The 72,089-nt window shown below is 38.1% G+C and overlaps 3 protein-coding genes across 3 annotated transcripts; 1 reads left to right on the forward strand and 2 right to left on the reverse strand.

Moving 5' to 3' along the window:
• Positions 1–5,957: 5,957 nt before the first annotated feature.
• unc119b (unc-119 homolog b (C. elegans)) lies at positions 5,958–25,796 on the forward strand. Its single transcript, XM_059352160.1, has 5 exons — positions 5,958–6,744; positions 18,128–18,241; positions 19,396–19,492; positions 20,873–21,045; positions 23,325–25,796. Exons 1-5 carry the CDS (start codon positions 6,516–6,518, stop codon positions 23,435–23,437), a joined length of 726 nt encoding a protein of 241 aa, XP_059208143.1. The 5' UTR covers positions 5,958–6,515; the 3' UTR covers positions 23,438–25,796.
• Positions 25,797–28,269: 2,473 nt separating this feature from the next.
• slc13a2 (solute carrier family 13 member 2) lies at positions 28,270–46,609 on the reverse strand. The gene is made up of 12 exons (XM_059351545.1): positions 46,367–46,609; positions 42,837–42,965; positions 41,014–41,150; positions 37,919–38,187; positions 37,668–37,845; positions 37,456–37,578; positions 34,739–34,948; positions 33,110–33,210; positions 31,324–31,439; positions 30,599–30,760; positions 29,450–29,587; positions 28,270–29,080 (listed from the first exon to the last, which is right to left on the reverse strand). Exons 1-12 carry the CDS (start codon positions 46,466–46,468, stop codon positions 28,949–28,951), a joined length of 1,797 nt encoding a protein of 598 aa, XP_059207528.1. The 5' UTR covers positions 46,469–46,609; the 3' UTR covers positions 28,270–28,948.
• Positions 46,610–55,766: 9,157 nt separating this feature from the next.
• On the reverse strand, positions 55,767–66,640 carry LOC131986231 (myelin-oligodendrocyte glycoprotein-like). The gene is made up of 6 exons (XM_059351083.1): positions 66,552–66,640; positions 63,549–63,893; positions 62,163–62,237; positions 61,772–61,900; positions 60,319–60,449; positions 55,767–55,802 (listed from the first exon to the last, which is right to left on the reverse strand). The coding sequence occupies exons 1-6, from the start codon at positions 66,619–66,621 to the stop codon at positions 55,767–55,769; spliced, it is 786 nt and encodes a 261-aa protein (XP_059207066.1). The 5' UTR covers positions 66,622–66,640.
• Between the last annotated feature and the right edge of the window lie 5,449 nt (positions 66,641–72,089).

Genomic DNA, 72,089 nt, shown 5'->3' on the forward strand with positions numbered 1-72,089 from the left:
TGGCTAACTACGTTGCATTTTATTTTGATGCAACAAACAGTTGAATTATGTCAGTCTCTTTCAAATACAGCTCTTACAGTGGAGTTCTAAATCAACAAATACGAGGACATGATTTTTTTGGCCAAAGCTCAATTTTAGACATGTAAATGCTTATGCATTTCTCTTGCTTATTAGACCGTTGTACTTACCTTGGAATCGCGACCAGGCAATGGTTTCTGGGATCGTCGCACACAGTGACGCGATGCACAAAATTGCGCCAAAATATCAATGGCAATGAAAAAGTACAGTTATATTTTATATCCTTGCTCAAAAATTTAAGAATAATCAGCATAACTCTCCGAGTGAAGGAAACTCGGGTATATGTAGCCATTACATTTAAACACATCACTTCCCAGAATGCATCTCTTTGCCAAATAACTTTATTTCCACCTTAAGCAATATAAACATTTCTGCAGCAACAACTTCATAATCAGTATTGAGACGAAAGAACAATCAGTAAGCTATTCTTTTTAAGTTGACATTCTCTGGGGACATGCTTCTGACACGGGGCTTTGATTGTTTACCTAGCAACGGTTGCTATGCCTCGCTTTCCTTCCCGCGGCAGGAAATTAAATGCACAGAGGATCAGGGAGATTTCAAAATAACAGCCGATCGTAACTCGTCATTTTGTCAACATTTGTTTCTCCCGCTGCAACGGAATAATGGGGGGTGGATTGGTCCAAAGGGTATATTTCCTAGCTCGTTTTCTTGTGCTATTTTCCTGATAACTCATCCTGTGCTCCTACCACATCTCCTGTCTGTTCCGTGGCTTTCTCCTCCATTATGCTCATCCATCTCGCATGCCGCCTGCCTTCACTCCACATCCATCCGGCCCTGTGTGTGCTTCCCTAAATAAATCCTCTTAAAAACTGCCCACTGCCTCTGCTCCTGAGTCTTGTCCTGAAACTAACAATTATGTCATTAAAACTAAACCAAGCGACTAAATATAAACAGTAACGTGTGCCATTGTCATATTAATGCACCGACGATGGCAGAGGATATACGAGGCTTTCAGGGAAATAAAAAAAACACAACAGAGGAGAAAAAGCGTGGATTTAAATTAAATTTTTAATTAATTAAAAGTCAGGTTCAAACTCAATGGTAGAACAAACTTTCAGGGACTTTCACCAGGAGAACAGGGTTCATGTCCCGTGATAAAGCAAAGGTAAATTACTTTTTATGTAACTTCCATAGCTCGCTTAACCCTTGTTTACTTACTTACTTAGGCCTTTGTGTTCCTTTCAGAACATAGGCCATTGATGAATCGTTTCCAACCCCGTCTGTCTTGTGCCATCCTCTCCAGCTGTTTCCACGTCAGTCCCTTCTTTTTCACATCTAGCTCTGTGCTCCTTCTCCAGGTGTTTTTGGGCCTCCTTCTGCACCGTTTGCCTTGTGGGTTCCATGTTAGTGCCTGTTTGGTTATTGCCGTTTTGCTTTTTCTTAGTGTGTGACCTATCCAGCTCCACTTTCTCCTTAGCAGTTGTATCTCTACTGGCTCTTGATTGGTGCGTTCCCACAGGTTGGTGTTACTGATACGGTTTGGCCAGAAGATCCTGAGGATGCGTCTAAGGCAGTGGTTGATGAAAGTTTGCAGTTTATTGGTGATGGTATTGGTGGTCCTCCAGGTTTCTGATCCATATAGCAGTACAGATTTGACATTGGAGTTGAAGATTTTGAGCTTCGTAAAGAGTGAGATGTTTTTAGTTTTCCAGATCTTATTTAGTATATTGAATGTTGTTCTTGCCTTCCCTATTCTTGACTTCACATCTTCCTCTGTCCCACCGTCCACAGCTATCACACTTCCCAGGTATGTAAATTTGACGACTTCTTCCAGTGTCTGGTCCCCGATGTTTATAGGACTCACGCTTTTGTTGTTTATCCGCATTATTTTGGTTTTTGCTCCGTTTATTTTGAGCCCCAGTCCTGCTGCTGTTGTTTCTAGCAGTTGGGATTTCTCTCTCATCTGATGGTGGCTATGTGAGAGTAGTGCAATGTCATCTGCAAAGTCGAGGTCCTCTAGCTGTTCTGTCAGACTCCATTGGATGCCAGTATTTTTATTGTGGGTAGTTTGCTTCATGATCCAGTCAATGCACAAGAGGAAAAGGAAAGGGGAAAGCAGGCAGCCCTGTTTCACCCCAGTGAGCACCGTGAATGTTTCTTGACCCTTGTAGGCCTACTTAATTCACTTCGAGCATTTACATAATTTATTTATTTATTTTTCCAACTCTTTTTTTATTGATTTTCCTCATTTTGAACATAAAAACTATCAGTCACTACAGACACCATACACATTTACAAGTACACGTTTATGAATGGTTTATCAGTGAATGGTTGCCAAATTCTAAAGAACTTTTTCTAAAAGAACTGTTTCCTGACTTTTCATCAAGAATCTGATTTTCTCCAGCTCTAAATGTCTCATAACATCTCTCATAAGATTCGCATATTGGGGCTGCCTTTTGTTTCCAATTAAGTAATATCAATCTTCGCGCAAGTAGGCTGACAAACGAAACCATACTATGTTCCATGTTGCTTTTCGTCATGCTTGAATCAATAATTCCCAATTCACCAATGGATCTACGTTAATAGGTCTATGTAAGATATTTGATAGAGTCTGAAAGATATTGTCCCAGTAATTTGATAGCTTCGAACAGCTCCAGAACATATGACCCAGTGTTGCTGGTCTGAGTCCACACCTGTCACATGAAGGATCTACAGAGAGAAATATTTTATGAAGCTTTTGTTTTGACCAATGTAAACGATGTATTATTTTAAATTGCAGGAGGCCATGTCTTGCACATATTAAACCTCTGAAGTCCAGGAGATTTTGGTTCAAATTTGTCCACTTCCTATGCATTAATGTTGGTGTTTAGCACCTTTCACTCTGTGCTTACATCACATGCATGGTTCCTTTCTCTCCACAAACTCTTGGCTATCAATCAGATTTTTAATTTTTTCAAATTATAGTAGTATAAAGCTGCCAGGAACCCAAAATACAAACAGAAGACACAGGTTTCTATGGAAATGTATCTTCTTTTTTTTTTATTTTTTAAAAACAATTATTTATACACACAAAAACAGCAGAAAAAAATAATAGATAAGAAGAAGAAGAAGAAATTACTTTATTAATCCCACAATGGGGAAATTCAACCTCTGCATTTAACCCATCCTTTTTAACACACAAGTGACCACACCATGCAAGGAGCAGTGGGCAGCACATTACTGCGCCCATAAATTAAACTATAAAACAGTCTAATTGCATGTAAATTAAAATAGTAATAATTTTCATTGTAGAAAGAAAATTCACATTTTAAAAATGGTATAGAAACATAAATGGCACTTTCAAATGGCCCTCTCTGCTTGTCTGTTATATAAATAAAGTTATTACTGTAAATAAAACATGCTCAGAATATTTTCAATGAATCGATGGACTCCAGAGGGTTAAAGAGCTATGAGTTTGTGTTAGGACTATCTGCCATTGATCTTCTGTGATCCCCCTGCCTAGGTCATCCTGCCACGCCAACCTCAGATGATCCATAGTACATTTACATCATTTATTTCCTGTTTAAACAGTCTTTTATAACGCCTAACCTGGAAGGTTTTTGTCCTACACCTAGGTCAATGGTTTTGTGGCCTCAACTCACAGAAACTGCAGCCTATTTTACAACAGTGAACCATATGTGCATGTATAACGATGTGTGTGTTATTTTAAGAAATGCTCATATGAGTCTATGGGTGGTGTTGACAAACGGTCTGTTCTGTCGTTCAGGTTGGAGATCTTATTGTCTAAAACAAAGCATTAAATGTTAAATTCAGGTATATTCAGTATGAATATGATGTGATGCCACATGCCATCACACTAATACAATAACAGATACAAGTCTGGTTCATTACATACAGTCGCTATGCACTTTATGTGTTTTTTATGCACACTGTTCACTGCACCTTATTTGTTTCACGGCACCAACATTTTTATACTGCATATTCATTTTATTCTGCACTGGAATTCTACTCCTTAATACATACTCCTTATTTAGACACTTTATTTTTTTTTTGTATTTTATATTTTATTGCTTGATGTATGTTGTTCTTTTTATTTAATTGTGATGTTATTGTATCTGTGCGTAATGCTGCTACACTGTAATTTCCAAGGTTGGGATGAATAAAGTATATCTATCTATCTATCTATCTATCTATCTATATATATATATATATATATATATATATATATATATATATATGAGAGAAATGTGTGTTTTTGAACATTAAAACATGAAAACATGTTCTGGAAGAAACCCCAAAAAACAGCATGAACCTACAAATGTTTCCTTTACTTGAACTAAAGTGCATCATAATCCGGGTCAGGAGCTAGTCAGGAGCAGCCACTGAAATAGAAACAGTAAGAGAATAAACCAAAGTTAAGGTTTTGCTGTAAACTCAGACCGCCTCTAGGGAGCAACATTTCACCATGAAGGCTGAGTTTTCACTCTCTTAATGATAATTCATTTGAGGAGGTCATCAGTGTGAACGACCTCTCAGGCTGCATGAGGTCCATCAGTGTGAAACATTTACAGAGCTGAAAAGAGTCATTGAGACGATTTTCGTCTGTACAGCAGCTCTGTTGTTGTTGTTGTTGTCATTGTTGTTGTTGACTGCAGTCGGAGCTGTGAATGCCGTCATGTGTGACTGAGATCTTAGTGAGACTTTACAGCTCCAGCAGAGACAGAAAACCTCACAGAGAAGTTTCCTTTCTGCTCTCTGCTACAAACTGATGCTGTCTGTTTGTGTAAAAATACAACAAATACAGTAGATTTATTGCATTTTCTACATTGTAGATTAATATTAAAGACAACGGATTGATGATGGAACACATTTGGAATTATGTAGAAAACAAAAAAGAGTTTAACGTACCAGAAAATGTTTTGTATTTTAGATTCTTCCTTTTGCTTTGATGCTCTCAAACACATGAAGAAACTCAAATGAACACAAATTAACTTTTGACAAGCTGCACCTGTTAACTGAAAACCATCCAGGTGATCAGAAGACGAATCTAAAATATAAAACATTTTACTACTACTACATAATGTTCTTTCATAGTTTTGATGTCTTCAGTATTAATCGACAATGTTGAAAATAATATAAAATAAAGAAAAAACATTGAATGAGAAGGTTTGACTGGTGCTGTATAAACTGAACATTTACTTACTCAATACAGGCCTACTTGAGATTCTCTATTGTTTGGTTCCTGATGAGATTATAATGCAGTGTGTGTGTGTGTGTGTGTGTGTGTGTGTGTGTGTGTTGGGGGGCTTTGGCCACGCCCCCTGGATCCATTATCCAATAGATTTGAATTGCTCTTTAACCAATTATCCAATCAACTGATGTTCCTGAATTGAACAATTTCCACTATAAACTGATGCATCTTTTCTATTTATTTTTTTCCAGAATGTAGGAAATTAAATATTGAGGCTCAAATGCTCCTGTTTTCTTTATGTTGTTTATTTATTTTTGCACAAAAGCTGCAAATCAGTCAGTGACTGTAACATTATTTATACAATATACAATCCTGATCTTATAAAAGCTGAGACATAAATAAACAGGATGTGATCATTTCTGTTATCATGAATATGAGAATGTGTTTAGGTACAGGATGGCAAACGTTTACTTTTATTAGTTTTTCATTTAGATTTAGATTCAGAAGAGTGATATTTATTTATTTTTAAATATATTTTTTACATGTATGAAGATTTAACCTTAGATGTCATATTTAGATATACATTTAAAATGTAATGTTTTCATTTAGACTAAAAATTTTGATTTAACATTTACAATTAATTTCTCTGATATTTAGATTTTACCTTTTTTTAACATATGAACATGCAGTTAACAAATAAAAAATATCATGTTGTGTCTTACATGAATTTCTGTCACAATTGTGAGGGGGAAAATCACCCAAATGAGAGGAAAGTAAATTGTATATGTATACAATTAAAAAAAATACACACACACACACACACACACACACACACATATAGTAACAATCAGCACTATATTTGGTGCCCTGATAAAGCAGCACTTTGTAAATATTGGGGCTGATTTGAGTTCATTGTTGATTTTAATATCTTGACTTTTGCGCTTTGTCGGTTGGAGCGCAGCATCAGCCTTCTCCTCCTCCTCCTCCTCCTCCTCCTCGCACACCATCTGCCGCCTCTTTTTCAATTTTCAAACCCCGCAGATTATCCCGCAGACCTCAAGCTCCAGTTGACGCACAACAACCGAAAGCGCGTCTCGGAGCGCAGCTGCGCAGAAAAGCTGCAGAAACCGGCGCACAGTGTGTTCACAGAGGAGGAGCAGGAGGAGACAGTCTACAGGAGCGATTTGAACTAAGCACCGGATAACAGACCGTGCATCCTCCGGTGGGGAGGAGGGAGGAGGTTTGTGTCTTGGAGGCCGGGGTGAGGAGCAGGGGGAGGAGGAGAATGAGCTATTCTTGTACCAGAGGCAGCAGCCCGGACCCAGCAGCCGCTAATAATCCCGCCAGAGACACCGGAGACAGCGGCGGCCCGCAGCACCACACGGCGGTGATGAAGGTGAAGAAAGGCTGCGGTCCGGCGGAGCCGCCGGTCCCGGTCACCACCGAGGAGGACCTGCTGGGCAGCGCCGTCATCAGCCCGGAGGACGTGCTGGGTCTGCAGAAGATCACCGAGAGTAAGTGTACCGGCTCAGGTATGAGTCACGGGTCACGTCATCACCGTGTCCCCTTCCTTATGTAATGTAGCACCGGGTCCGGTTCACCACCGGAGACCCTCCGACGGTTACCGGGAACCTGCTGCAGCTTGGAGGATGTGAGGCTGAGAGCTGTCCTGCAGACAGAAGTCACATAATAATATTCTTCATTGGTGGAAGAAGTATTCAGATTACTTTACTGCAGGATGACTCCACTACAGTAAAAATCCTGCATTCAAAACTTAGTAAAAGTAAAAGTACAAAAGTATATAAATTAGGGCTGGGCGATATATCAATATAAAAGATGTAGATCATATCACATATATCAATATAGTTTAAAAAAAAAAGGTATTTCTTTATATATAAATCCTGCCCTTACTAGGGTTTGTCATATTTAGTTCTTTTGTGATTTGTTATTTCTTTTCTCATATAAATATATTTATTTTAGAAAAAGATTGGCCTATTTTATTGCATGGGCTATTTTTATTTAAGATATTTTTTATTTAAATGTGCTCTTGATGGAGCTTTGATTTAAAAAAAAAAAAAAAAAAGGGTAGTCCTGTTATACAGTATTTATGTTCACTTAAATAAATGGTTTCAATAAAATGACTTGTGACATGTCATATTTGACTTTGACTAAAAATATCAGGATATATATCGTATATCCATATTCTGCCTAAATATATCAGGATATGACTTTTTGTCCATATCGCCCAGCCCTAACATAAATGTACTTAAAATATCACAGTATTGTTTTATGTCAGCAGCATTTTACTGTTATCATTTTAACTTCTGTGCTTTAAATTATAAAAATGTCTAATCACTTTAAATGTATCATGTTTTTATGTTAAATCTCGACCTGAAAAGTAACTAAAACTGTCTAAATGTAGTGGAGTAGAAGTATAAAGTTACATAAAATGGAAATACTCAAGTAAACTACAAATACCTTAAATTGTACTACAGTACTTGAGTAAATGTACTTAGTTACATTCCATCGTTGATAATAATAATAACTTTATTTTCAAAGCACTTTTTTAAACACAAGCTACAAAGACAATTAAATAAACAGGAAAGTTATGATTAAAAGTACAATTCAGCAATGATGAGCAGGCTTTACTTATACACCGGGGAAAGAAGTGAATAACTACACTGCAAAAAAGCCAACTAGTATTTTTTGGCCTAAAACAGTGATTTAAGTTGGTAAAACTTGGAAATATAAATTATTGACATTAAGGGCAATAATGTAAGTTAGCACAACAAAGGAAGTCAGTTGTATGCTCAAAAACAAGTTTGTGAGTTGTTGTTACTTATATCTTTAAGTTGGGGTTCAAAACAAGGGACAATAGTTCTGCTAACTCTTATTTCTTTGTTGTGAAATGCTGGAAAGCGGTGAAATTCGGTCATAAGCGAAAGCTAGCGGCTAACTGACGCTAGCGGTTAATTGACGCTAGCGGTTAACTGACGCTAGCGGCTAACTGATGCTAGCGGCTAACTGATGCTAGCGGCGCTGCATGTTACAGCTACAAGAGTAGCCATTAGCGTATCAATGCTAACTCAAAATTGTGGTCGCAACATAAGCTGACATTTCATAGCGGCGTTACAATCACGTTGAGTTGACAAAAATCTGAATTCAGAGTTGAGCAAACTCAAAAACAAAACTTAAAATATTTTTGTTTAATTGTCCAACTTGAAATTTTATCAAAGTTTGTTGCCTTGAAATTTTGAGTTCACCCAACTTTTCTTTTTTTTCAGTGTAAATAATTGTAGAAAAAGTAATTCTGAAAGTGTGTTTTTGCTGTCTTTGCACATCATGTCTAACCTGTCAAATCATGTGGTGGCCTGAGTGCTGTGTCTTCACTCAGGATGATTTTATTTGAGGTGAGCGGTGCAGAGTGACGAGGTCACTCTGGGTGTCATCCGCCTATCGCTGCAGTATTTGCAGGAGTTCACATTAGGTTCACTGCAGGAGTTTTTACCTGAGCAAATAATTAAAACAGTCTGTGTGCTGCGTAGAGTTCCTTATATCTTAAGAAATATAACTGTTTTATAGATGGTAGAACAAATAAAAACGACAATAGGAAAAACACAGAATAGAACACTTAAGAGTTAAAAAGAAAATAAGTTGGTAGGTAAGGTACAGTGGCAAGATGATGGCAATTATACTGATGATATGATGGTAATAATGTTATTGTGACTAGACAGTATATAATAATGGTACAGTATATACTATAATAATAGTAATATGATAAAATAATATATAATAAGGCCAGTATGATAATATTAGTAGTATATCACAGTATATAGTAATAATAGTAATGGCAGCAAAAGTATATGTATATAATAATAATAATAATAATAATAATAATAATAATAATAGTAGTAGTAGTAGTAATAATAGTAGTAGTAGTGGTAGTAGTAGTAATAATAATAATAATAATAACATAGCAGTGTGTCATATATTTAGCCTGTGCAGGGTGTGCATACATACATTACATAATATATAATATGTAAACATGTTTAAATATATACATAAGATATGATATAATATGCTGTATTATACTATACAAGATATACATACAATAGATAATATGCCAAGACTATGTTTGAGGAAAAAAAAGAGAGAATGTTTAAATAAAAATAAATAAGTAGAATGTGCAAAGGGACAAGAATATTGTATAAATATGATATATAATATCAATACGATTAATATTAACACATCTCACATATGAGGTGAAGTATATGTTCCAGTATTAAAGTGGAGTGTTGTACAGGTGCACAGTGCAAAAAGTGACAGTAGATTTAGTGCACTTCAGTTATAGTGGCTCTGACAGAGGTAGATGAGTTATAAAGACTTTCTGTATCATTTCATGTTGTGAAACAGTTGCTTACCACTGTTTCATTAAAGTTGTGAAACACTGCCAGCTCTAGCGATAAAGAGGTCACAAGTTCAAACCCTTGTGGCTCTTGTGGAGTCTGCATGTTGTCAGTTTTCTCCAGGTCAGAAAGAAGGTCGTGGCTTGGGTTAAAATAACTGCTGCTGTAACTGGTGACATGGTACGAAAGAGGATCGGGGCCAGGGAGGAGAAGAAAATAATGAGAGGAATTTTGTCGAGAATAAAGTCACTTCTTGGATGGAGCCTCTCACAGGGAGAGGTGGCAGCCAGGAAGCTGAACACCCACATTTATCACCAACTCGCCTCTTAAAGCAGCAGTTAGCTAACAGGAGGCCAGCGGGGCAGCGGCCTATTTAAAGTAGCTGTAAAACCTCAAATACCTCAATTACACAACAACACGCCGGTTACACTGACACACAGAGAACATGCAAACACTCATACAGGTTAAAACGAAGTGTGGGCATCTTAACTCTTTAGTTCTGCAGGAGCTTAAAACCTTTATTCCTGCAGCAGAGACATCTTCTCTAAAGTCTTATTTTCATTTCCTCTTATTTCTACTTTTCATATATAATACAGTAAGGAAAAGGTTTTGGCTAAGCTTCTGTCTTTACCTGCAGCTGTGTTCTGACACATTAGAGATGGAAGAAAATATTGATAAACTTGAGTATCAGGATATTATGTTTTAGGATTGATTCTCAAAAACACTGTTCATTTTGAATGAACCTCTATTTTAGCTTGGGGGCAGAGGATCTTTAGGGGGGGACAGCAGATCAACAGTAGATGTCTCGCAGCAAATTTTTGGTTAATACCAAAACAGATATAATACCTTACACAGATTTGGTGCCGATTCACAGACGACGTGACTATGGGAAGTGACATAGTTCAGTAAAAACAAGATGCAGGAAGTTGAGTGATGTTTGAATCACATACTTTACTTTTTTTTCACCTGGGCCACCATATTAGGGCTGGGCAATATGGACCAAAAGTCATATCTCGATATATTAAGGCTGAATATCGATATACAAAATATATCCCAATATTTTTATCGCAAAATCAGAGAAAATATTCAGTTAAAGTCAAAGCCAAATATGACATGTCACAAGTAGTTTTATTGAAACTTTTTATTTAACAGGAGTACCTTTTTCCAAGTCAAAGCTCCATGAAGTGCACATTTAAATAAATAAAAAAGATATTAAATAAAAATAGCCTATGAAATAAAATAGGTTTATGTTTAAGTGAACATAAATACTGTATAACAGGACTACCCTTTTTTAAAATCAAAGCTCCATAAAGTTCACATTTAAATAAAAAATATCTTAAATAAAAATAGCCTATGAAATAAAATAGGCCAATCTTTTTCTGAAATAAATATATTTATATGAGAAATGAATAATGAACATTACAAAAGAACTAAATATGACAAACCCTAGTAAGGGCAGCATTTATATATAAAGAAAGAAAAAACATTTAGAACTATATCGATATATGCAATATAATCTAATTCCATATAAAATTTAAACAATTATCGATATATCGCCCAGCCCTACACCATACCCATTCATTTTTACCTTTTTTGGGATATTTACGTCTTTTTTGGGAATTGTGTGAATCTTTTGATCATTTTACATCTTTTATTCGTGTTGTATGTCGTATTTGGTAATTTTGTGTCTTTTTTATCGTATTTTTTATACGTTCTCCTGGGTAAAAGTCCACCAACACTCTGGCCCTGTCCAACATAAGACAGAAAAAGACCAAAAAAAAGTTGGAAAATGACCCCAAAAAAAAAAAGAAAATGACCAAAAAACTCATAAAAGACCAAAGAAAGACATAAAATGTCCAAAAAAGATCCATAACTTTTTGTGAGGACAAAAGTGCAGCATGTGATTCAAACATCACTTAGCTTTCTACATCACATTTTTACTGAACTATGTCACTTCCAGTAGTCACGTCGTCCTCCTAACTTCTTCACTTCCAGCATTTACATCATTTATTTACTGTTTAAATTCTCTTTTAGAACACCTAACAGGAGCTTTTTGGCCCTAACCTTAGAGAAGTGATTTTAGAGCACAAATTCAACTAAACTGCAGCTTTTTTAAACAACAGTGAACCTTTCGATGTCCTGCAGCCAGTAGAGTTGCTGTTTTTAGAAATGCTATGTATCATATGCAGCAGAACTGGATTTTGGAGTATGCATTGCACGTAATTTGTGTCGAGTTATTTGTACGAAGATTGGAAAGACTTGGCTGAGTTCACGTGTGTCAGTTGTCCGTATATCCGGCTGCACAGCACTGACTCTTCCTCCTACACTTCGGCCCTGTTATGCTTGAGGAAACTCTCACTTGTCTTCCTGCAGCGTCATGGCTGGAGGCGAGAGGAGCACGAGTGTGAATCACTACAGCAACCTGGAGCCTCTCCCCATGGTTACAGCCAGCGGAGCCCAGCGGCTCCCACACACTTCCTCACTCAGACAAACGTGTGTTCATACTCGCTCACGCTGGTTTGACACGATATGTGGTGGTCAAACAAAACAGGAAACAACCTGAAGACTGAAGCCTTCTGTTGTTTTCTGTCTCGTCTGTTTCTGCTGCTGCTCAAACTGATTCTGTCTCATAACACAGAGGCCTGTCAGGAACTACAGGAGGCTTTGAAAAGTATTTTCTGAGCAAAAAAACACCAAAAAGACACGTCTATCATAGAAAGAAACTGTGAAAACAGAGCTCATTGATTAAACTTTCCAACGGTCCTTGACTTTAAGATAGTGATATTTCTGTCAGAATCACTTTATTCTACATGTGTCATATAAACGTGTCCAAAAATAAAGGATCTGCACTAACCGCTCCTGTTAAAAACATTAAATTCTGCTCCTCAGCGACACTGTGAAGCCAGGATTGATTCTGCTTAGACGAACGGCCACCTGACAAATATTCACTGAAAATCTGTTTACACAGATCAGAGAGGAGAGGACAAGAGAGGCTGGAAACATTCCAATACTTATATATGTACAATATATGGAGAAAACTTTATTTTACGTCATTTTGTGGTCATTTTATGGTCATTTTATGCCTTTTTTTTGTGGTCATTTTACATAGTTTTTAGTCATTTTACATATTTTTTAGTCATTTTACATATTTTGGAGGTTATTTTGTGTGTTGTTGTTTTTTTACAACATTTGTGACACTTGTGGGCACTTGTAAAGTATAAATTATGTTGTATTCACTTTTAAAAAAAAATATTTATCAGAGAAATTCTACTTTTTTATGATTTCATTCTAACTCTGTTATTCTGCACAGACATGTTTGAGTTGTTCCCACTTCTAGCCATGATTGTGCTGATTCCATAGAGCTGCAGGACTTATAGATTTATATATACTTTAAATATTGCAGTGAAGTACAAGGACACAGCGAGTCACGTGTTAAAGGACTTAAAAGCACTTAATCTGATTCAGTACGATTGTCTCTTTCTTTCTGATCATCTCTGTAGTTTCACAGCTTTAAATTAATTTCCCGAGTGTCTTTTAAAAGATCCACAGCAGGGAGACTCGTACAAACGCTGATGTGTGTGAAGCGGCTGTTGGACCTGTGATTATCTGTGAGAACAAAACCCACAGAGGTCTGTTAATAACACGTCAGCTGCAGAGCTGTGGCTGTAAAAAGGGGAAGCAGGTGATGAAACCAGGTCAGTTTTATTCGCTTGTCATTGTTAGACGACACAGATGGGACATTTAGTTTAGGGACACCTAAAATATTGTCTACAGTTCAGAGTCTCTCAGGTCCTCTCCTCCTCTGAACATTTTATAACAAAATTGTCACAAATAAAGTCTGTTTCTTTCCATTATTGAAAAGTTTTCTGTAACTGAATTTCTAAATGTGAATTTACAGAAATGTGATAGTCTATTGCATCATCTATATTTATAAAAGTTTTGATAAATGAAATGTAAAAATAAATAAATAAATAAATGACGATAAATAAATAAATTGGTATATGTACCGAAAATAATATTTAAAATAAATGTAAATTAATTTATTAAATGTAACATACATTCATATTTCTGTTTGTAATTTCCTTATTTATTTATTATTATTTACTTACAATTTTTAATCTCAGGTTCCCCTCCTCCCCCCGTCTTCATTTTCTTAAAACAAACGTTATTTTTAACAAGTTGCCGTGACTTTAAACTTCATCAAAGAGAACTGATGAGATCAAGTCTGGTTCTTTACATTGAGTTGAATTTAGGATTTGGTCCTCTTATTGAAAAGTTTCCTGACCTAAATCACCTAAACTTATAAAAGTTTGGACACCTGTAATCTGGCTCACAATGCAAACTATCTGAAATGATTCAAAGTATTGACGTGATGTTTCAGAGCAGATTCCTCCTGTAATTTGCAGATTTAATTTTTGTTGCAGAAACCAACAAATTACTCAATAAATAAAACAGTACCTTCATGAGGTCAAGTTTTTTATTTAAGAATTTCAAGCTGTTGGGAATTAAGGATGCGTCTTTTATGAATAAATGATGACCTTGCACAGAGCGTCAAATATGTAAATAAAAGGGCCTTATCATAAATGCTATCCCTCCCATAAGGATACCAAATACGTAGGGATGAACCTGAGCAACACTTGTGTGGATCTCACGATGGTTAGATGGCTATCAGAATTATTAATAATTATCCTAAATAATTATTAATTAAAAGAAACAATATGACTTGATTTACTCTAAGTCATAGCTCGTTGGGGCACCACTCTGGAAAACAGAAAAATATAGCCAATTCACCTAAATCAGTCTCATAAGGCTATGAAACTATCAATTTGGAACACTGATTAATAATTATGAACATAATTATAATCAAATTACCATATTTATATTTAGTAATGGTTGAAGGAATCGTGAATTCTTGACACAGAAGAGGTTAGCATATCGTTCATAGTGTACAACATTAAATAGACAGCATTTGTAATCAAAAAGGTATTTATTCTAAACAAATAAACCTACTGTAACCAAAAACTGTGTTTTTTGCTGATTTACACATAATATACTTTAAATTAGCTGTAAATCAGCGCGTGGGCATATCAGAAGTGAGTAAAGTTTTTCCCACTGCATGTAGTAAATCCTACGTGACTTTATCAGTTCTCTTTTTTTTTTTGTAAATGGAAACTTCCAGCTCGAGTTGAACTGAACATGAACTTTTTTGCAGCGTGTCTGTTGTGTTTCTGTTGTGTTTCCTTAAATTTTCTTCCTGTGATCTGGAACATCAGACTGGTGATGTTTCCCCTCTCAGCGTTATCTGGGTGAACAGCTAAAACGAGCTCAGAACTGTTTATTCTGGCTGAATCTGGGTCATGTGGTGCAGCGTGTTGAACTGTGGACTGACCTCGACAGTTTAGTCTGAAAACTGGTGATTTCTGCCACATCTGCTGTGAACCGACAGGAAGGACTCCAGCTGAGAGAGGACAGGAGAAAACATGATTTAAAACATCAAACTGCCCTTTTCTTATATTTTAACAAATACATTTTACTCTTTAATACAAGCCTTTAATACGAGCCTGCGATAATATTAATAATTATAGTAAATATTTATTAAAAATACATAATAAATATAGAATAAATAGATACATAAATAAATTACAAATAATAGATGAATAAAATTATTAATTAAATAGTTTCCTGACTAAGATCAGAAAATATCTCAAAGTATACGTAAAGAAAAGTGCCAACCGATGCTTTTTGGTTTCCTCCAGTAGGACTAGGGCATGATTTAAAACATCAAACTGCCCTTTTGTTATATTTTAACAAATACATTTTACTCTTTAATACAACAAGCCCCCATTATTGTTACACCCGACCCAGAGGAAACCTGAGCAAAGCATATAAAAAATACTTCTTATTTCTCTCTGATTCAAACGGCTGAACAGCTTTCAGTCAGTCTGCTTCCTCTGTTAATTAAAGTCGTTACAAAGTGAAACTCTCAGGGTCAGGAAGTTTTTTTGCAGTGAGCATAAACAAGTCACCACCACAGACACAAACACAGAAGTGTTTATATTTACAAAAAAGCAAAAGGGTTCAAGCATTAAATGTCTTAAGTTTGCATGGGATTCATTTGACTGTAGGATTTGCATTCTGTTTTATGTTTTTTCACAGCTTTTTTTTTTTGGAGCTGGGGTTGTATGTTATTGATTGAGGCTACTGTTAGTGTGTGTGTGTGTGTGTGTGTGTGTGTGTGTGTGTGTGTGTGTGTTTGTGTGTGAATGTTGATGTGTTCAGTAAAGTCGACCTCAGCAGTTGGACTGACAGAGGAGCATCAGAGCGTCACAAGGAATCAGATCAGCTCAGACAGAAACAGGGGCAACAACATGCTGCGACGAGAATTATTGTTTCTATGCCATCTAATTTAAACTTTTTTAACTTGAGAAATGTTCAAAAAATTGTATTAATCCCTCCAGAATGCCACATTCAAACACTAAGACCTCGAGGAAAAGCAGACCTTGGTTTCAAAAACTTTTTTTTTTGTAGATTTCTGCATTTTTTTGCGATTGTATGGTGAGCACTTGTGTTGCCTGCTGAGAAAACCCCTTATTGTCAATATCTTGTGTAAAGCCATCCATCCTCTGAATGCTCTAGGTCTCTAGTTTGGTTGTAAAGTTTCATGAGGCTGTGATTATCCTAGAGGTCTCAGCAGCTCATTTTATACACTGAGCTCAAGTTTCACTCATTAACATCATCACACATGAAAAGAAAACTGGGCTCATTGAATCCACAAGAGTCTCAGTGCACAATTTTTTACAACGATCCCTCGCCGTCCTTACAGTTTGTCTCTGAGCTGACCAAGGTTATAATAGTTTTGGATTTTTCATTAGTTTTAGTTTTAATTTCTTTGTGATTTTTTTGTTTTCAAATTAATTTAGTTTTAATGAGTTTTTAGAGTGAGTTTGCTAGTTTTAATTAGTTTTTATTTTTAGGAAAATGCTTAGTTTTAGTTTAGTTTTAGTGTTAGTTTTAGTTTTTTGTAATGGGGTATTTGTTGGGTGCCAGATTCAATAAATGTTGCCTTTATTTCCTTTTATTATCCATCTCAGCCCCAATAAGTTTATTAAGTCATAAAACCAGATAGATTTCATACCAACCAAAAAGGTTTATGTATGAAAGAAGTTGACAAAGACGAAAACAAAGGACATTTTCACTATAATTTTAGTTAGTTTTGTAACCATACAATAGAGTTTCACTTAGTTATCTCTTTATTATATTTATTTCAGGTAACGAAAATGTTTTTTCAATTCTAGTTTTCGTTATTTGGTTGGTTTTCGTTAACTATAATAACCTTGGAGCGGACAGATGACTGTTTGCACATCGGTCAACATTTGATCACACATTTTCTCTGCTCCTTATGGGTTTTTCCGATCCTTATGCATTTGAAATGTATTGGTCACGTGTATGTTTTGTGGCGAGGGAGGCGGTGAGCCTCAGGACACGATGGAGAGATGTTACACATTCAGAATCATCGGATCAGGCAGGAAGCAATAAGTGTCCGCTCTGCTGTGGGATGCTAATAAGTGGTGACACTGCCTGGAGAGGACAGGAAGGATTAGAGGAGCTAAAATAACCTTTGGTTCTTACAGAGTGTGTGTGTGTGTGGGGGGGGTTACTGGGTGTCACTGGGAGCTTGATTAATTAATTACTTAATCTTGCTTGTTTTTTTTGCGATTTATTTTGTTTCTCTATGTCAAACTGTTGGTTTATCTTTATTAATGGAGAACATGACAGGAATGGGTTGTTACAGTAAAAGGAGCCTGCGGTAATAATAATAATTATAATACATATTTCATAAAAATACATTATAAATATAGAATAAATAGATAAACAAAATATAAAATTACAAATAAATACAATTGAATGAATAATAAATAAAATACAATTAATAGATGAATAAATTCATTAATTAAATAGTTTCCTGACTAAGATCAGAAAATATCTCAAAGAATCCGTAAAGAAAAGTGCCAACCGATGCTTTTTGGCTCTTTAGTCCTCCACTAGGACTAGGGCTTTTTATATTATAAAAATATATCAATATATTTTTTAATGTGATATGGAATTAGACCATATCGCATATATCGATATATTTCAAATTTGCACTGTGATCCTTGCTCCAGGCAAGCTACAGATTTTATTTAAGATATTTTTTATTTAAATGTGCACTTTATGGAGCTTTGATTTAAAAAAAATAAAAAAAGGTACTCCTGTTGTTATACAGTATTTATGTTGACTTAAATAAATGGTTTCAATAAAACTGCTTGTTACAAGTCATATTTGACTTTGACTGAACGTTTGCTCTCACTTTGTGATAAAAAAATATCGGGAAATGACTTTTGGTCGATATCACCCAGCCCTAACTAGGACACATTTCACTCTTTGGTTGTTGTTTTTTTTCAAGCTTATTCTTTATTTGGCTCTAATCTGACTCTCTTTCACTCTGTCACAGATTATCTGTGCAGCCCGGACGAGAACGTTTTCAACATCGACTTTACCAGATTTAAGATCAGAGACATGGAGACGGCCACGGTGCTGTTTGAGATCACCAAACCTCCGTCTGCAGGCGAGTCACTGTACAAAAACATAAGAAAGAAGAAGAAGCTGTTTACACTTCAAAGTCTGTGATCATTTATCAAGAAAGCACTTTGTTAAAAATGTACTCCAAGATCAGCCTCATCTCCCCACTCTTGTGTCTCTGTTAACCCTTTGATGCACAACATAGGTCTAAAGTGACCCGACTAAGTTTTTATATTCTATATCTTTGCAATAAATTAATAACATCATTCAGAATTGCAGGTTTCCTCAAATAACTTGTTTTTGATCATCATACATCCTAATTTTTTGTTTTCATTTCATACTTTTTGAATAAAAACACTTTTTTTATCACTAAGCTTCTAATGCACAAGGTCATTTTTGACCCATGTTGTGCATTAGAGGGTGTTTATATGTTCACCAATCACCACTTTAAAACCTGATTAACTATCCTATTTTGTTAAATTGGTGTTTTTCCCAATGGAAATTATTATTTGGTGGCTCTAATAAGTCTCAAATGTTAAACTGCGATTTTCCAATGTAACCTGGTGGTTCTAACAACTCTTTTAAAGTTAAACCTTAAAAATAAGACAAACATAGTTACACATATGCTCAAATTGTTAATTTAGTGTCATACATCATACATCCTAATTTTTTGTTTTCATGTCTTACTTTTTGAATAAAACACTTTTTTTATCACTACGCTTCTAATGCCCAAGGTCATTTTTGACCCATGTGTGTAAACTTGTATTTTTCTGCATAAAGTATGAAAGGAAAAATGGATATAATGATCTGTTGTAATAAAAATAAAGATATTCAAACACACAGCCAGCATGAAATAACATTGGAAATGAATGCGGGTCATTTTTGACCCATGTTGAGCATTAGAAGGTGTTTATATTGTGCATCAAAGGGTTAAATATGAGATTTCATTTGAGTAACTTTTATTTCACTGTTATAAGTAAAACATGAAACAAATCTATTCACTTCCCAGCAACACTTTGGCTCTTATTCTCCAAACAAACAAATTAATATGAAACTGGAATACAAAGCTCTTACTTATTTGACTTTTATACTTCTTTTTAATATTCTGTTTGTTGTAACACGTTTTGTTTTTTTGTCACGCTGAAGGAAAATGTCAGGTCTTTAAAAATATATTTAATTTAATTATATTTATTTCCTCAGACAAAGGGGAGAAGAGAGACATTGACCCGAACGCGGGCAGATTCGTCCGTTACCAGTTCACTCCGGCTTTTCTCAGACTGCGGCAAGTCGGAGCCACGTGAGTGAAACATTCCTGAATCTCACAATTTACAACTCATTTTACACAAGCATGTCTTTGTTTTCTGAGCCTACATTTACATGATGACGGTCTGAACAAAAGACGCAAAAGTGGCGTTGCGTCTTCACTTTTTATTCCGCGTTTAGACGAGCGTTTTCAGGAGACTCGTTTTCGGTGACTCAAAAGTGTGAGAATTGGATTGGGTATGCATGCCAGGCAGCATCACTTAAAGCGATAAGAGCATCTTTGGGCATGTGGAAGTTTTCACGCCACGCATTTTCATCAGCTACTCCTTCCACAAAGTTCTCCACCATCCACTAGATCTCCCAGGTCTCGTCCAAAGCCGTCTGGCTCGCCTCCGACAAATCGGTGCATCCAAATGTGATAGAGGTAATTCCAGATCCTTCTCTGTTCACTAATACTATCTGTACATATCCTGTCCATTTGGTAGAAAGACTCCTGTAAGTTTATTAGAGCTGCCAGAGCAGCTTGAAGGTCCGACGCATGGAAATAATCCCACATGTTTGTTTATTTCCCTGTACTGGAGCATGTATGTGACGTAAACACATATGTGACGTGAGCAGATCTGAGCAGAGTTTTGTGTCTTGGCAGTGTAGACGGACACGCTACGGCGGAGCAGATTACAGTTTTACACTCTGGAGGCTGGTTTCACATTTTTGCGTTTTTAAGTCCCAAAAACGCTGTAGAACCTGATAATGTAATAAATTCCCGATAATGTAGTAACCCCGATAATGTAATTAAAATCTGCACTTGAGTCCATTGAAAATGTAATAAAAGCTGATAATGTAATAACTTCCCGATAATTTAATAAAGTGCATTTCCCAATAATGTAATACACTTTTTACCAATAATGTAATAAGTATAACACCAAGCACTTTTAGATTTCAAGAAGCTGTTGAATGCATTCGTGTGTCATGGATACCTCGTTTGTGAAAAACGGATGAACGGGTCAAAAGTTAATAAAAATTCAACTTTGACCTGTTGGTGGCGCTAGAGCTCTTGAGCTAGAGTTGCCTACACAGTATCACCACTTGAACCCAAGTAATGGGTGGTCTGCTGTTAAATTTTTTACAATATTTGGGAATTACATTATAGGAGGTTATTACATTATCAGGACTTGTGAAATGAAGGCTAACCTGATAATGTAATAACCTCCTATTAATGTTATACTTTCAAGTGCAGATTTTTATTACATTATCTGGAATTTATTACATTATCAGATTCTACAAACACTGTCACCATCTAAACGAAAGGCACTTCCCATAAAATATTTTGTCGTTTTTACCTGCAAACGTGCTCGTGTAAAATCACTCACCTCAATCTGTCTGTCTTTCTGTCTGTCTGTCTTGGTCCCTGCAGCGTGGAGTTCACAGTGGGAGACATGCCGATAGAAAACTTCAGGATGATCGAGAGACATTATTTCAGAGAGAAGCTGCTCAAGAGTTTCGACTTTGAGTTCGGCTTCTGCATGCCGAGCAGCAAGAACACCTGCGAACACATCTACGAGTTCCCGCCTCTGTGCGAAGACCTCAGTGAGTCTGACAACATGTAGCATTAAGTATGCAAACAAAAGCTAAATCTGCAGAATGATGTCGTACTGATTCAATATAAATCTCAAGTGTTCACCAAACAAGTCGAACTCACCACAAATCAACACGCTCACAACAGAAACTTACAACTGTACTCAAGTTTCTGACTTCTGTCACTGTTGTGCCACTAAATACAGATTTAAGATGTTTTAATCAAAGAAATAGTTGTTTAAGTGAAACTCTGTGGTTGAGGAATCGCCAACTGTCAAATCTTTTATGGTGTGTAGCAGTTGAACAAATTGAAAAAATAATGATCAGGTCATATATGTGAGGTTGTGCTGAAAAAAATGATACCAACATGACATGGTGAACATTTTATAAGTTTCTATACAGACAGAAAAAATAGGAGTCAAAATATGTTTTTCTTTTACTCTTTCCCCCTCTCTCTTTCTCTCTCAATACAAACAAATTAATTTAAATTAATAAAAAATAAAATATAAAAATATTTTACTAGAAAGAAAATAAACAAAACAAACAAAAACATAATCTTAAACAAGAAAAAAAATCCTATATCTTTTACTAGGAAAAAAGAAAAAACCCCAAACCTTTAACAAGTAGAACTTTGAGTTTGATTCTGTTATTTTCAGTTTGTAAATAGAGAATATGTACAGTGGTGTATATAATAAATAGGATTTACCAGTGGCAGACTCAGAGGGCAAAAAAGACTCCTCATGCAAAAAATGATTGGGTGCCTCTTCATACAATAAATTATCATGATGTGAAAAAAAATCAATAATGTGCCTAAATGAATGCCCATCGAGTGCCCTTCTGGTGCCATGGAGCCTCTCTTTGGTAGCCAGTGAACAGAGAATGTGAAAGAGGCGTTGCTTTCATGTGGCGTCGTTTTGTCAAACAGCTACATCAAGTGGTACTAAAATCCACAATGGATAACAAAGTAAAAAGTGGACTTATAGTCTGCATGTACCCATAGTAGAAAGGTAGCCTGGCTAACGCCAGACTAATCACAAATGACATTAGTCTGGAAACCAGCCATTCATTTTTCCGTAGAGGAGGCGTGGTTTACGATCCTCCAGATCCGTTTATTGGGCGCTACTATTGTCTATCAAAAGCGTCTGTGCGTAGCTCTTAGCCAATCGTATCAGTTATTACGTATGATGACGTATGTTGAGCAACAGAAATTGATGTTTACATAGCCCTCTAGCATCTCTACTTTGAGACTAAGATGCTCAATTCTGCTTCTGCAATGTTTTTCTGCAGCATGTTCTGGCTCTGGCTGCTCTGTAGTTTCAGCTCACAGTCTACCGGAAGTGTTGGTGTGTGTGTGAGTGAGAGAGTGTTGCTTGCTGCTTTGCTTCTCCAGTTCTCGCTTTCTGCAAGATTATTTATTTTTACGCCTTATTTCCCCTCATGTCATTCAGCCACACACATCCACTGATTTTATGGGCACTAGACGAGCTGCTGGGGGTCTCTCGAAACTTTATATCAGGTGGTTTTCGTCATGTGAAGTGAAAAAGAGAAAACTTTTAATAGAAATTATTTTTTTAATCCCTGTACATGTTAGAGTTGCCAGACCCTTTCGCAGTTCAAAACTAAATCGAGCGCGCAAGGCAGTATGGGTATACCCAGGCTAGTAGAAAGGCGCAATTAGATGACAAGTTAGAAAACACGACAAAGTGCCCTTCGAATAGAGAGAAAAAGAATCCCAGTAAAGAAAATTATCTGCAGTGATTACAAAACTGTCACAGTAGGATATCAATAAAGATTCTATAATATAGTATCACCCAACTGTGAAAGATGTTATGAGGTTTTTGCTCTCATTTAGCTCTCAAAGCACACGATTGATGCATTTTACTTAAAAATGTACAAATTTTATCCCGGACCCCCTGAGATGGTTAGCTTTCGATAGTTTTAATTGTCAGTACCATATTATTAATTACTTTGGTCTGGATTTGAACTTGATGCTAATCGTAATCAAGGATGAGTCTATTTCATCATACATGATGCATCATAGCTTTTTGCATGCTGGTGGGGCCCCATGTTGTGCACAATGTGCCCTTTTCGTTTTTTCACCCCTGCCCAGTCTGAGTCCCCCACTGGGATACACACAACCTAAATATAAACACATTTCAGGTGAGAATAAAACAATGTTACAGATTCCTCTCTTAGGGGCTCCTCTAGGGGGGGTCTTTCAGAGGGGGTCATTCAAGGGGGGTCCCGACTTCGAGGCGTCGTTTCTCTAACAGAGATGTTTGTGTCCACAGTCAGAGAGATGGTCCTGCACCCGTACGAGACACAGTCCGACAGCTTCTACTTTGTGGACAATAAGCTGGTGATGCACAACAAGGCTGACTACTCATACAACGGCGGCACGTAGAGACCAGAGACACGCCAGAGACACGCCAGAGACAGAGGACAGACAGACTTCTGCACACACACAAACACATACGGACAGATCAAGAGTGTTTTTGGGGAACCAGCAAATGAGAAACTTTATATCAGGTGGTTTTCATCATGTGAAGTGAAAAAGAGAAAACTTTTAATAGAAATTATTTTTTTCATTCCTGTACATGTTAGAGTTTAAGAACAAATACTGAAAACGTGTTTAGGACTTGATTTTATTTAGTGAGCATGATAACTGGTAAAAATATTTTAATTTAAATGTAAATAATAGATTTTTAAATCTACATTTTCTACACAGTAATCAGTTCATCTTCGTCCCTTTTGTTCTTTATTTATTTTGAGTCGTGTAACCTGAACTTGTGTTTTTATCGTCTTCGCTCAAAGCACAACGTCTCCTCAGAGCCGACCAATCAGAAGCCTGTAAAGTTAAAGGTTAAGTGAAAGATTGGAAACATTATCATCAGTGAACTAGTTGTACTTCTGCAGCCTTTTGTTTCTGTGATAAAGAAGTTATTAAAACATTTTCTTTAAATGTTGATATTTTTCAGTCAGAACTGTGTCGCAAAAAAGAGAAATATTTAAGGGAATGTAGCAGAAATCACCCTTAAATAATTTATATATATATATTTATGTTTGTTTGTGTGTCCTTTTCATGTCTCTTCTGTTTGTTTGTTTGTTTCTCTGTTTCCTGATTTCTGTCTCATTGTTTTCAGACACATTCCAGTGATTTAGGACCTGACTGAGCTGATCTCGGGTTATTTTAGGGAATTTTTCACAGAGAATCAGTAACTGAGCTGTTTTGAGATGCCTCTAAATTATAATATGCACAATTTTCTGTATGTGCTGAGACCTGCTAAACATGCTGAACCTGAACATGCAGCATTTCTGCAGATATTCTGTCCGATCTAATACACCTTAAAGTCAGTAAAGTGATTCTACTTAAAGTGCATTAAATCAGTTTATCTGCAGTGTGTGAAGAACTGCAGTCAGTTTAAAATAAATCACTTTAATGCCAAGTGGAGCATGAGAAAAAATAAAACCCTCTGGTGATCTTTTATCCATAGTTACAGGTTTCCATCCAAAATTGCGAAAAAAAATAATGCAAAAGAATGTTTTTTCCATCCACTGCTTTTATATTATTAGGGAAAAAAAGGTTTTGCCAGGATTATATTTCCACTTTTCTGTATTTATTTTGGTTTGTTTGTTGTTGTAATATTCATTTTGGCCACAAGAGGCAGAAGTTGATGTTCTCTTCTCGGTGGCAAGTGTACAGGGTTCCTGCTGAGTCAATACATTCATTAAACTAAAATTTAAAAAAGGCCTTAACTGGTATGAAAATGTCTCAAAATGAATTTTCAAAAAGTCTTTAAAATAGTAAGGTACGGAAAGGAGGATTTTATTATTATTTTTCCAGATGTTGCAATGTAAAATTTTGAATTAATTGGATACATCTATCATGGAAAATATCTATTTAACCAGATTTTGCAGCAGGCTGAATGGAGTAGAAGACTATTTCTATGCTAAATGTTTTTCACATTTACAAGACAGGAATGAAGGAAACACAAGTTTTATTTCCCAGTTCTGTTCCACACTCATGTTTTATGTTATAATAAACATTCAGGCAAAATATTCCCTTGTCATTTGTTTTTTCTTCAATTTGGGTTGTAAAAATTGTACTTAATTTTAATTCTGAGTGGCATTATTTTTTTTCTTAAAAGTGTTAAATCTAAGTCACCTGAAGCTGCAGGAACCCTGATTTATTTTATTTATTCTTTTAAGTTATTTTTCAAAAGTTTTGGCAGGTTTTCTTTCTTTTAAAAAATTATATAAAATCAAGTTGGTTGTAATATTCATTTTGGCCACAAGAGGCCAACGTTCATTACTACCCGATTTTTTTTAATGATTATTGAAACAAACACAAATAAAATTCAACTGGCAAAACTTTCACAGATCAGAAAAATCAAGAAATTATTAATTACAATTATTCTGTCAAAACTGATCTTAAGCCATATAAACAGAAGACAAAATCATTTAACTTCAACTAAGAAAATGAATCACCAGAATGTTTTTTTAAATTAATGCAATGATTGTCGTCAAAGAAATAACCTTTTCTTGCACAATTTGTTGATATTTGAGGAAATAAAGAAAAAATAAATGAAAATAATGTTTTCATTTCATTTCTTTTTTTCTTTATGCGCTAAATGTGGTGACGTGGATCAGACTGACTTGAATGTTTTGTCATAAAACATATTAGATATGTTGAGCAGATTTATTCATGTTTCATGTACAAATTATTTTGAACTGATGTGAAATTAAAAAGGGACTTTTAAAAACCTGTCTGTTTGTGTGATGTGACAGAGTGAAACCGTTTGTTTTTTTACATTACATTACATGTCATTTAGCTGACGCTTTTGTCCAAAGCGACTTACAATAAGTGCATTCAACCTGATGGTACTAGACATAGACCACAGGAATCAAGTAAGTACATAACTTTAAGAGCTAACTGTCATCGCTACAGGAGTGCTATATGTTAAAGAAGAAAAGAAGAGCGTTTTTTTTTTAAATATATATGTTAGGTGACCATGACTTAACCGAGGTATTGTTGGAAGAGGAAGGTCTGAAGCCTGCGGCGGAAGATGTACAGGCTGTCTGAGGTCCTGATGTCGGTGTGGAGCTAGTTCCACCATTTGGGAGCCAAGACAGAGAAAAGTCTGGAAGTGGTTTTGAGACGAGTTGACCCACGCAGGGTGGGAGTCGCCAGCTGTTTGGCTGATACAGAGCGTAGAGGACGGGCAGGGGTGTAGAGTTTGACAAGGTCCTGGATGTAGGTAGGACCTGAACCGTTAGCAGCGGAGTACGCCAGAGCTAGAGTCTTGAAACGTATCCGTGCCGCCACCGGTAGGGATGGCTTTGGCAGTCAGGCCTGCCATGAGGGAGTTGCAGTAGTCCATGATGATTTTATTTCACAATACAAACAGCTCCACAGTGGAAAAATAAACACGTGGTCCCACCTCAGTTTATTACTTCTAGCTGTAATAACCTCGATAGAGAGCGACCTCGGCTTCAGTCGTGTCCCGCTGGCAGCTTCTTATCTCACAGTTATCCTTCAACCAGCCTTTCATCTGAACACACGCACACATCAATAATACTCACCGATCTCACTTCCTCAAGGAAGTTTTTACCTGAACTCTGATTTACTGGATACAAGGGCTGCAACTAATGATTATTTTCATTATCGATTAATCTGTCTGTTAAACCAATAACCGACTAGTTGTTTGGTCACTAAAATGTATAAAAATATCAATCAGTGTTTCCCAAACCACAAGATGACGTCCTCAAATCTCTTGTTTTGGCCACAAACCAAAAATATATTCAGTTTATTGTCATAAAGGAACAAAGAAACCAGAAATATTCACATTGAAGAAGCTAAAAATCAGAGAATTTGGACCTACTGTCTTTAAAAAAAACTGCTCAAACCAATAATTCCATTAACAAAATAGTTGACGATTAATTTAATAACCGATTGTTTGATTAATCGAATAATTGTTGCAGCTCTACTGGATACAGCTGCATTTTAAGAAAACACGTTTCTTTAAATAAGAAGTTAATGTCACTCTCATGTTTTGTCTCTTCAGTGTGAAGCTGGGGAGGTGACATTAGCTTAGCATGAAATGTTGAACCAGAGGAACACAGCTGGTCTGACTGCCTGAAGGGAAATGCTCATTAATCCCAGGGTTTATGTGGGCTTTAAAAAGGCTTCAAAATAAAAAATACATAATTCAAGATAATTTTAAAATGTCTAAGGTAGGGGAGAACCCTTTGCAAGTATCAGGGGGATTGTTGCAACATGCAGCTTTTCTCTTCGACTCAGAAGTCTGGAATATGTTGTCACATCCCTCCAGAAGAGCTCTGGGCTTTAAAGCCAATATATCACTGTGGAGAAACGGTGAAGTTACAACTTCTGGGTCTATCACATGATGCCCACAATTTCACATAAATTTGCATGGGGGAAAAGGCGTTCGTAACTCAGGGGAAACATTTCAAATTTTCAAACCTTCAGGTTTCAGGTTTAGAAAAAAGAAGGTAAGTGGTAAGATATAGGTAAAAACATTATGGTTTACATTTAATTCCTTAGGTTACTTCTGAAAATTTCCTTTCCTTCTACATTTCAAGGCAGAAACAGGACACAAATTCAGGCCTCCTGGGTAGAAGATCTGTTTCCCAAACCTTTGGTGGGGAAATGACTCATTTTGCTGAATTTGAACCATTTGGTCTGAAAACATTTTGAAAATCTTGAAGAGCCATAAGAATAAATCAGTAGGGAAAGTGTTTAGTATGGCTAGAGGTTGAACATGCACAGAGAAAATGTTTTGATTTCATGCACCACTTAGCAACTTTTATAGGAATGAACAGGGTGCTGTTAAAGGCCTCCAGACAGTATTGTTTTGTAATGACTAATACTGGGGCCCGAATTTCTTTTTTATGCTACTTTTCTACCAGAACGAACATGATATACATCTTAAATCACATTCAGAATGTTCGTTAAAAGTCATAAATTTCACTTTCTGCAGAAAACCTGTAATTAGTTAGATTTTGTTACTTCTTAACACTTTGTACAAATGAATGAAAAAACATGAATGTTGCAGTGAGTTTCAGAGATGCTGGTGTGCTTTTGTATTTTAACAGACTTAGGCTAGCTGTTTCCCCTTGCCTTTATGCTAAGCTACGCTAACCAGCTGCTAATTGAGCACCCTTTTCCCTTTTCTGCAAGAAAAGCACGATAAAAAAAAGAAAAGAAGAAGCATATTTTCCAAAATGTCAGACTTTTCCTTTAATCCTTCTCACCTGTTTATATTGATAGAACAAATTTAAGATTAAAATTCCGCCCTGCAGGAATACAAATAATCACCAAATGTAAAATAAAAGCTTGTTCATAGTAAAACACTGATAAAAAACAAAAGGACGGCAGTAATAAGTTAAATCACCTGATACATTAAAGCATAATCACATTTAAATAATCACTCCGTGTGCTTCATTAGTGAGTGATAAATAGATCAACGATGACATCACATTTACAAGGAAATGACCTCAGGTTTTTGTTCTGTTCAGCCGCTGAACATTGAGGAAGAGTCGGTCTAATAACAGAGCTAATAATCTGATAACGAGTCGAGCTTATCTCACTTCAGGCCGTAAATGATTCACATTTCTTTCTTATCAAGGTCTATTTTTACAGATGGCATGTGAGTTTGTGTTGCATCACTGCTGACCTCAACTGGTGTTTTAATGTGGAAAATGTTTTATATTCACCTTATTACCTGTAAAAAGCTTTGATTTACTCCCCCTTCTCTCTCCTGGTTTAATTTCGCTTCTTAACAACTCTTCTGCTTATTTACTCATGAATATTTTTGTCTGGGGCTTTAAAGATCCATGTCTGTGTCATTCTTACTCCATCTCTGTCTCTCTCTCTCTCTGAGTTGTTCTCTGCTCAGGGCTGACTGTCTGTGATGTTGACCCAGGGAGGTATGGTGCCCATGTCAAACATGGCGTACCCCCAGGTGTTGATACCCAAATTAACTGTCAAAATCCCAATGATGTTCAGCATGAAGCCGGCTTTAACCTGAAGGGTCAGACAGAGACGTTCTGATCAGTAAACACACAGAGAAATAGTCCAAAAACAAAGTCTTAATAAGTCCTAAAGTGTGTAAAATTACTCAGTTTAAAGTCACACTGCAACCAAAAATGTGTTCACTACAAGTTTGTTACTGGAGGTGTTTTCACATTACTTCACTACAATCTGAGAATAAAATGTCTTTTGTGTAAAAAAACACAGTTATAATGACATGACAAGAAAATGTCATATTGAATTTCTTTCATAACTTTTATAATCCGTAAAAAGGATTAAAGTTCTCTGTTATTACCTCTTATAACACAGACTGTGTGTGTGTGTGTGTGTGTGTGAGTGTGTGTGTGTGTGTGTGTCTCTCACCATGTCCATGACTTTAAGTTTTCCAAAAGAGAAGGCGATGGCGTTGGGGGGCGTGGCTACTGGCAGCATGAAGGCGAGCGAGGCGGCGATGGTGCAGGGCAACATCACGTACAGTGGGTGGATCTTAATGGCGATGGCCTGAAAGAAACAGAAGAGTCAGAAACAAAAAGGGTATTTCCACTACAGCCTAATACCTGGAATGAGGCGGGTCTCACTCGACGAAACGTCCCTAATTTGAATATGAGCTGCCCTGAGCGGTCTCTTGACCGGACTTTTTTCCTCCCTGTAGAAGAGCAGGGCCGTTTTTTCTCCCCTGAAAAAAGCCTGGTTGCTGATTGGATAGAACGCTAAGCAGGATGTGACATAGTACTCAACGCCACAACAACACACGCCACTTGTAAAAGCCGGCGAAGCAGTGTTGCCAACTTAGCGACTTTGTTGCTATATTTAGCGACCCTCAGACCCACCTTAGCGATTTTTTTTTTTTAAAACGACTGGCGACAATTCCAGCGACTTTTTCTGGTGTTATTGGTGTTATTGTTATTCTTAAGAAGAGTAAGAATGAGTGGAATCGGTACAGTCCTCCTGCAGCAGTCTCTCCCAGCTGCAGTCACAGAGCCGGAGAGGGGATGTTAACCCCTTAGCGTCCAGTCTGCAAATTGCTAATAGGCTAACAGTTAGCTCTGTAGCAGTACAGTGTGTATGTGCTGCTGCTGCAGGAGGTGTTCACTTAGCGATCTCTGTTTGTTTACAACAAGCACCGGACACTGTGTACAGTTAGTGATGCCGGTTAATTCACAATCACTATGTTTATGATCAGCGGAGATGCTGTGCATAATTAGCCATGCTGCTTTGTTTATGATCAGCTACTGACGTTGTGCATAGTTAGTGACGGCGGCCACAGCTGCGTCTCCCGTGTTTAATCCTTTGTGATGATCGAAAACCATACGTCACCTCCGGAGTCTCTAAATCCCTCTGGGGCCCTTTTTTGTAATGGAGACACACAGAGTGAGCGGACTTTGAAAGGGCGTGGCCTGAAACTTTCCCGGTGGACACTCTTCCCTCTAAAGGAAACACGGCTACAGATGAGCTGTGTGTGTGTGTGTGTGTGTGTGTGTGTAGGTGTGTGTGTGTGTGAGTGTGTGGTACCATGGAGGCGAGGATGGGCAGGAACAGCGTGGTGGTTGCCGTGTTGCTTGAGCACTCGGTGAACGTGGCCACCAGCAGGCTGAGCAGCAGTGAGATGGCGTACGGCGGAATTTTCTCCAGAGGAGCCAAACTCTCTCCGAGCCACGTGGACAGACCGGACTCCTGCAGACACAAACTATGCTTTTACTTCAGAAATGAACCAGTGATGTGTTATTTAAACTAGTTTTCACAAGCAGATTAGTCTCTCAATTAAAAACAGTTTTCATACATGTTTTTACGTGCCTAATCGATTAAATGGTCAATGTAAATTATACATTAAAATGAAAATTGAATGTTTTGGGTTTTTTTTTACTAAATGTACAATTAAGGCAACTATGTATTTAATTTATTTATATTTTATAGGAACATTTAAAATGCTATGTGTAATTTAAAAAAAAAACTGGCTGCAGAAAAAATATTCAGTTATTCTCCTGATAATATCACTAAAAATACAGATATTTACTGTAAACATCCGTGTGTTTTGGTAAATTTAGATAAAAACATTTTTAGATAAATTTTTTTAAAATGATGACAAAACATTATATGGAAAGAAGCTTTTCTTCTTTGGAGCGGGAAGCTCTACTACTTGAGATCAGATGATTAAATACATTTTAATTTTATCACTTTAGTTTTCTGGATTTTAGAGAGTTGTTTACATTCTGTAACCATGGTATCCGTGTGTTTACCTCGCTGCCTGCAGCCAGGGCGAAGCCTCCTCCCAGCAGCAGGATGATGTTCCAGGGCATCCTCTCGTGCACCACCTGCCAGTTTAGCAGCGTGGGCGGAGCGTTCACCGTCTCGCCTGTGAGACACCACACAGTAATTAATTATAATCAGCAGCCGGTCAAATATAGGTCACACCAGTGGCGGACTGTTTGAACGGCAGGGGCGAAAAAATATAAAGGGCACATTCTACACAACATGGGACCCCACCAACACGCAAAAAGCTATGATGCATCATGTAGGCTATGATGAATTAGTCCTCATCCTTGATTACGATTAGCATAAAGTAACAAGTTAAAGGAGACCCAGATCAAAGTAATTAATGATATGGTACTGCATGCCGCCCCGGGAGAAAATTTTGTACATTTTTAAGTAAAATACATCAATCTTGTGCACTTTGGGAGCTAAATGAGAGCAAACACCTCAGATAACATCTTTCACAGTTAACAGGGCTTTCCACTTGGACATAGAGCAGCCAGGCAGTGTGGAAAAATAGCTGGCTAGGGGGTCTGGGGGCATGCCCCTTTGAGAATTTTTTTTCCTGTAAAAGCCCAAATTCAGTGGCCTCTCACACATTCTAATGCCACTATTCCATCATATACACTGCATCTTCTCATTGCATATTTTAATGAATGATTTAAAGGAGAATATGTGTTTGTTCATGTTTTATTTCATTTTATTTTGATAGTATTCTTGTAAATTCTGTGGTGGATTCTGTTAACACACTCTTGTGCTCTTATTTTGATAGCTGGCTCGCGGCTACCGAATGTCGTATGCAACAGTGTGTTTGGCCCTTTTTTAGTTCGGCTCGCGCACACACGGAGAGATGATGTGCGGAAGGGACTGAGACAGACAGGTAGGCACGGGTGGGCAGGTCGGTGCATGTGTGAATGCGCGCACATGTCTCGGAGGAGGACGGAGAGGTGGGGGTCGGGGGTTTCACTGACTGGCGGGTGACAGACGCTCAGTTAAAAATAACGTTATATTATGAATAGTGTAAATATACGTTAAGTAGCTTGAAATGTGACGTTAGCGCAGCACATGAGACTGTGGTGGGCCGCCAGACTAGGTAATTAATTGGAAACCCTGATGCATCATTGGTGTAAATCAATCTTTACAACTTTAAAGAAAACTTGTATTGAAAACTGTATTTCCTACCTCACACACTGTAGTAGGATGTCAGAGTAACAACTCTGACTGTATCTATCTCTACCACTCGATGTAGCTGTTTGTCATAGCGGCGCTACATGAAAGCAACGCCTCTTTTGTATTCCCCATTCGTCGGCTATCGAAGAGGAACGTCTGCACCTCATTAGCTAACCACAACATGTTTTTTCGGTTTGCCATATTCTTGCTCTACAGGGCACATCATCATAATTTATTGTATGAAGGGCACCCAATCATTTTTTTCATGTGTAGAGGGCAGCCAATAAGGCACTTTCTCCCATTTTCAACGTCTAGAGGGCACTTTAGCAACACTTTTTCAACCATGGAGGCACCAGAAGGGCAGAAGGGCACTCATTAAGGCACGTTATCAATTTTTTTTGCTCTAGAGGGCACATCATCATAATTTATTGTACAAAGGGGCACCCTAGAGGGCACCCAATCATATTTTCCACGTGTAAAGGGCAGCCAGTAAGGCACTGTTCACCACTCTTGAGGGCAGTTTAGGCCGTTTTTTCAATCATGAAGGCACAAGAGGGGGGACCCCCACTGGGTCACACCAACAACGTGATTAATGAGTTCCACCTTCGACATTGACGCCATAGTCTCCACACTTCGGCATCTGGGAGGGCACAACGAAGAACAGCATGGACATCAAGATGGCGACTGTTCCATCAGACACAAACCTGAAAACCAACACAACATTATGACACAGATTGTTGTTTTGATTTACAGCGTACAAGACAAGAGAAAAAGCTTTACCAGCAGGATCAGAGTGTAAAAGCTTCTGCACACAAACACAGGACAGAAGTTAGAAGATGAAAGAGTAAAAGGAAGGGAAAGAAAAATAAAGCTACATTTCTCTGATTTTAAGCAAACCCGATAAAGAACCAAAACCAACAATGTGTGGGTCCCAGCCTCTTTAGCATTATTGAGGTAAAAGACCTGCTGTATAATCAAGTAGCAGAGTATAAATGTGTTGTTATGTCCTGGTGTATGTTAATATTTGTGCATCCTGGGGTCCCTAAACAGTCTGTGAGCTGCATAAATCGGGTCTGACTGGAAAGCTGAGACTCTTGTAGATTCAATGAGCCCAGTGTTCTTCATGCATGATGATGTTAGTGAGTGAAACTTGAGCTCAGTGTATAAAATGAGCTGCTGAGACCTCTAGGATAATCACAGCCTCATGAAACTTTACAACCACAAACTAGAGACCTAGAGCATTCAGAGGATGGATGGCTGACACACTAGATTGACAATAAGGGGCTTTCTTAGCCATACAATCGCAGAAATCTCCATTTTCTCTCTGGTGTCCTATTGTGGGATTCTGGAACAATTTATGACCATTTTGATCAATTATTGAGTGGTAAAAATGGTCAAATTTACCATCAATGTAACAAATAGTATTAAACCAAAAATTGCTGCAAAAATGTATGAGACAAAAGTAAGCATGAGAATGGACTTCATATACTCAAAGTATTACTGTTTTATACCCTAATACAAATTCTTGAGCTTCATCTCAGATTAATCACCACTTCTATGTGACATGTCCTGTTGACCTGCTGTCTCTCCCTAAAGAACCCTGTCTAAAATAGAGGGTTGGAGGTTAAAATTATGCTGAAGAAAGACTCACGGTCACTGCGGCATATATTATTGTTGTGGTTGTCATTGTCATGATGTGTTGGTTTATGTTGGGTTAATTATGTGTATGAACTTGCACTCTGTTATTGTGTAAGATGTTGTGCTGTATTGCATCAAACTATATTGTGTGGTGATGTCTCCGGTCCCCCTGTGTTATTTATTTATTTATTTGTGTTTGTTTGTTTGTTTGTTTGTTTGTTTATTTAATTTAATTTTTATTTTTTTATTTTATTATCTTTTTATTTATTTACTTATTTATTTTATTTATTTATTTATTTTATCTTTTTCTTTCCCCTTCCCTCTCTTCTCGTGTTAGTGATTCTTGTTTTGTTTGCCTATTTATTTTCATTGTGTTATACATATATGTGAGCCATGTTATATATATTTATATACATGTTATATCATCTGCCTCTCATCCACATACATTTTCTTTGTTGTTGTCCACGCTGTATGTCTGCTGTCTCTACTTGTGGTCCACATGGTGTAGTGTATTTGTCCCTCATGTCATCTTGTTTGTTACGTCATTTCACCAATAAGAAATAAATAAAATACAATTTTTTTTAAAAGACTCACGGTCCGCCCTTGTTGAAGAGCACCGTGGCCCAGCCGTCGATGAAGCCAGGCTCCCTGGTAAACCACAGAGCGACCAGCAGGACGAAGATGGTGAGCACCGCCCACTCTGCGAACCTCATGCGGCCCAGCTTGTTGTACTCCTGCCTCATCACCATGGACGCCTCCTTATCTCGCTCGGTCTTCACGCCACAGCCGAATGACTGCTTCAAGCTGAATAGAAAGGTACAAAGGGCAGAGCACCGCAGGCTGGTCAACAAATCAAAGAAATGTCAGAAGATTTATAAGATCAGTTTACTGCACTGAAAAAATACTTTTTGGCCCTGTAATTATTATTTCAGTCATCTATATAAATTCTACAAAGAAATACGAATTCAGTGCTTTTACTTTAAAATATCAGTTTTTCATGTAGTGCATTACTTAGTGATTGTTTGTTATTATGCGTCCTCAGTTTTGTATGTGAATTTAATCTTCGTTCCAAGTAATATTCACTAAACCTAAGTTGATATTTCCAATTGAGGGACATCAGTGAATCTGCAATTTACTTGTGTATTTTCATTTGGTGGTTCTATTAAAAAAAAAATATTAATTAGAAACAGCCTGAGTAAAGATTACACTTTTTGTGTGGAAAAACTTGCCCAGCTTTTTTTTAAGTAAATGTCACTCCAATTTTTTTCAGTGTGGTGAAACTTTGAGTGGAGATAAACGAAGACTTACAGCCTTTTTTACTGGTTTCATGATGTGGAAAACCAATTTTAGATTCTGCTTACCATTATGTGCTTGATTAAAAATGGACTTCCATGGTTTTCTATAATATTACAAAAAACATGTGTTGAGACTGATGAGCAGCAAGAATAAAGGTAGCTTTATTTGTCCCTGTTAATGGCTTTTGCTCTTTTATTGCACTGTGCACCATAAATCTGATCCAGCAGCTTTAGTGTCGGCGCACTGATAACGAGAAGAATTAGTGAAGATAATAAATCAAACATCATAATGAAACATCACTGATTCGGCTGATATCGGCTGCCTGTCAAACTGCAATTAGAAATATAAAAGAGCTTTTTCACTGCAGACGTTTGACGCCAAGACACAAACAGGAAATAAAGAACATGAACGTCAAACTGATATATAACTTGTGTTGTTTGTCAATTTTGCTGAGATGCTGGGCAGCAAAGTTACTAATACCAGACAGGAAATAATCTGAAACAAACAGTGTGATGGACAAAATTAAGCAGAGAGCTTCAGAGCTGCAGGTTGGTGTGGTTTACGATCGTCCAGAGGCGTTTATTGGGCGCTACGAATGTCTATCATACGAATGTCTGTATGTAGCTCTTAGCCAATCGTAATCATTTATATCAGATGACGTATGTCAAGCGACAGAAATTTGACGAGGAAACATCAAGGAAGAAGACGACTGATGTTAACACGATGGCACCGAAGGATTATTGCTGTTTGTGCAAGATATATATGAAGGAAGAAAGACACTCCACATATGCACACTCTTCAGACAAATATTTTTTCCAAAAAAACAATGAGCATATCAAAGAGGTTAGCATTACTAGGAGTCATAGTCGCCCAAGAGTCCACAACCACAATGACCGGGGTCTCGCTAAACCCCGTTAGCTTAGCCACTAACGGGCTAGTTGGTAGATTAGGCTTTTGCCAAATCCTGTTAGAAGTAAGGCTAAAACATCCTTTTTGGTGATGATAAAGAAGTGTAAACCAAACGTTGTTCTTCTTTTAAAATAAACTTTAGCTCTAAACTATCTAGAACACTGTCTATAGCTAGATCGAAAGAGAGCTTCGTGTCTGCTGCAGCCATGTTGGATCCGTAAGCAAACTACAAGCTTCCGTCTGTCCAATAGTACGCGTCATCGTCTTGCCGTCCCTCCCCGTTCTCTGATTGGATACCAAAAGCAGGGCTTAGAATCGGCCATAGACACCAGACCCTTTCGCAGTTCAAAATGAAATCAAGCACGCAAGGCAGTATGGTTATACCCAGGATAAAGCAATATGGTATTTTAGACAAAATAAAACTACTAAAACTTAATAAACTCTACAGTAACAAATGAATTAACATCAGTTATGTTAATAACGTGCATGTGAACTGAGCCTGTGTCATTGCAGTGAGAATCAAAGTTATAATAGTTTTGGATTTTTCATTAGTTTTAATTTTGTTGTGAATTTTTGTTTTCAAATTCAGTTTTAATTAGTATTTAGAGTGAGTTTAATAGTTTTTACTAGCTTTTTTTTTTTTTTAAATGCTAAGTTTTAGTTCAGTTTGTTTGAATTTTGGTTTGAGTGAAATGCTGAACTTTTTGAAAGCAATCGACTCACATAGTTGTGTAGACATCCCAGTCTCAATAAACATATTTACCAATGCTTTCTGTATGGAAAAAGTTAACAAAGACGAAAATGAAATACAGTTCAGTTGGCTATCGTTTTTTTTAACTCTTGTTTTTATTCTTATTTCAGTTAACAAAAATGTATTTTAAATTCTAGTTTTGGTTAACTATAATAATCTTGATAAGAACGTCTGATTAGAAAGCTGGTTTTATTTCCCTCACTGCTGTTACAACAAACGACTGCTCATTAGCATTTAATTCCTGCAGAAGTACTTTTACTACAGAACTGTTCTGTGCTACAGAAGTTCAAACCAAAAGTCAAGATTTTGATGAAGGAAGCAGATTATCTTTCAAATTTGGGGTTAGAGTTCTTACTTGAAACCCAGAAACATGAACTGAAGCCAGAAGTAGGTGAGCACCAGCATCAGCAGCATGTTGGGGAAAGCGAAGCCAAACCAGCTGGCAAAGTTGATCACGTCCCCGTTGCCAGGGAACAGCCTTCAGAAAGAAGAGAGGAGAGACAGAGAGATGAGGCTGGAGAGGTTACATATCTGGAACAATATTTCCTGTGTTTATGAATGTCTCACTTGTCAATTTGCCCCTTGAGGATGATGTTGGGCGTGGTGCCGGTGAGCGTGGCGGTGCCTCCGATGCTGGCGGAGTAACAAACGCTCAGACTCATCCCTTTGGTCAGCAGCTCGTACTTGGAGTCTATCGCTTTCCTCTTGGACTCCTGCATCGACTCCATATTCCACTCGTGTTCATCTGCAGCACGAGACGTTCGGTGAGTTATCTGGAAGAAGTTATTTCAATCTTTAAAGCAGACATCTTTACTCACAGACTCCGTTCTCCAGCTGAGCCTTGTTCTCCGGCTGCTTCTCTTCCGTCTTCTCCTCCGTCACCTCCCGTTTAGTCGGACTTATCTCCAGCTCAAACGCCTGGTTGTCCTCGGTGGTGGTCCGGAACTCTCGCTCGTCCGCCCGCGCCTCGGTGGCCTTCAGCTGCTGCAGCACGGCCGAGGCGATGGGCAGCATCATGGCAGTGGTCGCCGTGTTGCTGATCCACATGGAGAGGAAGGACGAGACGATCATGAAGCCCATCATCAACCTAGAAGAGGCAGCAGTGAGGCAAGAGGACAGAGCTTTAATATTAATCACATCTGTTAGGGGTGTGCCATATCGTATCGTCCACGATTATACCGTTATATTTTTTTTATGAGTATAAAAAATGAATATCATGATATTGGCAACATTCCTACTTCTTGACGTAGTGGTGTAAGGGTTTCCCATTATTACCTCCTAGACCAGGGATTCCCAAAGTATGGCGCGAGCTGCCGCTAGGGGGTGCGCGAGCTGCCGCTAGGGGATGCGCGAGATGAAAAATGTAATGGCACATTTTTCCCCCTACACAATAAAGAAGTGTAAATAAACATTTCCTTTGTAAAATGTAAAATCAAAAACTGTAATATTAATTAATAAATAAATGCAGGCTATTCAAAATGCACTTCATCTTAAAATGAAGCGTAGAAGAAGTTATCTTCTTCTCCAACCAGTGTTATGATGACGGGGTGGTTTAGCTCAACGGTCATTTAAACTTGCAGCAATATTTGCTCAAAATATTATGCCATTTTCCCCAATTTATGTGCTTTCTGCCTCTGATCCGGAGCCTGTCATCATCCTCTTTGCTCTTAAAAGTGGAAGCTTGCACATAACTTTGTTGCATTATATTGAAACTGTGTTTCAGATTAATTCAAATGTTGTGATGGTGATTATTTAATTATATGTGTGTTCTGGTAATTTAAGCATGATTACATGCCGCCTTTAATATGACTATAAAAAAGCTTATTGCATTGCATTTTTTTTTAAGGTATGGGGGATTGGGGGTGAGTCAACACGGCTGGGACATAGAAGGGGGTGCGCAGCTAAAAAAGTTTGGGAACTGCTGTCCTAGACTGTGGCGACCCACCAGTCTCATGTGCTGCGCTAACATCACGTTTCAAGCTACTTAAAGTATATCTAGACTATTCATAATAAAGTTATTTTGCGTTGTGTTGCAGACAGAGAAACGTACCTACCTGTCTGTGTCTGTCCCGTCCCCACATCATCTCTCCGTGTGCGTGCGTCAAACTAAATACTATCAACCTGTCCGGGCCGTCAGGTCCAAAACACTGTTGCAGTTCGTTAGCGGCGAGCTAATATTAGCTAACAATTAAAGTTGTTTTAATCACAAAAAGCTACTATTACTTCCTGTCGCTAAACAATGCAGCTTTCAAAATAAGAGCACAGTGACTAACAGAATCCACCACAGAATTTACAAGAAGACTGTCAAAATAAGATGCCTTAAATAAAACATACAAAAACCCTTATTCTCCTTAACAATATTTCATTAAAATATGCAATGAAAAGATCAGTGTATATGATGACATTAGAATGTTTGAGAGGCACCAAATTTGGGCTTTTATGAAAAAAATATTCTAACCAGCTGTTTTTCAACACTGTCTGGCTGCTCCATGTCCTAATGGAAAGCCCTGTTGACTGTGAAAACTGTTATGTGAGGTGTTTGCTCACATTTAGCTCTCAAAGTGAACAAGATTGATGCATTTTAATTAAAAATGTACAAAATTTTCTCCCAAAGGAGGAGATGGTTATTATTATTTTTTTGATTATTTGCTAATACTCAAGAGTCAAAAGTATTTTTTTTTGGATTTGTAACAGTTGAGATTTGCAATTTACTCTACATTTAGATTTATGATTGATTTTTATTTATTTATACAGACTAAAAAATCATATTTTCTATATATTTTTCAGTATTTTAACGTTATCGTTAAAAATACCCTGAAATATTGTGATATTCTTTTAGGGCCATATCGCCCACCCCTAACATCTGTTGTGTTTTTGGTTTTTGCAGCGTGTTTTTGGTTTTTGCAGCGTGTTTCTATAAGTGAGTTTGCAGCATCTTGAGTGCTTCATCCAAATGTCTCCAGTCTTTCACTCAGCACTGAGATTTGTTACTGGCTGCAGTCGTCTCACCCACCATTGTGAATTGTATTTGAAATCGGACTTGCCTTCTTTGAGTGCACGCAGATACACACATTGGCTGACTCTAGTTTATAAGGCTCTCACAGGCTTGACTCCTCCCTATTTGTGCTCCTTATTACAGAGAAAAAACAGTTGCTATGCCTTACGTTCCTGCATTACTCTTTTATCTGTTCCTCGTGTAAGGACTGAATATGGAAAAAGAGCTTTTAGCTTTGCTGCCCCCTCAACATGGAATACCTTAAAGACTGAACTGAAACTGTCTGAATTTCTCCCACTTGGAGCTTTCTGTTGTATATCCTGAGGAAGAGACAACGTGAGACCATTGACCAGTGCTTGTGTTTTTAAATTTTAAATTGTAAATGGGGTGCACTTATATAGCGCTTTAATCCAAAGCGCTTTACACTACACACTACGTTCATTCACCTGTTCACACACACATTTATACTGGTGGCCGAGGCTACCAGGGCACACTGGTGCCACCTGCCACCATTTGGAATTCATTCACACACCGATGAACGCAGCATCGGGGGCAATTTGGGGTTCAGTATCTTGCTCAAGGATACTTACAACCTTCCGGTTATTGGATGAATGCACTACCAACTGAGCCACAGCCACCCAATTTAAATTGTTGTTGTTACAGTTCCCGCACTTTTTATATGTAAAACACTTTTGCACCTTGAAAACTGTATGTTTTAACATCTACTGTCATCTCCCTGTAATTGTTTTTATGATGTGTGCTGCTGCCCTCTTGGCCAGGTCACCCTTGTGAAAGAGATCCTGATCTCAGTGGGTTTTTATCTGGTTAAATAAAGTTTATAATAATAATCTTGTAAAAGTGATTTGTTTTTTCTAAATGCTTGCTATCTTCAAGGTTCAGTGCTTTGATTATTCTTACAGAGCCGGGCGGACGCCGATCAACAGCAGGATTCGGAGCGCGATTCGCTTGTGAAGGTTCCACTTCTCCACGGCGATGGCCACCAGCAGGCCCCCGATGAACAGCATGTTCGAGTCCTTCAGATACTCTATGCTGACCTGAAAAAGTTAAACACAAACATCAATTTCTGCAGTTTAATCAAGAATTCAAACAAAACAAACACTGCCAGCCTGTCAAATTCAGTTCTCATACAAGGATTTCTCTACTTTGCATTAAAATGAATTTAAGTCCACAGTGGGAGGAGGTCGGAGAGACTTATGGGGACGTTCAATCTTAGTGTCTCTCCTGGAGAACAGCTGCAGTATTAAACACGTGGTAAACTTTTAGCTTTGGTTAAGTTCATAAAAAACAAAGATTTCCTCAAAACATATTGGTGGATGCAGTTTTGTTGAAGGGAAATATGGTTGCAAACTCGCAGCCCGCAATTGCGGCCCTCGTGACAATATTTTGTGGCCCCCACCTTGATATGAAAGTTTAATGTGAGTTTTATATGAATGGCACTTTACCGTGTTGTGTGTGGAAGGTCCTTTTAATTGCTTTTTTTGGTAATTTTGTGTCTTTTTTTGGTAATTTGTGTCTTTTTTTGGTAATTTTGTGTCTTTTTTTGGTAATTTGTGTCTTTTTTGGTAATTTTGTGTCTTTTTTTGGTCATTTTGTGTCTTTTAATAATTTTGTGTCTTTTTTGGTAATTCTGTGTCTTTTTTGGTCATCTTGAGGTAATTTGAGTTTGAGAACCATGGTGTAAGGTATTTTTTTTAGGAGACAGAGTGATGTAATAACTTGGCATCATCGAATTTGTTTTATGAGCAACAACAGTAAAACACTGATAAGTAGATTAGACTGTCTTTAAAAATGTGTCTGACTAGGATCAGATTAACGCTATCAGTGTTTGATGTATTTAATATGTTTGGATGTATTTCCTGTTCTGTTTACTGTTATTGGTTCATTTGTTCAGGTCAAAGCGAGCAGAAATTCTGACTGTGTGACTGAGTTTTACAGAACAACCACAGTTACTTTGTGGGGCTTTGAAAATAAATGAGTCGTGGCTGCTCGTGGTGACGGCATCTCATCGCAAAAGCCTTCAGTTTTAATTCGTTTGAAAAACATTTGTGTTTTCCATCAACACCAGCCATTAATGTTAGTTAATATGAGCAACACTGCACCCTTTCCACTTAAAGTCACGAGTTAACTCACTTACTGGAACGCCACAAAAAGTCATAGTTTACAGCTTTGAACTCAGGGCAAACCCATCGACCCGACTTCATGAGCAGCACTATAAATATATACCATCAAGCAAGAGGCAACCTTAAGTATATTTGCCTGTATTTATTTAAAAAATCATACAAACTATAACTACGATATAAAACCTGTTCTGCAGATGTTTCTAAGTACAAAAGTGCTGTAAAATAAAATATATTATGGCGTCTGTTGACTCAACAATCAGTTTTTGTCTTTGCGTTTATCATTGAAAACTTTAACTGGGAAATTCTGACCTCTGACTTTGACTGCAACATTTTTATGCAACTTGTACCTGCCGAGGCTGAAAAACAATCTGCAACAAATTTGAAACGAGTTGAATTGGAGCAATAAAAAAAAATAAATGAATGAACATGAATTAGTTTATATCTTGGGGCTGTGAATTCAATTCTAAATTTTAATTGTGAACTAGTTTATTTTACTCTGTGTGAGCTGAACTTTGAGCTCTTGTAAACACTGACTCCGGTCCCAAGCAGCACATAGTCAGTATAGTAAAGGTGCATGTAACCCTAATAAAGAAGCAGTACATCTCCAGCCTTCATGATGCCCATCATGGGGAAGAGGACGACAGGCAGCAGGGCGGTCACAGCCAGAGGCATGCACTCTGTGCACCAGTACAGAGCCATGAGGATGATCGCATAGCCACATCTGGCCTCCTGTAAACACACAGAAAAGTGTTAAAGGGACACTCAGTGCAGCGTTCTGCAGCTCTCCGTCCTCCGTCTTATCTCCGGCGTCTATTTAAAAGGCAGTAAGACTTTACACACGTAGATAACAGCAACCCTTGATCAAAAATAAACAGTTTGCCGTACAAGATAATTCTTTATGGCTCCTCAGTAAAGTTACAGAGACGTTTAAACTCCCCGACACTGAACTTTCCACAGCTGGGCCTCGACTCTGCACTCTGAGTGAAAGTGTCTTTAAAACAGTGACAAAGTGAGATGGAGTGGTTACAAAATGTGAACGATTTATTTTCAGAGTAGTATACACTGCAGCATTTCATACTTTAGGTCTTAAAACTATACTTTTCTGTACAGTTTTACTATTATGTGTCTTTAAAGGTGAATTTTGAGTTTTATTCACTTTTCTTTAGGATTAATGGTTGACTGTTTTTTTTTTTTTCTTTCTTTGTGAGAGTTAGATGATTAGATTGTTATTACTATATAGAAAACAGATTTATTACCTCTGCGTAGATTTATTTTAAAATTGTTTATATTTTGGATACAAGGTTCTTTCTGAAGATGCTTTCGAGATGGAAACTCTCACGTCTTTATGATAAATATGAAGCTGGGGCAGGAAAAGGTTAGCTTATTTAGCATTAAAGACTGGAGACAGAACCTCTAAAGCTTGTTTATTAACACACTTCACCTGGTGTGTTCAATCTGTACAAAATCAAAAGGAAATACAATAAAGTCACTTTCTGTGTTGGTAAAGTTGTAAAGATCTTCACAGATTCAATAAGTCATCAGAGGAACATTGTCTTCTATCCAACAGTTACTGCGAGCTACAAACTGATTTTCATCATGTCATAAAATTTGCATAACCACAATATTTACGGTGTTGTAGAACTAAAATTCCCAGACACATACATGAGATAATCTTGGTAGAATATTACTAGAACTATTGTTTTACTTAAAATCAAATTGTATGTTATTCATGTGAATTCATTAGACATACATCATTGAGGAGAATCAGGTTGTAGCACACAGTCGACTTTACCAACTCAAAAAGTGACATTATTATCCGAATGCATAATGAATTTTCTTTTTCTCCTCATTATTTTTTTCCACTACCTGGCCCTGATCCTCTTCCATATCCATATGCCAATATTGGCATTGAGTGACATAATGCATGTTGTGTGTGTGTTCTCTAAAGACACATAGAGGACAAAGGAAGTGATACAATATTTGCAAATTCTTCTTCAGCATCCTCGACATGTGGTTATAATTAGTATTACTTCATGTTTAGGTTATGTTTCACTTATAAAAAATTCTTACAGAAGGATTACAGAAAAACTGCTGGCCTGATTTTCATAAAAATTGGTGGAAAGGTTGCAGCATGCACCAATAAAGTAAACCTTTTGCTTTGGGGAGGATCTATCTGCTGTAACTGAATGCTTTTGTAGTTATCATCATTTATTATCAGTCCAGTTAAAACTGTCCTGCAGTGAAAGATTCCCTAAAATCCATCACTCATAACAATAAGCTGGCAGTTTTTTTTTTTTTATTGTTGAACTGTTCAATTTGAAACTTGAGGAGTCAGCCATATTTATGTTTCTTTATTGGCACAATAACGTGGTTTAAGATTAACTGTACATAGCACATAGTGACCTCACCTTTGTCTCTCGTACATCATAAAGTTACAGAGTGTTTGAAATAAAGACGAGGAAGAGAGGAGAAAGTTTCAGTGTTTAAACACTCTGAGGTGTTTTCTGCTGACACTTGAGATTTTTAAAAAACCTCCTGAAGACGCAGCTCCTCAGAGAGGATCTTCTCTTCTAGCACCACATGACAACTCCTTAAAGAATTGTCACTAACACTTATTACTGCACTAATGGCTCTTATTGCACTATACCTTGATTGTTCCCCTTTTTTTCTTGTAAGTTGCTTTGGATAAAAGCGTCTGCTAAATGACTAAATGTAGATAAAGTAGTTTACATTGGAGACCTGAGTTTAAAACTTGTGGTAATGAGTTGGAATTAAGTTGTTTAAGAAGGTGAGGAGGATTGGATGATAATTCATACTTTATAAGCAATAATTTTCATTGTTGATTAATCTTTTGACTATTTTCTCGATTAGTTGTTTGGTCTGTAAAATGTCCATCAGTGTCTCCCAAAGCTGGGGAGTCCTCACAAGTCTCAACTCAAATATATTTAAAAAATACAAACAAAGAAATATTCCCATTACCAAAACTGGATTTAGGGAACTTTGACTCTTTTCTTTAATAAATTAGTCATTAGTTTAACCGCTGATGACTATCAATTAATTGATAATTTGAGGATATAAATGTTATTTTTTCCTCCAGGTGCACTTGTAAACAAGATGATCTATTGACATTAAGGTTGTTTATGAAAATATGTATATTATTGTATATTTGAGTGTTGAAAAGTGGATTTTTGCAAGAGAATTGTCTTCAATAATTTGTTTATAAAACCTCAGAAAATGTTGGAAAATGTAATGAAAAAAGGGTGTCTCCAAAAGCTGAAGACCAGTGAGCAAAAATATATTCACATTAAAGAAGCTGAATGAGGTAATTTTGACTTTTTCTTAAATGAATCATTCATTGGTTTAATTGTTGATAAGTGCTGATTAATCCTTGCAGCTCTAACAAACACGAGTCATTTTCATGGTCAAACAAAACGAGGATTAGATCATAAGGAAGTTCAATTATCCTTCACAGGCTGAGAAACCTTTATGCTTTTACTTTTTCTGTCGTGGTATTAAAAGTCAGTTTTAGGGTTTAGATTTAAAAGTTCATATGAGATGGAAGCACTTTTACCTGTCCATATACAGTACACATAATGTTGATGAACATAATGTATCCTTCATTTGCACTACTATGTATATATATATACATATGTATGTGTGTATATATGTGTGTATGTGTGTATATATGTGTGTATATGTATGTATGTATATGTATATATATATATACTTGCACTAATGTACAGTTAGATCTGCATTTATTTTTTTATTTTTTTATTATTATATAATCTATATAATCTAATCTGGTTAGATGCTATCTGGATTTTGTTGCTTTGTACTTGTGACATGTGCAATGACAATACAGTTGAATCTAATCTAATCTAATCATATAATCATGATCATATAATACATATAATAACATAACATACAATATACATATAATGTTATTTTTCTTGACATTTATTAGAAATGTGCACTCCTTTTGCAATGCTTAGAATTAAATTATTTCTCTGATTTCCCTCTCTGACAGTTACAGTGGACTGAAGGACAGACGTAGGGAACAGGAGGCTCAGATAAAACAAACGTTTTCAAACCTACTGAAACTTTTTAAAGATTGGATTCTCTGCACTCACCGACGTGGGGATGACGAGCGGCAGGGGAAGGAGAGCGATTGGCGTGAGCAAGATGATGAAGTAGTTTCTGTGGTACCACAGCCACTTCAAGCAGCTACCCATGATCCTGCTGGCCGAGAAGACACTCCAAGAGGCAGAAACTATCCAAATGATCCTAAACTCCCAGTAGGTTAAGAGTAATAAAGAGCTCAGCAGCTGATGCGTGCTCCACAGAGACCCACTGAGGTACGTATGACACTAATACGACTGTGAAAAGACCATTTTTATCTCTGGTGGCTTATCAAACATTAACTCAGCAGAGATCACAATCCCTGGCAGAGACTCAGGTGAAGCTGAAGAGGAGATAGAGCTGCTCTCCTCCTGCTGATCAACGTGTTCATTGTTGTCTGTCAGGTGGGACCAAAGGTCAGGGTCAGCTAGTAATAGATTACATGTAATCAGCTAGTAAACTAGTAACAGATTACATGTAATCTATTACTAGCTGATCTCTCATTATCAGGAAACAACTAGAAACAGCTCAGATTGTATTTGAAAACCAATTAGATTATAGTTACACTGTCAGAATTACTTTATGATAATGTATTTAACCCTCTGAATCACAAGCTGTTTCAGGGTGTTTTTTGCTCTTTTTTACATTTTCCTCTCTGTGTCCTTATACTTCACTGCAACATATAAAATCCATATAAATCTATAAGTCCTGGAATCAGCACAATCATGGCTAGAGGTGGGAACAACTCAAACATGTCTTTGTGCAGAACACAGAATGACAGAATCATAAAAAAAGAAAAAACAGGTTGAATTTGAATTTTTAATTGTAATAAAAACAGAATTTATACATAAACACTTTTCCAAGTGCCCACAACTGAATGTTGTAAAAACACGAACATAAAATGACCAAAAAAGACATAAATGACCAAAAGAAAGAGACTCAGAATTACTCAAAACTTACCAAAAAAGTTTTCTTCACACATTGTACATATTGTCATGTTTCCAGCCTCTCCTGTCCTCTCCTCTCTGCTCTGTGTAAACAGATTTTAAGTGAATATTTGTCATATGACTGTTCGTCTCAGCAGCATCATTCATGGCTTCACAGTGTCTCTGAGGAGCAGAATTTAATGTTTTTAACAGGATCTGGTTAGTGCACATGCTTTATTTTTGGACATGTTTTAAATGACACATGTAGAATATAGTGATTCTGACAGAAATATCAAAATTTTTAGCTTTGCTTTGGTTCATTTTTATAACGGAAATGTAGACGATTTTTATTTATTTATTTATTTTTTTACAGTTTCTATGATAAAAAGTGTATTTTTGACGATTTTCGCCGGGTTTGGGGGTTCAAAGGGTTATAAAAAGGTTGACAGTTTTTAATGGTGACTTTCGCTAATTTGTTTGTTCATCATCATGATTTACAGATAATGGGAACTGTATTCCTTTTTATTTACACTGCAAATAGATTACTCCTCTGGTGCTACAAGAGCAAAGTCCTACATGTGGCCTTTGATTAAAAAAAGAAAGAAACAACACATGGTGTAAAACAGGGTAAGTGTAAATGCTGGATATAAAGTGTATGGAGAGTGACTATATTCCACTACAGATGCCTGAATAAAGCCACTTAAATGTAACATATTTCATTAGATTACTCAAAGTAAGTCACATATTTTGAATACTTTGGATAACTTTTGGAATACATTGAAAAAGTCTTTCTAGATGTATTTAGTTGGGATTTATATTTCTGCTCTGTGCAAAAAGAGCATTATAATAATCTAAAAGAGGAGGAATAAAACATGAATAATCATCTCCATTTCAACCACATACCTCTAGGTTGTTTATGTTCTTTTGATATTCTGTTTTACTCTTTAAATTTGAAAGGTTTCATTCATTCAAATGCTTTATAACATCGATTCTTAAAGTATTTTATGAGTTTGCACAACACACGGAAATTACTGAGAACTCTGTTTTATATAAAGCGGAGGCTTTAGAGGCGAGATAAGGTTGAGACATAACTTTCTTTTATGACATTGGAGTCATAAAACTAAACTGAGTTCATTAAGGAAAATCACATGTGTCCATTTTCATTTGTTTTCCTTTTGATGTGTTTTGGAGCTTATGGTTATATTGTGCAGTCAAGAAAGTTTTATGGTGCAAGTTACTCTCTTAAAACAGAGCTTTTATCTATTTAACTTATATTCAATTAGCAGATTTCTTTTCTTTCCAAGTATTGCAGTGATTTAGATTATTTCAATTAAAAAAGAGAAAGTTATCAAGTTAAAATGTTGTAGCTATCTGCTAATGACCAATATATAAATATAATATTTAGAACCCTATGGATGTTTCCTCCGATATATAACTCAAAACATGTTTCTTTGCAAATGTTTCTGAAACTTTTAAAATTTTAATCACATATTGTGAGAAATTACTATTAATGTTACCTATAAAGCCAGCCCAGTATTGATGTATTAATGTAATCACTCAATAAGGACGGACAATCTAAAATGAGATTTTATACCTCAAACTGCAGAAAAAGGTTCTTTGAATCGTAATATTATGTAAGAAGAATTCAAAGCTTTGTACTGATTGATGATTTTCACTGGATTAATATTTGACAAAACAAGAGGATACAAACTAAAAACCTATTTAAATATTTAAATTGGTTTATAATTCCGGAGACAAAAGTTAAAGAGCAAGAAAACATATAAAATGTTTTATTTCTCAGTCACACAGATTCTTTGTTTTTGGTCGTAATAATTCATCACTCATTGTAATTATGATCCGTAATATCCATATTGTAATATTTAAAGTGTCTCCAATTAGACGGATGTTTCCTGGTAGGGTTTCTCCACACGGCATCATAAAGTGAGATTATTATTAACTTAAAGTGGCACCAACTTCATGTTTACTCGTTCGGCCTGAAGTACGAGGTCACAGTGAGTCAGATCCACATCTGTGAGTTACACCTCTTCTTCATGTATATTTATTAGGGCTAACAAAATGAACACATCAATCACCGCCATTACTTTTGAAATACAGTAAGTGAAATAAGTATTTCATCCCCTGCCCATTTTGTGGTTTTTGTAAAATTTTCTAACTGACAAATTCTATAAAATCTATAATGAGAGACAGAATATAAAAAATATCCAGAAAATCATATTTTATAATAGTTATACATTATTTGCATTTCCTTAAGTGAAATGAGTATTTAATCCTCTACCAACCAGCAAGAATTTGTGCCCATGAGGCCCACAAATTCATCCTCCTTTCATTGTTACCTGTATGGAAAAAAAACCTGTCCACAGAATCATTCAATCAGATTCCAACCTGTCAACCATGGGCTGGACCAAAGAGCTGTCTGAAGACGTCAGGGACAAGATTGTCAACCTGCACAAGGCTGGAATGGGCTACAAGACCATCAGCAAGCAGCTTGGTGAGAAGGAGATAACAGTTGGTGCAATTATTAGAAATGGAAGAAACAAAATAACCAGCAATCACTGTCAATGATCATGAGAAGGGTGAGGAATCAGCAGAGCCGGTCCAAGCCTCCATGGGCCCCAAGCAGATTTCGATTTTGGGGCCTTCTATTTTGCCAATGAAATTGATTGTTGGTCATTCACACACCTACTGTAAACTCATTGCGGCTCTGGCAGTGTTGTTTACATTATCCTATTGTCAGCCTGATGTCTTTACACATTTAGGGGGTGGCTCAGTTAATAACATAAATAATACTAATGCAATAATAATAATACAAATAATACCAATGAATGAATGATGTCCAGGGTGTCACATATGGTTTTTAATCTCAAAATGTCAGCCACACAAGCGACCTGGGGTTGATTTACACAACATTCCAAATGATAAAGCATTGTATAAAAAAAACCAAAAAATGTATATATATATATATATATATATATATTGGCGGCGGCCCAGGCTCTAGCTCTCCCCGTCAGGTGGGAGATCATGAAGGCAATCTTAGATTGGTCGGTGGGAAAAGCATGTGGAGCGTGTTCAAAATTAATTGAACAGTCAATCAAAAACGTTTTACACTGACCCGGCTCTCCTGAAGCCGGTCTGATTCCCGGTCCGATGCTGGGTGCTGCCGGAGCTGGAGTGAGGACTTCTGGGGTCTCAGGAGCAGTGGGTGGACTACGATAAACAAAACAACTGTCTAGAAAAACTATGAAACTAATACTAGCGCTACGCTATTAAATTACAAAGAAAAATCACTCTTGCGAGGAAACTCAAAAAGGCGCGACAAGGCGATGCCTTGTGGCTGTGGCATAAACGAGAGTACGGGCTGGTATGGTGACGGGTCAAACACACTGGCACAAGACAAGGGAAAACGCAGACTATTGGAACACATGGAGGGAAGGGAGCACCAGGTGAACGCAATCTGTGATTAGGGGAGACAAACGGACAGATGACACACGGGGAAGGGCAAGTGACCTGAAATACTTTTGATTAAGGCCTCGTTCAAACTGCCAGCCAAAATCTGATTTTTAGCCCATCCAGATTGGAACTGGAGGGCTCTTTTGAAGTCTGAACAGTCACAAATCACATGAACTCCGATTTTTTCAGACCGGATTGAAACCACCTTCAGGAGGTAGTTTCAGATCGCATTTGGAGAGATGCGTCTCAGTCTGAACTGCTCCAAACACTCGCGGAGACGAGGTGTCCACCGACAGCCGCGCCTGAATCATACGGGCACGACGGGGGCGTCCATCCGCCCGGTTTCTCCCCTGGTGCATCTGAGATGTTCTGCACCTCTACTGGACAGTGATAAGGCCAATATACTGAGGTGACCTGCCTCCATCATGTTTGTTGTTTGTTGTTTGTTGTTGTTGTTGTTGTTGTTGTTGTTGTTGTTGTTGTTGTTGTTGTTGTTGTCGCTGTCGCAATTATATGACGTCAGACGCTCTGACGCCGTTACTACAGCAACCTGTCAGATCAGTCAATAATGTGGCCCAGTCTGAACAGAGCCATATCCAATTTGGACACTTGTGTGTGGACAGTCAGCCCTAAAATTTGGATTTGAGTAGGAATCTGATTTGAATCAGATTCGCCTGCAGTCTGAACTCGGCCTAAGTGTAATGTACATCTTGGGTCAATATAGTTTTGAAATAACCAAATCCAGCCTTTTAGCTCGATTCAAGGGAGGATTGGATTACTGGAGCGGAATCCTGATCTTCAGGATCAGGATTATCTGGATCTGTGTTGAAGTACCCAGTTTTCAGATCAGATCTGGATTTAATCCTATCTGACCAGGACAATCTGAATCTGATCACTTTTGAAATACTGGGCCCAGGAGAGGAGCAGAACAATGCTTATCCATGGCACTGTGTCAAAAAAAGTAATATATAATGTTATATAGATATAAAAAAGGATGTTTACCGGTTTGGTCTCATAACTTTGACCCAACACGACAATGACAATGGACCACAACATCGGCCAAGGCAAAAAAGGAGTGGCTCAAGAAAGAGTATATTAAGGTTAATGCAGTGGCAAGGCCAGTGTCTGGTCCTTAATCCCATAGAAAATCTGTAGAGGGAGCTGAAGCTTCGAGTTGCCAATCGACTGCAAGTCCTCTCCAAATCCTTAAGGTTTTGAGGCAAACAGGGGTGGACCAAAATCCCTCCTGACGTTCACAAACCTGGTGACCAACTACAAGAAACGTCCAACCTCTCTGCTTGCCAACAAGGGATTCCCCACCATGTTTTGTTAGGGGATCAAATACTTATTTCACTCAGTCGAATGGAAATAAATGTAACATTTTATATAATGTCATTTTCTGGATTTTTAAAAAAAATATTCTATCTCTTACTGTTGAAATAAACCTAACATACAAATTATAGACCATTTATGTATTTGTCAGTGGGAAAATTTTGAAAAGTTTGCAAAATCGGCAGGGGATCAAATAATTATTTCCCTCACTACATAACACACTGTTGCATACAACATTCAGTAGCCGCAAGCTAACATTAGCTAACCATTAAAGTTGTTTTAATCACAAAAAGCTAATATCTGTACTGTCCACTTGTTTACATTGTAAATTGTTAATGCTTTAAAAAATATATTTTTTTGCTTGCCAGTACCTTTCTTATATTTCTAGTTCATACTGCTTGTTTATTGTTTTTTTTATTGAAGCTCCTCTCTATCTTGCAATCAACGTTGCTGCTGTAATACTAGAAATGTACCCATTGTGGGTCTAATAAAGGAAAATCTAATCCAATCTAATCTGTTTTACTAATTACTAACCGAACTAACTGAACTGAATTTTGTCATGCATTATACCATGGAAATGTGAAAGATTGTCTTAAGTTAATATCTGGCCACCTGGCACTTTTCTTTTTGAACCTGCATCTGTTTATGATGCTATCAAACAAATATACACGTGTGATTACTTTTGTATTTAATAGGCCCTTTGAGAATCTTAAGATTTAAGGGTTAAGATATTTTTTAATCTAGATTAAGTAATTTCAAAATAAAAGATTAATTAGTTATTCTTTTTTAATCTATTGACAGCCTTAATATGTATGTTTTTTAAATACTAGATCCCTTTAAAGCTTTTCATATACCAGGTGTCTGCAACCTTTACTAACAAAAGAGCCAAAAAAAGAGAGAAAATGTGGGAATGGAACCTTATTTTGCGCCTCACAATGAAGATAAAACAGCGTAGTCAGTCTAAATTAGCCTACCAACATTACTAATAGGCCATAATGAGCATTTATCAATATGGGGAATTGGAATCCATAGCTTGCCTAGCTAGAAAAACTCAAAACTAGGCTTGAAGTTGACAACATTTAGAGGTTAAGGTGATGGGCCGTAGACTTTGGTCTCTAGTTTTCGGAAGCTCTGATGCACATTTTTAGTTGACTTTTTAATGGAATTTGAATACAATTTCCAATAGGCTGCTGTGTGTTTTTTCTCCACTGTGAACGCACTGAGAATTTTCTGCCTAACCTGATAGGTCAAACCTTTCCCACATGGGTCATAGCTGTAGGCTACTCTCCTGTGAACATGTCGACCTGTCCTCTCACACAGGTGGTTTTTGGTGTCATGGCGCCTTCTGGTGGACATCAGCGGGAACCGCAAGCAGCTCCGCAACAAAACCGATTAAAACAGACTGTCAAGTTAAACTTTCTCTGATGTCCTTCCAGCAGATTCCCCAGTATGAGCTTGTTTTTTCATTAATTAATCCTGATACTATTTCACCTTTTTCATTTTAACTGTTGTAATCTATTAGGTCAGGTTTGACAGATTCAGGTTTAGTGTTTACAGTCCAGTAAATTGAATCATTGCCATCTTGCAGCACAGTAATACTTAATTCAAATATATTTTGACGCATTTGGAAATTTGTGATTTGATTAATCATGCAGGCCTTAAAGAGGTACAACATCACTACAATGACATCCAAAACAACACCAAAAAGAGGCGAAACAACCACAAGACAACCAACGATATAAAACTACAACAACACAAAATGTTCACAAAGGGACATAAAACAACAAGTGGGTACATGTTTTCATCCTGTGTAGAAGAGGTGGCTGGGCCTTTTGTCTCATGATCAAATGTAAATGTAAATCATCTGTGCTGGTTAGAAGACACTCAATCACACATACCAAACTGTATGTAGGTTAACTTTACAGTTACAATATTAGAAAGGAAAACTTATAAATCCTCTGTTTTTCTGCTGCTGCTTCAAGGAATAAACAAATAGAGAGAGACAAAACACTTTATTAGCAAAACATGATAAGGCAACAAATACAGGCAGTACAGCAGCAACTTTCCTAAAAATAAATGAAGAAAATAAAAACTATTTTCATGGGGAGGCCTCAACATCAACAATGACACCCCTTTCATTTTCTCCATTGAAGACTATCCTTATATTAAGAACCAAGCCAACATATTATGAGATAAGGCTCATATTTTTTTTAATAATGAGCAAAATAAATATTAGAAAACAGGAACAAGGAACATGACTATCATTTTTAATTGTGATTGAAATACTCTACCCATAAACCATTGCGAATGATACGACTTTCAAGCAGGCGGCAACATCCGGGTCTGAGCAAGGAGGCAAACCAGGAAGTGCCTTAAGCTGCATTCTACCAAACATTCCAGCAGGGGGCGCTAAGTTTGTTAAAGTAAAATCTGTCCATTCATTTCAATGCAAAATGTGAAAACTTCTCACTTGATTTATTACCTCAGAATCTTTTTAGGACAACACGATTGTCTTAATCGCTAGTAAAAATATCTTCTTCAAGACAATTTGATGTTAATAGTTCAAATAATGAATAAATGATTAAAGCAGAACAGAAAGTCAGGGAGATAACAGTTCTGCCTCCACCTACCATGGGCTGTGTGAAAAGTTTTGTGTGCAAAGTTAAGGTCAGACAAAATGTGAAACCAGTGCAACAAAAATTAAGGAGGTTGCCATTTTCTGTTAGAGATGCTGTTTCTGCAGAGTTAAAGTGACTACTAGACACCGACATCATTGAGAAGATCGAGGTGTCTCCCTGGGTATCGCTGATTGTGGTGACTCAACGGAAGGATTCAACCAGAATACGCATGTGTTCAGATCTCAGAGAGCCCAACGAGATCCCAAAGAGAGCCCAATCTCAGAGAGCCCAACAAGGCCGTAGTGATTGATAGTTACCCCATTCCACATATGGAGGAGCTCTTTTCAGAGCTCAGAGGAGCAAGCATATTCTCTACTATCAACCTGCAAACGCCTACAATCAGGTTCCTCTACATGAGGAGAGCAGAGATCTGACTGCTTTCATAACCCATGAGGGACTGTTCAGATACAAGCGAGTTTGCTTTGGGCTGGCATCGGTGCCCTCAGCATTTCAGAAGATGATGTCCATCGTGCTGCAAGGTTTGACAGGAGTTCAAGCATATCTTGATTACATCATAGTCTATTCATCCTGCCATGCTGATCATGAAGAACACCTGAAAGCTGTACTCCACAGGCTACAGGAAGCTGGACTACACCTGAATACAGAAAATGCAAGTTTTATCAGGAAAAGCTGACTTATCTGGGCCACACAATGACTAAATATGGTTTGCTGTCAAATGATGACCACATTGTAGCTATTCGTGATGCCCCAGCACCCACTGACACCACTTCCCTCAGGTCTTTCCTTGGCTTGACTTCCTGGTACTCCAAGTTCATACAGAACCATGCAACTGTTGTGGAGCCAATGAGAGCAGTGCTATGTGATACTACATTCTACATGATGCACAGAGCAGTTTCCAGCAGGTAAAAAGGTGTATTATCATTTATTATTATTATCATATATTCATATATTATATATCATATATTATTATTATCATTATTATTATTATTGATAATATGAGCTACATACATATAATAACAAGCTCAACTGAAAATAGGGTGGATGCATTAGGCTCCCGCAAGGTGCATGCAGGTCTCGGCGGGCTGGGACAACACATCACAGACACGCATGCTGCAGTGAGAGCTTTCTTTTATTTTTTAAGGGGGGGGGGGGGGGGGGGGGGGCCAGAGGGCTCTGTGGGAGATGCAGATGTTGAAAGGAATCTTGGGCCACTTTCCATGCTGCCAGTCCAAATGGAGCTGCTTGACCTCCAGTGTAGTGACTCAGTTAAAGCGAAGTGTGGCTCGGTGGTGCTGCACACTTCCCCCGTTTCATCCCTGAAACGACGTCCCATCTCCACCTACAAGCTGCTCAAATGCCTTGCATGTTTGGCAGCACATATCTGTGTGAGCAACTGTTCTCTGTGATGAAGGTTGTGAGGAAGCATCAACTCCCTCACTAGCTGTTGCTTGAACCCCTTTTTCTTTAACAAAAGTGCACAGACTCATACACAGTTTTCTTTGTTTCCTTTATTTTATATTAAATGGTCACAGGATAAATGTAGTAATACAAGTTATTTACTCTGCATGAAGTTCAGTTTTAAGTGAAAGCTAAAACCTAGAGACGGGCCGTCTGACACTGAGGCTCTGAAGCCTGTTTCACTCTATTGAAGCAGACTGGTTCTAAACACTGTGTTGAGGCTTGTATCAAGGCTCTGTGATCATGTGACTGATGAAATTTGAGGCTTCGTACATCACAACGAAGCACCTGAAGTGAGGTGAATGATTTGAATCTTTGGCGCTGCTTCATTCGTTAAAAGGAGACGCTGCTTCATAATGTTACAAGAGATCTTTAATTGCATAATTCCCTGATGTACACAAGCACTTCATTTTCACACTGTAGCAGAAGCACAATATTCACTTTTTTCAAATTGTGGCACAAGGAAATCATTCACACAGAAATACTTCTACATTGTTGAATTTGAATATTTTCATATTATTTGTTACAACACATTTAAACATGTTATAAGTAAATTGACATTTAAAAGTGTTGTAACACTTTAATGTGAGGACAATGATTCTCAGAAAGAAAACACAGCTGCTGAAGACTGATGTTATTGCTTTTGTGTTGGAACTGGAATCAATAAGATGTGTGAATCATTTGGAAGTTTGTGGCTGCTATTATTGCAGCTGACCACTAGATGTCACTGGTAGTTTGTCTTTGAGGCTTTGAAGCTTCAAATCTATTTTCAATACAATCAGGAAAAAGTCTCAAAAGCTTGACAAGGCTTCATCCGCCCATCTCGACCATAAGCTGTCCTTTGAGTCTTTATGGAGGCCATCTTGTTCTGGTGCTTAAAGAGGAAGCACGCCTCAGCTGCAGCCCTTTTATCATGTATGTGAGTAGGAGGGTACTTGAATCTGATTGGTCAAAGGACGTGTAATGAAAATTACAGCTAATTAAGATAAATCTTGAATGACAAAGAAATGATTTACTTAATTTGAATGTATAACATTAATGGTTACATATTGAAGAAATTAAATGGGGTTTGTTAGTGTGAGCAAACTAAGAATAACTATGTATATTCGTGTTTAACCTTGTCACCTCTCATGTTATAGTGCTGACCTGATAGGCCAGTTTGAACTGGCAAGGCGGGCTCTCATACTACTACATATATGAGTGACATGACTGTTTGAGCTGTGACCACTTTTCTGACATTTTGCAGCTTTTACAGGCACCTTGTTGCTGTAGATAGTGCAGTGTACTGGTCCAGTGGATTTCCCTTTTTCATAACGTTTTCATGTCATTGTGGTTGTTTTTTACAGCATTCTACAAAAGTATGACAAAGTTTCTTGTTGAAAATGTGACACCTTTCTGTCACTTTGGCTAATGTGTATTTGAAATGACTCAGTGGAAAAACTCCTGAGAGGACAGAGAGGAACACAAAAAATGATGCCACTGATATTAGATCTCATTAGCTTGTTCAATCTGTAAACTCAGTTAGTTATGAATTCTCTTATATGCCTTTGGAGAAGTAAAGTTCATACTTCTGTTCTGTATAAAAACCTGTGAGAATACATCTGAAAAAGAAACTGGAAATTTATCATTTTCACTGCACAGGAAAAACTGAAAAGTTTAATATTTAGGTAGTCTGCTTCTGTCCACACCTGTCTCGAAGTTAAAGTTTAGGCTTCTTCAGAAAACTGAAACTCACATTTCACACAGAAAAATACTTAATATGAAGCTTAGATGAAGTTTTAACTTCACAAGTACACAGATCAGTTACAGCATCAACATAAAGCAGTACCTTCATATTTATTACGCATTTACATTGTGATCAAGTAAAACATTTAAAAATATATTTACTTGGTACGCACAGATTAAAAAACTGTTAAAGGAGCACTCAGATGTGTTTATTTTACCATAAAATAACATTTAATATTATTACTTTTCCATTATTTCTAACACCTGTTTTGCTAGAGTTGTAACAAAAAGATTCCAACTCTGTAATGTGGATTAAATTTGCAGTTGCAGTGAGTTATTATGATGCAGGAGGAGCAAAATAAAAGCACAGATCACAGACTTCCTGTAAATACAATGTTTATTATGAAGCTTTAGGATATAAAAAGTGCTTCAAAGGGTAAAGGCAGTACAAAAGATAAGGCAATATATAACCTGTGCACACATTCACACAACACATTTAGAGGAATGTACACTTCTCACAAACGATGTAACACTTTAAACTCCTCTTTTCAGCATTTATAAAGACATTTCAGACATTTATAACCAAATGTAGTCGTACACAGGTACCACAGGAGGAGCAGAAGTTGTTGACATATGTGTATAAATACTATCAATTACAACCCAAAAAGTGCAATAATGTGTTGTCAGAGGGAAGAAATGCAAGAAAACTGTACATTAACACATTAAAAACATCCTTATAAGTGCTTATTAAATGTTCCTGTTCCTTTATGATGCTGAACACAAGAGGAATGTTAGTTATTCAACAGTTAACTACAGGGTTCATAAACGTTTCAATGTCACATTCAAGCACTTTTCAGACATTTTGCAGCTTTTAAAGGCATCTTGTTGCTGTAGATAGTGCAGTGTACTGGTCCAGTGGATTTCCCTTTTTCATCACATAAAATTAGGTGTTATTGTTGTTTTTAACAGCATTCTACAAAAGTATGACAAAGTTTCATATTTAAAATGTGACACCTTTCTGTACAGCATCCTTTATAGACTAAATGTCAATTACTTTATTCAAAATACTCCATTTTTACACCACATTGAAAAGTTTTGAAGGTACACAAAAACTAAAAATGCATCAAAGTCAATATTTTTGGCTCATCTGATATGGAAAAAAAACAGCCACCCAACATTTATTATATGGAGAATAATTCATTTTTGTGTTTGTTTTTTTTTTTCATAAAAAACTGTGAAATCAAGTAATCAAACTGACATTTAAAGGGTTAAAATCCTCAAAATGGTTGAATGGTTGAATGGTATTTTTGAGCAGGACTGAAGTTGTTTAAGAGGAAAAAAAGTACAAAAGAATTATTAATCGGTAAAGATTTTATAGCGGGTTTTTTTGGAAGGGTAGTAAATTAAAGTGATCCCAGAGGGTTAAAGGTCAAGATTCACTGAATCAATCAAGGAGACAGTCAACGATAAATTCCCTCCCAGAACCGGAGACATTAAAAAGAAAAGTGGGCGAACGCGGTTTAAATGATTCCAGTCAATGACTTGATCACAAACATAATTCACAAGGGGGAAAAAAATGTTCTCATTCAAGTTAGTTGTCCCTTCATACCGTTTACATGTTACAGTTTAATTTGATGTTTTTAAATAACGTGATTTAATAATCTTAATACTTTTCACACTGGAACAGCAGCTGAAGTGACTCAGGGACCAACAGATGGCAGTAAAAACAACCAGCAGCATGATCCAGAAATAACTTAATTAAAATCATATTTCAGACATTATTTTACGTTACGTCTGCGCTGCACGGAGACACAGTACGGCTTGTTTGTTGTTGTTTACACATTATGTGAATGTTCACAGTTTTAACCCTGTGTCAGTGTTAGTTGTTCTTTTATATCTTTGGCTTTTTGACATATTTGGCACAAAACAGATTAACAAAAACAGTTTGACATGTTTGATGTCTTATCCAGCACTCAAACAGAAATTAACCCAATCAAACAGCACCTTGGGCGACTAGCCAACCACAGCTGTCATATTACTATCATAATATACTACCATCATTATCAGAATACATTACTATCATAATATATTATTATCATGTAAGGCAGTTCAGTGTTTGGGAGTCGAGGTTGTGGTTGTTGCAGCCAACAGAGCAAAAGGGAGAGCGACAGGAAGACGAGAATGTTTGGAAATCAGCAGGTAAAAACATCTGGGGTTACAATCCTAACCAGCATCTGAATGTTTCACAGGGACTTTTGATATACAGTAACTATACATTTTGATTGAAATTCTGCTCCCCAATTCCATATCACCAGGAGGTTTTGGTGTTAAAAATGACAGAGACAAACTGTCTGGTGAGGCCGGTCATCTTGACTAGTGAACGGACAAACCAAGTCCCGACCATCACTAAAGTACTTGCACGCTGTTTCCATTCAGGTCCGGGTGGTCTCCTGCTGGTGACGTCCTCAGAGGGAACCCTTCAGAGACGTTTCCCTCCTTGGCTCCCTCTTGCTCCCTCCTCCCTCTGAGCCTCTGCAGACAGCTCTCTGTGAGGACATGGGAAGCAGTTTATAACACGGGCTAATTATATTTTTTTATTACTAATTAATTATTATACCATCATCACTTAGTTGAGTCTATGTTCGGATCCAGTTAGGGTTAACTTAAAAACAAATATAAGAGACAGAAGCCTTCCATCTGTTTTCCTTCTGTTGTGATAATCAATAGGCCCTTTCATACTGCTGTTTCAAGCTGCAACATTTACGGCTCTGTAACGTCTCACCTGCACATCAAAGCACCCGGAGCAGGATGCCTCCCGCTATCATCTCCTTCCGCTATCGTCTCCTCCCGCTATCATCTCCTCCCACTATCATCTCCTCCCTCTATCATCTCCTACCACTATCGTCTCCTTCCGCTATCGCCTCCTCCCACTATCATCTCCTCCCACTATCATCTCCTCCCACTATCGTCTCCTCCCGCTATCATCTCCTACCGCTATCGTCTCCTTCCGCTATCGTCTCCTCCCACTATCATCTCCTCCCACTATCATCTCCTCCCACTATCGTCTCCTCCCGCTATCATCTCCTACCACTATCGTCTCCTCCTACTATCGTCTCCTTCCGCTATCGTCTCCTCCCACTATCATCTCCTCCCACTATCGTCTCCTCCCACTATCATCTCCTCCCACTATCATCTCCTCCCACTATTGTCTCCTCCCACTATCATCTCCTCCCACTATCATCTCCTCCCACTATCGTCTCCTCCCGCTATCATCTCCTACGGCTATCGTCTCCTCCTACTATCGTCTCCTTCCGCTATCGTCTCCTCCCACTATCATCTCCTCCCACTATCGTCTCCTCCCACTATCGTCTCCTCCCGCTATCATCTCCTCCCGCTATCGTCTCCTCCTACTATCGTCTCCTCCCACTATCGTCTCCTTCCGCTATCGTCTCCTCCCGCTATCGTCTCCTCCTACTATCGTCTCCTCCCACTATCATCTCCTCCCGCTATCGTCTCCTAGCACTATCCCTACTTCGTAGGCTCACTATGACCGCCCTAAGGCGAAAAGCCGGCACAGATCTTTACAGCAATATAGCGGGACATTTGCGGGACGCACTATGAAAGGGGCTGATTTGACCAAAACGGAGCTTAAAATACTGACATTTCTCTCAAAATCACTTCATTCTACATGTTTAATTTAAAACATCCTGTTTTCAGTTAAATTTAACTTCCTTTTTTCTTCTAGTATGATGTATGGCATTATAACTGAGATTTAAATAAATCTTTAACTGTGTGCTTTGACCCTCTAAACCCAGTATAACAGAAACAGCAGCGATCAAATATCAGGACTTTCAATTTTAATAAAAACCTGCAGGGCTCAAGTTTTGTTTCCATAATTTACGGATCCTTTCACGTTTCAGCAGACCAACACAGAGGAAGAGGCAGAGGAGAATGAACACAACAATGGGAATGACCACAGCCTTCACGTTTCCAACATCTGAAAGAATATCAGAGAAGATCTGGAGTTTAGACGTGCAGGTTCAAGGTGATTCACATAAACCCACAGTCACATTAGAGACTAACAGGGTTCATACAGCTATTTTAAAACTAAAATTCAAGCATTTTCAAGGTTACTTAACCAAAAAAGAAAGGGCTTCTCAAAGCCTTCACCAACACATCAGATACAAGATTTTGATTCATGTTATTTAACACCAGGGTTTGTATGAAGACACTTTTCTACACTGTTTAAAAAGACATACCTTGATCGCCTGACTTGGTCCCTTCATCCCCTGGAGGTGGACGAGTTGTGCTGGAAATATGTCTCTTCATGGGTTCTTTTTAAAATGACAGAAACAAAGTGTGTCATTACCTACAGTTTCTATATACATTTTGATTTAAAAAAAAAATACATTCTTAATTGTCCTGTTCAGTAACTTCTTACCAACAATGAGGATAACTATAAAAGTGGCTTCTGTTTTCAATTTCTCTAAACCAGACCTGGGCATTGGGCACATCTGGCCCGTAGGTGGGAAAACAATAACAAACATTAGTAGGGGTCATCCCTATGTTCCCCGGGACTTATGTTACCCGTTTTTCCCAAACAGGGTCCTATGTTCCCCTGTAGCAATACATAAGGGGGAGCATAGGACCCTTTTTCTGAAAGAGGTCCTATGTTCCCCACTGTTGTGCGGTTAGGGTTAGGCTGCAGGTTTGCCAGCCCTGACCTAATCTTTCCTCGTCTAGGCCTATTTGCATATGGGCGTCAAACAGCCCGTAGGCCTACATAGGCCTATTTGCCGTGGAATTTGACAGTAATGGTGGAAAAACTTAGAGACCGGGGCGGGGAACATAGGTCTCTTTTTGGGAAAAGCGGGGAAAAAGGGTCCTATGTTCCCCAGTCTCATACAAAGAGGGGAACATAGGACCCGGGGAACATAGACACGCTCCCACATAAGCACTTGAGCAAACAAGCACTTTTACTATAGTTAAGATAACAAATATAGCCACTAATATATATGACAGAAGAAAATAAACTTTAACAATCCTTGTGCACCTGTCAGCCACTTAAGAAGCCTTTTTGATACTTTATATCAATTATTTACAAAAATGTATATGAATTATGACGCACTCATTATTTACTGTTCGTTTTTCATTTTACCGTTCCACCTGTTATTTCCTGTCACTACCTTTCAAAATTAAAGCAACCGTTTCACACTGGACGGCACCTTTTCAAAATAAAAGCATTACAACATCGTAAAACACCTAGAAAATATACAAACATGAAAAACAAGCTATATAACACAAAAACACCAATAGGAACCTTGCTAAAGGTCATTTACAGTTGTGTTTAAAATAAATGGAAAAGTGATAAAGTGATTGGAGTATTTACTACTTTTTACTGCTATATTTGATTTACTCCACATTAACAGTCTTATCATAACATCTATTCTTATCAGTAGCAGCTCAAAACCAGATAATTTTCTGTATTTTATAAAGCGATTAAATTCATATTGAGCAGAACTTAGTTCAGAGTTTTGGTCTGGCCCCCGCAACCTTCGTGGTATTGGTCATGTGGCCCCTTGGGAAAATGAATTGCCCACCCCTGCTCTAAACTGATCTGGCAGTATCAAACTCTGCATGCTTACCAACAATGAGCTCCGTAGTACAACGGGCTTTCAGCGTTGGGATAAAGACTCTGTAACGTCCGCTGTCAGACAGATTCACCGAGGAGATCTGCAGCGTCACGTTTCCTCTCATCAGGTCTGCATGGTCCAGAGTGGTTCTCCTTCTGTATTCAGACATCTGTGGACCAGGATCGTCCCGTCCATGCCGATAGACATGGACCACATTGTCCGAGGCATCAAGGTCGAGTCTGGTCACATCCACTGTGACTGCAGATAAGTCGATGGGCTGCTCCAGACGATACTGTAGAGTCACTGGATCCCCTTCTACTGCTGTGATATTCTCCACACAAATGGGACGAAACCCTCCTGGGAAAAAAAGACATCACACAACTTAAGGACCTCTGCATCTCCACTTTCTTAATGTGATGCTCCACCTCAACATTTCTCTCTTTTTTCAGCAGAGGGCAGTCCTCCTGTTCTGAATAAACTAATGGACTGGGGCGGAGGATATGTCACCATACAAGAATCAGACCCCACCGACAGATACTGTACCGGTCCGCCACAACATTCGCTCTCTCTCTATCCCTGCTCTGGCGTCATCCATCCTTACTTCCCCTTCTTTCACACAACTCATTCTCACTTCTGCAACCCAACTCTGCCACATTCCTCTCTACCCTCTCCTCCTCTCTTGACTCGCTCTGTCCTCTCACTCCTCAGAAAGTGTGCAAGTCCTCCCCTGCCCCTTGGTTGTCGGACTCTGTGCACGCCACCAGAGCTCCTCTACAGGCATCAGAAAGGAAGTGGCAGAAATCTAAACACCCTGACAACCGATGCAACTACCAATCACTTCTTGCTGCCTTCTCGTCCTTGATGTCTGCCGATAAAAGCTCTATCAGACCAAGATCTAATCCTCATTTTCCAACCCGAAGAAGAAGATTCCTCCATCTTTACGAACCTCCTGGACAAAAGCGTCAGCCAAATGACATGTAATGTAATGTAAAAGAAGTGTGCTGTAAGTAGTTGGGGAGCATATTTAGCTATATTATTTAGCTATATATATATATATATATATATATATATATATATATATTTAGCTATATCCGCCGAAGGACTGTCCCAATGTCGAGGATCCTCCGGAGGACAGAGTCCTTCTTTTGCCCAAATTCCGAGGATGCATGTGTGCATCCTCCGTGCGCTCCGACTACCCATAAAGCATTGCGCACACCGGTCTACCGGGAGATTTAAAAATGGCGAGCGTAGAAACAGCGACACCGGCGGCGCAATATGCATTTAAATATATAAGTATTTTCAGTTTACACTGAATGTTATCACATAACTTACAAAACGTGTGTTCAAAGTCAAGCAAAAACATATACATAAACAAATGCCAGAATATTTAGCTAAAGATAATAAACGTCATCTTGATACATTGCCGATTAAGTTAATTAATGCCATCTCAGTCACTAAAGATATTGTTAATTAATTTATATGCGTCCGATGATGATGTACTATGTGCAACTATGCCATTCAGAAAGTTATACATTTCTTTATTGTGTTTACAGGGACCGAAAGTCCGATATTAACCGTTATTGTTATTTATAAATAACTGTTATTGTACTGTACTGTAAAATAAAAAATAAAAAATCACAGAACATATTTCAATGATGAATTATGCGCCGCTGCATTCATGGCACTAAGTAGCGGCCGAATTCAGCCAGGATCAGTGAAATATTCAGGTTTAATCCACTTTATGGTTTTTACTTGATAAATCGTGGAGATTCAACCTTAAAGCATCTTCTTCCATTTTCACAAATATGTGTCAGAGTGCTGATGCCAGAGACACATTCACATTGGAACAGGGCCAGAAAGAGGGCCGTCTATGGCAGTGTTTCCCAACCTCTTTTGTGCCACGGCACATATTTTACATTAGAAAAATCACACGGCACACCACCAAACAAAAATGTCAAAAAGACAGTAAAAAACACCCTAAATATGTTTAGAACTACATTTATCATCTGTCACAATTCCAACCCTCCTCCTTTATCTGGCCTAGGAACCAGCAAAACTGACCCAAAACAGTGACGACTTTGCACATGAACGATTCATTTGCAGACTGAAATTCCACTGAATGCGTAACGGCTGCAGATCCGTCGGCGGAGCCGTTGCCGTGCCAAAAAGTGTGCCAGAATCTGATTTCTGGCCGCGGGAGCGCGCACGGCAGCCCGTTGAGCGTAGCGTAAACACGTCTGCTTTTCTCTGGATTAAACGGTCTTAATATGCAGATACACACAACTGTATTATAATGTAATTATAGCAAAGGCATGTGGCTTCGAAAGTTTAACGTTTGTTGTTGCGTAATTATTACAACTGTGGCCAAAAGAAGTGTAGTTTGTAGCGAAATCAGACATGGCAACTACGTGATAGACACGTCTATTTGCTTGGTATGTCTGATGACTTTGTTTAGCCCTGTCTTTGGAAATTAGACAATAATGAATATGATTTATTGGTGGGGTTTCAATAAAGATTGCAATGATCCTCGTGACTCTGCATTGTTTTTTATCTGATCTGATCCCTACATAGCGTTTGCTTCCCATGTTTGGATGTGTGTTGCAGTTTTCAATCAGTTTTCACCTCGCAAAAAACTGATTGAAGGCATAGTATAGTTACTGAGAGGTTATTTCTGCCTAAATATGACTTGATCTCATTCATGAGCTTCATAATGTAAACACTAGAGCTCACAGGACAGCTTGGAATCCCTTTAAAGCACCATTACAACACAAAATAGGCATTTTCACCTGCCAAAAATTGATTGAAGGCCAGATACAGTTACTCAAAGGTTATTTCTGCCTAAATATGACTTGATCTCATTCATGACCTTCATAATGTAAACACCAGAACCCCACCAACACCCACGAGTACGCTCGTTTGATAAATGAGGGACAGTGTGTGTCACTTATGTTACTAAAGTATCTCAACAGTGACAGCGTACTTGTAATTTTCCCGGATAATATTTAAAATCTTTACCTGAGTGAGAACGTAACTTTCCCCCAGCGAACTGAAGAAAGCTCAGCACAGTTACCAGCGTCCAGATCATTATGAAACTAATATAAAAATAAAAAATAAAAGAAGATTGATGAGACACCTGCGAGAGTTGTCCGTTGTCCAGTCCGCGCGATGGATAGTTCAGCATAAGCGCACAAAGTGCTCTCCAGAGTGCCTGGAGTGGTTCAGGCCAATTGTCCCTGGCTGCAGTACGCAGATCGGGGAGAGGCTCAATGTGGGCGGAGTTAAACGTTTAACTCCGCCCACGTTTGACACCAGCCATCATGATCCTTCCGGTTGTAGTACACAGAGACAGCTTATAAAACATCAAGGAAGTGGAGATGAAAGTGTCGGGAGTACGGTCTTTCGGCATGGCATGCCGTGGGTGAGGCATCAGCACAAGCTCTGCGACATGACGAGCAGAAATGAACACTAATGAATTTTCCTTGAACTAATGAACTGCTAAACACACCTAAGGGCTTGAAACTGTTACTTACAGCTAAGAAGTGATTCGGAGCGGTGGTTTCTTCACCCTCACCACACTCGCGCTAACAGCCAGTTGATTGAACACGAGGCTAGATTTGTTTGTATGTGTGCTGGAAAAGTTTTGAATCTGAAAATGGAGCGCTGCGATAATATGCACACATATGCCTCGCTCGGAGCCTTGGAGACCCAGCTGGGAGTCATGGATGATTTATTAAATCAAGAACACTCCTCAGAATCATCTCCAGAGATTAAATAGAGACCAAGTCAAAAGCAGATATGGAGGAGCAGAACAAACAGCCTGTGACTAACTCACTGCTGCTGACAATCATGGAGAGAATTGAGAAAATGCAACAGTGGAACAGTGGAAATAACAGTTAAAGACAATAGCAACACCTTAAAAAGTCACTGACTCTTTGGAATTTTTGGGGAAACAGGTGGAAGATGTCACCAAATAAATTGCGACTCTCCAACACTAGCGTAGCCAGAGAAAAGACAATGGGCCTCATTCATGAAACGTTAGTAGATTTGTGCGTAGATTTGCACATAAAAGCCTACGCTACTAAAAACCTACTCCGGCTTCATGAACGCCGCGGGAAACTCAGATCTGATCGTAAACACGTGTGTATGATCATGAATGCCAATCCATCGTAAAGTGGCAGCGCGCTCCCGGTAATCAGCAATTAGCATGAACCCCGCCCATGAATTGCTAATGACCACCATATAAGGAGGTGTGTAGAGGCATCCTGTCGACCTGTCAGTCATGGCACAAAGAAAAAAAGAACGAGAAAGAAAACAGAATTTTTCCGAAGCGGAGATTGAAGTTATTTTGGGAGAAGTGGAGTCCAAAAAAAATATTTTATTTTCATCTGTTAGTAGTGGTGTGACAGGGACAGGCAAAGCGAAAGCGTGGAGGGAGGTGACGGACGCAGTAAATGTGGTTTCTGTAGTGCAAAGAACTACGTCCGAGGTTAAACGTAAATGGTTTGACATTAAACTTGACGCAAAGAAACGCATTAGCTCACACAAAAAAAGTGCATCTGCCACAGGAGGAGGACGCTCAGAGTCCAAATTGTCAGTTGCAGACGAGCGCATCGCTGGGATCATTGGTGAGACGTCTCTGTCAGGAATTATACCTGAAGGAGACAGCGACATGCCTGCACTGGAGTCAACATCAGACGGTAAGGTGATAAGGGTTGTATCATATTACAGCTTAGCGGTCAGTATAGTTTAACCTAGGTCGTACAGTCCCAAACAAGATTCATATTATATAGGCTAATGGGTAAAATCTAAATCAGTGATGGCTGTTGGAATGTAGAGCTACTTAACATTTCTTTCAACAAAGGATACGGATGTCATAAAACCACAGCAGTTTTGTATGCATAGTCTTCAAATTATTTGAATCTTAATAGCCTAAAGCTCTATTTAAAACAGCTCCAAATAAGTCAGTCTGCAGCCAACGTAAATTAAACATTTTTCAAAATCAGATTTATTAAAGGTTTCTTTCAAATGATCAAAGACAAAACCAAAAAAACTAATGTGTTGTCCTAAATCTTCTAGCTGGCGAGTGCTCCTCCCATGATGTGGCCTTTCCTGCTTCTGCTGCCTCTGCTGCCCCCAGGTACCGAGGCCGAAGAGGTGATCCGCCTGTCCTCACAGAAGAAGTCCTGAGGAATCAAGAGGCTTTGCTGTCAGCAGTCAATCAAATAAACACAAACCTACAAGAGATTAACAGCAGCTTGAAGGGAATATGTGAGGCACTTGTGCGCCTTCAAAAATAAAGCCTTGTCAGCCTCTTATCAGTATTGTGTGATGTCTGGTTATCCTGAGAAAACACTAAGTTAATCAAGCTACTCTCCTTTTTCAGATAATTAAATATAGCCTATTTGTATACATTTACAAGAGCATGACATTAAAATGAACCTATGTAGCCTACTGAAATAAGATGTTATATAAATATCAAACAAGAAAAATGAAACTAATTTTGCAAAATATGGCAGCCTAAAATGTGCATAGCTTATTCCGTCCCTGTCTTGGCAACACTTACCTTAAAATCGCTCTACAAGTCGCTGGCGTGTCTGGATAGCAGCCGCATTTCGAGGGCCAAGATCTGGTTCCGGAGGCAATTGTTCCTCGAGGTTGTGGACTTCAGGCAGGGGAAGGCCCTGTTGGATTGCCACGTTGTGCAGAACACAACAGGCTAAAATGATGTGACACACCTTCGCAGGTGTATAAAGTAGAGTGCCACCTGTATTATCTAGGCACATCCATCTCGCCTTTAATACCCCGTTGGTGCGCTCTACAACGGCCCGAGTAGCCGCGTGCGCCTCATTGTATGCCAGCTCCTGTGGTGTCTGCGGGCTGGCCAGTGGGGTCATAAGCCACGGCGTCAGTGGGTATCCCCTATGGATATAGAAGGGTAAGTCCATATATAACACACACATGTGATTATGCAGGCTATATTCTTACCAATGAGCCAGCCGTCTCTCACAGCTCCATCCTCCAAACGCGTGCCAACTGCGCAATTACGCAGGATGAATGCGTCATGCGTCCCACCGGGCCACCGTGCCACCGTGCCACAACGTTTAACAACACACAATTTGCGTCACAGATCAGTTGCACATTCACGGAATGAAAGTTTTTCCGGTTAATGTAAGCAAATGCATCACCGGATGGAGCCTTGATGCGTACGTGTGTGCAGTCTATGGCACCGATAACACCTGGCATGTTTGCAACTGCGCTGAACCCCTGCATTACTTCTGTCTGCCGTTGTGCGCCATATGGAAATTGGATATACTCTGGCATTAATTTAATGATACCTCTGAGAACTGCAGGCAGGATGCGGCTCATGGATGGTTGCGAAATGCCGGACCTGTCACCTATCTCCCGCTGGAACGTCCCTGTGGCTAGGAAGCCAAGCACAGACAGCACTTGTAGGTGTGCAGGGATGGCATGGCTGCGTTTTGTTGGCCTCGTCAGATTAGGCTCCATAATGTTGCATAAATGCAACAGGATTGGTCTCGGTAGTCTGAAACGACTAATCAACCATTCATCATTCTCAGCCAACAGATCTGCCCGATCCCTGAAGTACCGCTCTCTCCAAATAGCGCCTTGCGCCAAATCATGTAGAAGTGCAAGTTCAGCCATGGTTATTAATGGTCATTAACTAGGACTGAGGACCTTTTATACTGTGGGAGGTTTAATTAGAATTGACACCACCTGAGTGATCCAGATATGGTAATGGTTTACATCCTTTTTGTGATTTTATTATTAGCCTATATTTTTATTATCATCATTCAACATGTAGAAAATAACGCGTAATCTATTGAGTCAATTTACATAGATAATTCACAATTATGAGTTTAATCTGAATCTTAATCCCGCCAATTGCCAACTAATTTAACTAAATATGTTATATTTTTAATCGTTTGTCATGTTTATATCACATGTTTCAAAGGCATCTGCGTATTGTGTACATAACAGAACGCATTATGAATTAAAATTGTAATTTCCAACAGTGACGAGCATTATTTATATGCGTTCTTAAATTTACACAAGCACTACGTGTGGTCAGCAGCATGTGTAGATTTTGTTAGTAGCTACGAAAAGATCGGAGCTACTAAAATATTGATGAATGCGGAGATGCACGTAAATTTCCGTCTGCGAACGGTTTACACACAAATTCGTTCTGCTCACGTTTCATGAATGAGGCCCATTGTGTGTGCACCAGCAATACTGGGTGTGCCAAATTTATTACACCTCCACAAACATACAAAAGATTGTGTCTCTGGAATACAACATTATTAACACAACGACATATCCACACATTCAAGATGAATAGATGCCACAAAATGCCCCTCACAAAGCTGAACAAGGGTTTCTGTTTTTCTGACATGAAAAGTTGACTATTTTACAGTAAACAAAATAGATATAAGGAAGAATAAAGGAAAGGGAAATTTATAAATGAATTCATGATATACATTTATGCCCTATTTAATTATGTGTTTAATTGAATATTTATATTTATCAGCTCTTTCAACTCTCATTTAGTTAATCATACATTAATTGTTGATTATTTATTACTTATTTATGTATAGGCCTACATTTATTTATACATTTTTACTGGGTCTCCTTACTGTTCTCTTTACTAAGAAACAGCGCCCCCAAAATCCCGCTTGTGGTCGTAAATATATGACATCACTATATTTGTATTGAGGACTGAGCTTACTAACATTATTGTGACTTCCTGTGGAAGTGGTTTTACTGGCCGGTCTGGAACCGGGGACCTTTTCCCCGCTCGTCTATTGGTTGTTGATTGTGTTATTGTGTGAGACTTGCGATCATATCAAACACGTTTGATATGATCCAAACCCAAGAGACTGATATGAAACAGAGCAGATTACTACCTTAAACTTAACCATGGAGATGACGGGAGCGCCATGACTCCAGTAAAACTCCTAGATTTACTAAAGACTTTCAGTTTTTAGTCTGGGACTGGGGAAATCGTTTGGTGTAAATCCAGCATAACAATAGAAAAAGCACACCGCAAAAACACAACACACACACAGACATTGCGTGCCCAATGAGATGAACATAGTGAAATATAACATTCATGCACTTACTCATGCACGGAGCCATAACGTATCCACATTACGTGTGATCAAAAACACTATTTAATCATTTGAACACATTGGGCTTAGCAGCAGAGTAAAGGACACAACGATATTGCGCTCACCTGTGCGCACTGCACAGCTCTGAATTTACAGGGCAAGACAGCGTGGCTTGGCCTTGAACGCATTTATTATTTAATCGGAGTCCAGTTTCTCCGCAAGCTCTTTTTCAAACATGAGCAACGAAATGCTGTTAAGTCTCTCTGCTCCACAGAGCAACTTGTGACAGGCAGTGACAACAGAATACGCAGTAAACCGTTCATGTTGGGGAAAAACATCTTTGTCACATGAATCCAAGACTTCAATAAGGGACGGGAACTGATGTCCCCCGTCAACTTTACGCCTGATGAGTTGCCCAAACACAGTG

The sequence above is a fragment of the Centropristis striata genome, chromosome 15 (assembly GCF_030273125.1).
Source record: "Centropristis striata isolate RG_2023a ecotype Rhode Island chromosome 15, C.striata_1.0, whole genome shotgun sequence".
Taxonomy (NCBI): Eukaryota; Metazoa; Chordata; class Actinopteri; order Perciformes; family Serranidae; genus Centropristis; species Centropristis striata.

What these genes read in the sequence shown, in the direction of transcription:
- unc119b (XM_059352160.1), top strand. Translation starts at nt 6,516, where the DNA reads ATGAGCTATTCTTGTACCAGAGGCAGCAGCCCGGACCCAGCAGCCGCT. An exon ending in TCTGCAGAAGATCACCGAGA is followed by an intron (nt 6,745 to 18,127) that starts GTAAGTGTACCG and finishes ACTCTGTCACAG; the next exon opens with ATTATCTGTGCAGCCCGGAC. An exon ending in CACCAAACCTCCGTCTGCAG is followed by an intron (nt 18,242 to 19,395) that starts GCGAGTCACTGT and finishes TTATTTCCTCAG; the next exon opens with ACAAAGGGGAGAAGAGAGAC.
- slc13a2 (XM_059351545.1), bottom strand. Translation starts at nt 46,468, where the DNA reads ATGGGTAGCTGCTTGAAGTGGCTGTGGTACCACAGAAACTACTTCATC. An exon ending in GCATCATGAAGGCTGGAGAT is followed by an intron (nt 41,151 to 42,836) that starts GTACTGCTTCTT and finishes TAACTTTTTCAG; the next exon opens with GTCAGCATAGAGTATCTGAA. An exon ending in TCAGCTGGAGAACGGAGTCT is followed by an intron (nt 37,846 to 37,918) that starts GTGAGTAAAGAT and finishes CTCGTGCTGCAG; the next exon opens with ATGAACACGAGTGGAATATG.
- LOC131986231 (XM_059351083.1), bottom strand. Translation starts at nt 66,621, where the DNA reads ATGATCTGGACGCTGGTAACTGTGCTGAGCTTTCTTCAGTTCGCTGGG. An exon ending in TACTACGGAGCTCATTGTTG is followed by an intron (nt 62,238 to 63,548) that starts GTAAGCATGCAG and finishes CATTTTAAAAAG; the next exon opens with AACCCATGAAGAGACATATT. An exon ending in GACCAAGTCAGGCGATCAAG is followed by an intron (nt 61,901 to 62,162) that starts GTATGTCTTTTT and finishes ATATTCTTTCAG; the next exon opens with ATGTTGGAAACGTGAAGGCT.